This window comes from Lipotes vexillifer, unplaced genomic scaffold, assembly GCF_000442215.2.
Source record: "Lipotes vexillifer unplaced genomic scaffold, Lipotes_vexillifer_v1.1 scaffold553, whole genome shotgun sequence".
NCBI lineage: Eukaryota > Metazoa > Chordata > Mammalia > Artiodactyla > Lipotidae > Lipotes > Lipotes vexillifer.
Window position 1 is genome coordinate 252,590 of NW_006786729.1, and position 67,328 is coordinate 319,917.

General features: G+C 39.7%; 1 protein-coding gene across 1 annotated transcript; it reads right to left on the bottom strand.

The window, feature by feature from the left end:
- Window positions 1-14,913: 14,913 nt before the first annotated feature.
- On the bottom strand, window positions 14,914-60,191 carry LOC103089624 (zinc finger protein 677-like; the record flags this gene model as incomplete). Its single annotated transcript, XM_082931143.1, is given in 5 exon segments — window positions 14,914-14,993; window positions 14,996-15,302; window positions 15,471-15,539; window positions 58,972-59,154; window positions 59,323-60,191. Coding segments are annotated over 5 exon segments (1,508 nt in total), but the record flags the coding sequence as incomplete, so codon positions are not given.
- Between the last annotated feature and the right edge of the window lie 7,137 nt (window positions 60,192-67,328).

Sequence of the window (67,328 nt, forward strand, 5' to 3'; positions counted from 1 at the left end):
CATCATTTGCCACAGCCAAGATGCAGAAAGAACCAAAATGTCTGTTGACAAAAGAATGGATAAGGAAAGTGTGTGTGTGTGTGTGTGTGTGTGTGTGTGTGTGTGTGTGTGTATACACACACACAATGAAATGTTATTCAGCCATAAAAATGAAGGATTTTGCCATTTATTACAAAATAAATGAACCTAGAGAACATGCTAGGTGAGGTAAGCCTCACAGAGAAAGATATTCTTTGTGGAAACTAGAAATGTCAAACTCATAGAAACAGAATAGAAAGGTTGTTTTGTTACCAGGAGCTGGGTGGTGGGGAAAATGGGGAGATGTTGGTCGTAGGGTACAAACTTGTAGGTATAAAATGAATAAGTTCTGGGGATCTAATATACATCATGCTGACTATAGTTATCCATACTGTGTTTCTGTATGCTTGGAATTTGCTGAGGGAGTATCACTTAAGTGTTCTCACTAGGCAGACACAAAATGGTAATTGTGAGTTGATGGAAGTGTAAATTACTTGACTGTGATCATTATTTCACAGTGTATACATCTGTCAGGTAATCACATTGTACACCTTATATGTGCACCATTTTTATTCGTCAGTTATACCTCGATTAAGCTGGAAAAGGAAAAGGTGTGCTGGGCTTCGCTCTGAGTGGTGCTCAACCCAGGCTTCCCATTAGATCAGTGAGGCATTTTGCATATACATGTTTTGTGCCCCCTGACCAAAGATTCCCCTTTAAATAGTTGCGGTGAGGCCCAGCCTCAATAATATTTAACGTGCCCCAGATGACTCTAATCTGTATCCATCACTGAGCATCGTGACTCTGGGTCCCCCCGTTCCTGAGGGCTGAGATCTGGGCTGAGGGTGAGGGCTCTGCTCTGCATGGGGATGGATCAGGGCTGGTCTGTGACCTGCAGGGGATCGTCAGGTCCAGCTGAGGTGCCCGCTGCTGCTGGGTACGTGAGGGCCTCACCAGGAGGGGAGCGAGATCTGAAGGAAAGGGTGGGAAAACTCACCTGTTGGTCTCTGTGTGGGAGTTACAGTCCTGACCCCTCCTGGGACAGTGGGCAGCAGAGGACCGTCTGTTCCACATGCTGAGGGCTTCCCTGTGTGTGTGGTGGTGACTCAGGAAGGGGGTGTGTCGATTCCAAGCATTAAACATCCTGTTTCCAACTTTCAGGATCGACCTCTAAAGACTCACGTTGTCTGAGGAGGAAGCCCGGAAGAGGAGGGAGAGGAAAGAAAAGGAGTCAGAAATAGCTCTTTCTCAGTTAAGGTCATACTGTCAGTTGTTTCTTCTGTCGGTCCTTCCTGAGATGCCCTTCTTTGGACTCGCTGATCTTGTCTGACTCTGAAGTATCCTGCCTGACACCTGTCACACTCACCCGGGTCCTTCCCTCAGGGCCTGTCACCTCCACTTAGATCCCATTTCCCCATGACCCAGTGACCTGGAACTTGTGAGGAGTCCCCGCTGGGCAGGGCTTCACATCCATGGATTGGAGACGTGGTGTCAGTGCTACTGGGCAGCAAGGATTGCTTAGGGCGCCATCAGGATTCACTGTCTGCTCTCTGTAAACTGGGATAAAGAAGCTGCACATGGAAGTGATGGTATTAATATGCACAATACCTGGTAAGTGCTAGAAAAGAGACCAATAAGTAGAAATTTGCTCTTTTTCTTATGCAGTTGAATTTAAATGAGTGAGTCACTGACTTCAAAATCTTAATGATTGAGAATGGAATGGAAAGTTTAGGAACATCAGTGATAGAGGGTGTTTTATTCCATCACTGATTTTAGAAATTCTTTAAATCACTTGCATCACCTCCGTTCTTTGAGGTTTCCTTTTCACTGTGTTGATTGCCTCCTCTGACACAAAGAAGTTCCTGCGTTTGATGCAGGTAAGGTTCCAGTTTCATTCTTTAGCTGGTAGATACCTGGTTTCCCAGCACCATTTGTTAGACTGTCCTTTCCCCTTATTGTAGTCTTGGTACCCTTGTCAATACATTTTAAGGGACTTCCCTGGTGGCACAGTGGTTAAGAATCCAGGGACACAGGTTCGAGCCCTGGTCCAGGAAGATCCCACATGCTATGGAGCAACTAAGCCTGTGCGCCACAACTAATGAGCCTGCACTCTAGAGCCTGCGAGCCACAACTGCTGAGCCTGTGTGCCACAACTACTGAGCCCGTGTGCCTAGAGCCCGTGCTCCGCAACAAGAGAAGCCACCACAATGAGAAGCCCACGTGCTGCAACAAAGAGTAGCCCCTGCTTCCCACACCTAGAGAAAGCCTGCGTGCAACAACAAAGACCCAACACAGCCAAAAATAAATAAATAATATATATACATTTAAATACACTTTACATATATTCCAAGAATTATTTCTGAGTTAATCTGTTCCATTGGTTTAAGTATCTGTGTTTATGCCAATACCACACCATCTTTTCTTTTTTTTTTTTTTTTTGGGTCAAGCCTTGCTGCTTGTAGGATCTTAGTGTGTTAGTTTCTGCTTTATAACAAAGTGAATCAGTTATACATATGTTCCCATATCTCTTCCCTCTTGCGTCTCCCTCCCTCCCACCCTCCCTATACCACCCCTCTAGGTGGTCACAAAGCACCAAGCTGATCTCCCTGTGCTATGTGGCTGCTTCCCACTAGCTATCTGTCTTACATTTGGTAGTGTAGTCCATGCCTCTCTCTTGCTTTGTCACAGCTTACCCTTCCCCCTCCCCATATCCTCAAGTCCATTCTCTAGTAGGTCTGTGTCTTTATTTCCTGTCTTACCCCTAGGTTCTTCATGACATTTTTTTCCTTAAATTCCATATATATGTGTTAGCATACAGTATTTGTCTTTCTCTTTCTGACTTACTTCATTCTGTATGACAGACTCTAGGTCTAGCCACCTCATTACAAATAGCTCAATTTCGTTTCTTTTTATGGCTGAGTAATATTCCATTGTATATATGTGCCTCATCTTCTTTATCCATTCATCCGATGATAGACACTTAGGTTGTTTCCATCTCCAGGCTATTGTAAATAGAGCTGCAATGAACATTTTGGTACATGACTCTTTTTGAATTATGGTTTTCTTAGGGTATATGCCCAGTAGTGGGATTGTTGGGTCATATGGTATTTCTATTTTTAGCTTTTTAAGGAACCTCCATACTGTTCTCCACAGTGGCTGTATCAATTTACATTCCCACCAACAGTGCAAGAGGGTTCCCTTTTCTCCACACCTTCTCCAGCATTTATTGTTTCTAGATTTTTTGATGATGGCCATTCTGACTGGTGTGAGATGATATCTCATTGTAGTTTTGATTTGCATTTCTCTAATGATTAATGAAGTTGAGCATTCTTTCATGTGTTTGTTGGCAGTCTGTATATCTTCTTTGGAGAAATGTCTATTTAGGTCTTCTGCCCATTTTTGGATTGGGTTGTTTGTTTTTTTGTTATTGAGCTGCATGAGCTGCCTGTAAATTTTAGAGATTAATCCTTTGTCAGTTGATTCATTTGCAAATATTTTCTCCCATTCTGAGGGCTGTCTTTTGGTCTTGTTTATGGTTTCCTTTGCTGTGCAAAAGCTTTGAAGTTTCATTAGGTCCCATTTGTTTATTTTTGTTTTTATCTCCATTACTCTAGGAGATGGGTCAAGAAGGATCTTGCTGTGATTTATGTCATAGAGTGTTCTGCCTATGTTTTCCTCTAAGAGTTTGATAGTTTCTGGCCTTACATTTAGGTCTTTAATCCATTTTGAGCTTATTTTTGTGTATGGTGTTAGGGAGTGATCTAATCTCATACTTTTACATGTACCTATCCAATTTTCCCAGCACCACTTATTGAAGAGGCTGTCCTTTCTCCACTGTATATTCCTGCCACCTTTATCAAAGATAAGGTGACCATATGTGCATGGGTTTATCTCTGGGCTTTCTATCCTATTCCATTGATCTATCTTTCTGTTTTTGTGCCAGTACCATACTGTCTTGATTACTGTAGCTTTGTAGTATAGTCTGAAGTCAGGCAGCCTGATTCCTCCAGCTCCATTTTTTGTTCTCAAGATTGCTTTGGCTATTCGGGGTCTTTTGTGTTTCCATACAAATTGTGAAATTTTTTGTTCTAGTTCTGTGAAAAATGTTTTTTTTTTTTTCTTGCGTTATGCGGGCCTCTCACTGTTGTGGCCTCTCCCATTTGCGGAGCACAGGCTCCGGACGCGCAGGCCCAGCGGCCATGGCTCACGGGCCCAGCCGCTCCGCGGCACGCGGGATCCTCCCGAAACGGGGCACGAACCCGCGTCTCCTGCAACGGCAGGCGGACTCTCAAGCACTGCGCCACCAGGGAAGCCCACCACACCATTCTTGATTACTTTGTTTGTACTATGTTTTGAAATCTAAAAAAGGGTGGCCTCCATCTTCTTTTTCAAGAATATTTTGGCTATTTGGGGGTCTCTTGAGATTCCCTATCAGTTTTACCATGTTTCCTTCTATCTCTGCAAAAATTGCCATTGGAATTTTGATAGGGATTCCATTGAATCTATAAAACATTTAGGATTTTCTGGGTATTTTAAGTCTTCCAATACATGAGTTATAGGATGTCTTTCTATTTATTTGTATCATCTTAGATTTCTTTTAGCAACATTTAGTAGTTTTCAGTGTGCAAGTCTTTTACCTCCTTGGCTAATCTGTTCCTAAGTATTTAATTCTTTTTGATGCTATAGAAATAAGATTGTTTTCGAATTTTCATTTGACTTTGTGCATTGTGTATAGAAATACAACTGACTTTTGCATGTTGATGTCATATCCTGCAACTTTTCTAAAACTGTTTTCTGAGGTAGCAGTTTTCTTGTGGAATCTTTACAGTTTTACAGTTTTATAAACGTCATCTACTAAAAAAGATAATTTTACTTTTTCGATTTTTTTTTCTTTTTTTTTGGTCTAATTACTCTAAGGCTTTCAGTACTTTTTTGGACAGTAGCGCAGAGAGTGTGCATCCTTGACTTCTTCCTGATCTGAGAGGGAAACTTTCACTCTTTCACCATTGAGCATGTGTTGATCACTGTGTTCTTTTCATATATGGCACTTCTTATGTTGAGATAGTTTACTGTTCCTAGTTTGTTGAGGTTTTTATCCTGAAAGGTTGTTGAATTTTGTCAAATGCTTTTTTCTGCAATTGAGATGATCATGGGTTGATTTATTCTGTTAATGTGGTGCATTGCATTAATTGATTTCTGTACGTTGAATCGTCCTTGCCTTATAAATTCCACTTGGTCATGATGTAAAATAGTTTTAATTTGCTGTGAATTTGATTTGCTAGTATTTTGTTAATGATATTTTTATCAGTATTCATCGGGGATATTAGTTTGTAGTTTTCCTTCCTTCTTGTGTTTTTCTCTGAGTTTGGTATCAGAATTATGCCAGCTCCATAAAACAAGTTTGCCAGTGTTCCCTCTTCAACTCTTCAGAAGATCTTTATTAGGATATGAGGTAATTCTTCCGTAAATATTTGGTAAAATTCTGCAGTTAAGCCATCTGGTCCTAGGTTTTTCTTTGAAGTTTTTGATTACTGCTTGAATCTCTTCAGTTATATTTCTGTTCAGACATTTTCTCAGTGCTTAGGGCTTAGTAGATTATATGTTTCTAAGAATTTTCCTCTACTATATTATGTAATTTTTTGGTCTATTATTATATATCGTACTCACTTATAATCCTTTAATCCTGTAAAAAACTTCTGTGACATCAGTTGCAATCTCTCCCCTTTTATATCTGTTTTTAGTTATTTGAATCTTTTTTCATAGTGTAGCTAAGAGTTTGTCAAAACACCAACTCTTGGTTTGTTAGTTTATATATTTCTGTTTTTTATTTCATTTATCTGTGGTCTCATCTTTCTGATTTCTCTTCTTCTAAATTTGGGTTTAGTTCTTTTCTTCTTTTTCTGTTTCCTTTAGGTGTAAAAATAGATTTCTGATTTGAGATGTTTTCTTTATTATAAGCATTTTTCAGTGTAGCTTTCACTGTATCTTATAAATTTTGGTATGTTTTTATTTTCTTCCAGATATTTTAAAAATTCCTTTGTGATTTCTTCTTTGGCCCATTGGTTTTTGGCTTTTTTCCCCACATTTTTGGTGGGTTTTTTTCCCCCCGTCTGCTTATTTCTATTTTCATTTAATTGTGGTTAGATAAGATACTTTTATGACCTCAGTCTTCTTAAATTTAAGATTTAGTTTGTGCCCCAACATGTGGTCTGTTATGGAGAATGTTCCGTGGATAGTTGGGAAGAATGTCTTTTCTGCTGTTGTTGGGTGGTTGTGATGTGTACGTGTCTGTTACGTCCAGTCAGTCTGTAGTGTTACTGACGTTCTCTGTTTCCTTATTGATCTTCTGTATGGTTCTATCCATAAATAAAACTGGGGTCTTATAATGTCATACTATTACTGTGCTGCTGTCCATTTCTCTCTTCATTTCTGTTAATTTTTACTTCACGTTTTTGGGAGCTCTAATGTTAGATGTGTGTGTGCGTGTGTGTGTGTGTATTTATAATTGTTGAATCTTCTTATTGAATCGACCATTTTTAATTATATAATATCCTTTGTCCCTTGTGTCAGTTTTTGTTTTTAGTTTGTCTCATATTATGTAGCCACCTCTACTCTCTGTAGGATAGAATATCTTTTTCCATCCTTTTAGCCTATACATGTCCTTAGATTTGTGAATTTTAACAGTTCCAATTCTTTGACACTCTTTAGCTTCAATTCCAGATCCCAGCCACCTGAGTTCAGGTGCTTGCTGTGTCATTTCTTATCTGTTGACCTGAGTCGAGTTTCTCAGGGTGTCTCTGACCGTTTCCTCCTCTGTACAATGGGAACACATCTTTCTCTAATGAGCTATTCTGTTGATAACAAGTTAATACATGTAACATTTAGAGTACTGCTTATCATATAGGAAGTACTCAGACCCTTTTAGTCATTGCGGTTGTTATTGATCATAATTTAAGATTCTGACCTTTCTTTAAATCCACTCTGGAGTTTGTCATCTCTGAAAACACCACTCATAATGTAGCTCATCTAGATATTGAATATTTCAGTGTGTAGAACATAATATCTGAATAGACAATCTGGTGTTCAGTTTTATTTGTGTGTATTCCACCTATTGTCGACAAACATGAAAAATCCACATTGTTTGGAAGATATCATACTCTCTTACATAAAACATAAGACGTTAAAATTAGAGACACATAATTTTCTGCAAATACCTTTACATAGCTTTGCCATTTACATATTTCAACCAGATGGATTGTTACACCTGTCTCCCCTTCTCAAATTGTGTAAAAATAAGGACTCTCCTCATGGCCCCTTGGTGAAATGTGTTTTCATTTCAGGCACCGTTGACCTTCAAGGATGTGGCCGTAGAATTCACTCAGGAGGAGTGGGAACGCTTGGACCCTGCTCAGAGGGCCTTGTACAGGGACGTGATGGTGGAGACCTACAGGAACCTGCTCTCTGTGGGTGAGGATAACTTCCCTCCCTCTAGAAGTTGGGATCTGCTCTTGGATATCTTTGCATTTTTCCTGTGTGCCTCTTGGGAGCCCCTGTTTTGCTTGACTGAGCTGAAGTCCCTGTTGACTTGGACATGAAATGCTTCAAGATGTGCAGTGTCAGTAGTTTAAACTGTCCTTTTCTTCAGGTGATCTGCGCATTTCATGATATGTCGGGGGTTGTTCCAGAGCTTGAGTATTTATAAAGCGCAATGGGAAACTTTTAAAATACCCAATTTCCTGTGTTTTCTACCCCTGTGCTTTAGATTCAGTAGTTCTAGGAAGAGAGCTAGGTGTCTGCATATTACACTGTTCCCTCTGCGTTCAAAAGGAGGCGGTGGATGAATTTGTGAAATGTTTTTGCAGACCCACCTGTAATGTCTTTACTACCCAGCTGAACAAAGAGCTGGGATTCTGGAAGAGCCACATGAGTTCACATTTCTTACTTCTAATAAGCAGGAATTTCTCTTTCTGATCTGAATATTATCTCCATCTTGAAGCAAGAGAATGAGCCCTGGACTGTCAAGAGTGACATGAAAGTATCAGAAAACCTAATGAGTGGGAAAGTAGCAAAAGTGTGAACACAGGTCAGATGTCAGAAGGGCATTGGGAAACTCTCCCATTGTTGCGAGAGTTCTCTGGGAAAACAAAAGTTTATTTCTTGTGAACTCTCAGAGGAAATTTTTCTGTGCAACTTATCACTCTGTGCTTCAACGTGTGAAATTTACCCCCTCACCTTCCAGTGGTGCTGTAGCTGTAACAAAGATAAAGTCAGTCTTTATATCTTGATCCACAGCACTTTGTTATATGCCTTCTGTGAACTCGGTCTTTCTTGACTTTAAGAAGCATGAGGCGGGCTGTTTTAAAGGGGTCTCTTGCCCCCTCATCTCTGCTTCGGGTCTTGATTCCACTGGATGCTCAGTTCTTAGTCCATAGAGATAAGAGTTGATGCCTCTGGAGTCCAAGCCTTGAACCTATGTCAGTTTAATCCCCATTTGATGTTCTGAGAAGATGTAATCAACAGATAGTAACAGATAGTAAACACTGGCTGTTCTTTAATTCCATCTGGACCTCATAACCTGCACGGAGCTGTCTGAAGCCCTGTCTTCTTAGTTAGATTTCCCAGCCATTTCTTCCATTCTGCTTTTGCCACATACTTCAGTGATGCGAGTGGCAGCCAGGTTGACTGAACCTTACGTAATTGTTACTTAGGAAAACTGTAAGGACCATGGACAGACATCCTCTCTTTGATCCCCAGTCCTACAAGAGGAGCATATGTGAACCTTTTCAGGCTCTTAGCTTGGTGTCTGTGGGTAGAGAACATGGCCCCATCTCAAGATCCTATCATATCTGACCCCCGTATCTTATAGTGTTTTCTCTCTTGGAGTGCTCTTCCTAGTTGGGTAATGTAGACACTTCCTGATTTCATATGTTCTTTAAGTTTGCTTGATTTGACTCTAAAACTTGCTTCTGAAATAGATATTCCTAGGGTCTGAAATTTTGTCCAGTTTTTTTACTGTGATAATCCACTTTTAGTTAGTGGACAACTTCTGGTGGACTCTATGGAGTGGGTTTACTTGGTAGCAGAAAGTTTTTATGGAGAGTACTTTCCCTCATATGTTGCAGTGTTCTCCAGCTGCATACAAAATCACCACTTGAAGCTGCTTACTGGAGTGGACAGCATGTTCTACAGTGTGAGCTAGAAAGTATCATGAGAGCCTGACTCATCAGTCTTTCCAGGTTTTCATTCTGGTTGAGGAGTGTCACAGAAGCATGTCTCAAGGGCACTGTGACAATGTTGCTTACATATACTAATGACCATCCTTTATGAACTTCAGTAAATGGTATAGGAATTTCTCCTACGAATACCATTGCCCAGGTTCTTGTCCTCATAGCTGTGAGGCTGTTGACTAAACTGTTGTTCACGCTACATATTTTGTCACCTGTGTGATAAGCTATAGTTCGTTTTGTTTAAGGCACTGCTACTTTCATTTTGTACATTTCTGTGCATTATGTATGGTCTTGATTTTTGTTTATTTAGTCATCAGGTCTGTATTTTTTATGATATTAGTGTTGAAGATTGAATTGGGGAAAGGCCCCCTGCCGTGGTGGAACTGGCGATCAGACCCTTTTAGAGGTCTTTATGTATTTTTTTTTTCTTTATGTATTCTTAATTTTTACCTATACTCAGTTATATCATTTGCAAATATTTTCTCCCATTTCATAGTGTCTTTTCACTTGATTGAGTGTGCTTTGATGAACAATAGTTTAGGATTTTGATGTAGTCCAGTTTATCTGTTTTTACTTTGTGGCCTGTGCTCTTGGTGTTATGTCCAATTAATCATTGCTGAATCCAGTGTCAACAAGTTTTTCCCTATATTTACTTACAGGACTTTTATACGTTCAGGTCTTATGTTTAGGTCTTTGATCAATTTTCCATTAATTTTTGTATATTGTGTAAGATAATGGTCCTACTACATTCTTTGCATGTGGATATTTAGTTTCCTCAACATCTTTTTTTTTTTAATTCACTCTACAAATTATTTATTCATTTGCTTGTTTATTGAATTATACTTAATTTACAATATTGTGTTCATTTCAGGCGTACAGCAAAGTGACTCAGTTTTATATCTATATATATATACAGATACATACATATACACACACACTTTTTCAGTTATTTTCCATTATAGGTTTTTATGCGATATTGAATATACTTCCCTGTGCTATATGGTCAATCTTTGTTTTTTATCTATTTTATATATAGTAGTATATATATATGTTTTTTATCTATTCTATATATAGTAGTATATATATGTTGAACCATCCTCGTGTATCTGTTAATCTCATACTCCTAATTTATCCTTCCCCCTCTTTCCTGTTTGGTGTCTGTAAGTTTGTTTTCTATATCTGTGAGTCTGTTTCTGTTTTGTAAATAAGTTCATTTGTATCATCTTTTAGATCCACATATAAGTAATATCATATAATGTTTGTCTTTCTTTGTCTGATTTACTTCATTTAGTATGATAATCCCTAGGTCCATCCATGTTTCTGCAAATGGCAATATTTCATTCTTTTTTATGGCTGAGTAATATTCCACCCTATCCATTCATCTGTCAGTGGACATGTACATTGCTTCCATGTCTTGGCTGTTGTAAATATTGCTGCTATGAACACTGGCATGCATGTATCCTTTTTGAATTAGAATTTTCATCTTTTCCAGATATATTCCCAGGGGTAGGATTTCAGGATCATGTGGTAACTCTGTTTTTAGTTTTTTAAGGAACCTCCATACTGTTTTCCATAGTGGCTGCATTAACTTACATTCCCACCAGCAGTGTAGGAGGGTTCCCTTTTCTCCACACCCTCTCCAGCATTTGTTACTTGTAGACTTTTTAATGATGGTCATTATGACCAGTGTGAGGTGGTACCTCACTGTAGGTTTGATTTGCATTTCTCTAGTAATTAGTGATTCTGAGCATCTTTTCATGTGCCTATTGGCCATTTGTATGTCTTTAGAGAAATGTCTATTTAGGTCTTCTACCCAACTTTATTTTTTTTCTGTGGTACGCGGGCCTGTCACTGTTGTGGCCTCTCCCGTTGCAGAGCACAGGCTCCGGATGCGCAGGCCCAGCGGCCATGGCTCACGGGCCCAGCCGCTCCGTGAACTCTAGTTTACCGAGTGTTTTTACCATGAAATGCTTGTCAAATGCTTTTCAGTAGAAACGATCATGTAGTTTTTTTCCCGTCATTCTGTTAATGTGCTGTTTTACATCAAAAGATTTTCATATGTTGAACCATCTATATATTTCAAAAATATATCCCTATTAGTCACAGTATATAATCCTTTTAATGTGCTGTTGGTTTCAGTTTACTATTATTTTATTGATGATTTTTGCATCATTATTCATTAGAGATTGTAGCCTCTGGTTTTCTTGTAGTGTCTTTGTCTGGCTTTGTTATTGGAGTAACTCTGGCCTCATAGAGGGAGTTTAGAACTGTTCCCTTTCCTTCAGTTGTTTTGAAGAGTGAAAGCAAGATTGGTCTTGTTTTTAAATGTTGAGAAGAATTCTGCAGTGAAGCTATCTGGCTTTTCTTTGTTGTATGGTTTTCGATTAGTGATTTCAATCTTCTTAATAGGAATATGTCTGTTCACATTTTTAAATTTATTCATGGGTCAGTCTTGAGAGGTTATATTTTCTAGGAGAGTATCCATTTCTTCTGGGTTATCCAACATTTAGGTATAGAATAGTTCTTAGTATTCTCTTAGAATTTTTTTGATTTCTGTAGAATCATTTGTAAATGGTTGTGATGTCCCCTCTTTCATTCCTGATTTCAGTAGTTTGAGTGTTCTCTTTGTGAGTAAATCTAGGTGTTTGTCAGTGTTTTCATCCTTTTCAAACAACCATATTGTAGGGCTGTGGTTTTCTGTACTTTTTATTCTGTTTCATTTATCTCTACTTTGTTCTACTTCTGTTAGCTTTTGTCTCTTTTGTTCTTCTATATATGTATATTCCACATATAAGTGAGATCAGTATTACTTTTTATGTCTGACTTATTTTACTGAGCATATAGTCTCAACGTCCATACATGTTGGTACAAATAACAGAATTTCCTTCTCTTCTGTGGCTGAATAATATTGCATTGTGTATGTCTACTAGATTTTTTTTATCCATTCATCTGTTGGACACTTTAGGTTGTTTCTATGAGTTGGCTATAGTGAATACTGCTATAATGAATATGGGAGTGCAGGTATCTTTTTAAGACAGTGATTTTATTTTGTCCGATATATACCTAGCAGTGGAACTGCTGCATTATTTGATAGTTTTTTTTTTAATATTTTGAGGTAATTATATACTGTTTTCCATAGTGGCTGCAACAGTTTTCATTCTTCCCAGCAGTGCACTAGTGATCCTTTTTCTTTCCCACATTCTGCTCAATACTTGTTATCTCTTGGCTTTTTGATGATAACCCTTCTAAGGGGTGTGAGGTGATATCTCATTGTAGTTTTCTTTTTCTTTAATAAATTTATTTATTTGGCTGCACTGGGTCCTTGTTGCTGCACGCAGGCTTTCTCTAGTTGTCGCAAGCAGGGGCCACTCCTCTTTGTGGTGTGCAGGCTTCTCGTTGTGGTGGCTTCTCCCATTGCAGAGAACAGGCTCTAAGGCATGTGGGCTTCAGTAGTTGTGGCACATGGGCTAAAGGTCCTGGGAAGGTACTGGGGAAAAGTGCTTATTGCTCAAGGAAGGCATAGTTTGTAATACTCTGTTGGATGTTAGTAGGTTAAGTGAAGAACAACAGAACACAAAATACTGGATATCCATTCTCAGGGGAAAAGACAGAGTCCAGAAAAGATCATTTCCCATTCCTGGCCGTATGGAATAGGGACCTGAGAACATCTGCTCAGCAAAACTGCACATTTGCTGTGGACCAAAGACCACTGGGTACCTCCTTTTTCTTCAGTAAATGGTAGGATTTATTTAAGTTTTATTTCTCTGTTTCAGCCTAATGTGTTATGAGTGATGAGGACTCCGTATAGGACTCTGACTCAAGAGGAATCTCATGAAACTTATGAAATCCTCATGTGTGACTGAAGTCATGTTTTGGTAGAACTTTTTCTCCTTTTCTTCTGTCCTTAACATACAAGGTTGGATGTATTTTGTGTGAACAAAGAAGGGACAAATTATTTCTGATAGTTGGAAATAATATTATATGTTAGTGCAGCTTCTAATTATCACCCTGCTATGCAGTTATACATGACATTTGTTTAGTTTCTCAAAGATGTATACTCTGATATAAGGTAAGACATGAGCCCTAGTTACAGGCTTTTCCACGTAAGTTTTGTATGGTTTCTCTCTACAATGGAGTCTGTCTTTATCGAAATATAATTGATATACAACAGTATTAGTATTGGCTGTACTATATGAGGTAACATGTGCATACTTTATGATCACAATGATATGTGTAGCCATCTTTCCTCAGCTACTACCATGCTACTTCTAAACATATTCCTTATGCTGGATATTACATCCCCACGACTTATCTATTACATAGAGGTTTGTGCCTCTTAATCTCCTGCACCTATTTTACCCGCCACCGCACTGCCCTTCCTTCTGGCAACAACCACACATTTGTTCTTTATCTGTGAATCTGTTCTCCTTGTCTTGTGCTTTTGCTTCTTCGATTCCACGTATAAGTAAGATCGTGCAGTATTTGTCTTTCTACACCTGACTTCTGTCACTTAGCATACAATCCTCTAGATCCATCCATGTTGTTGCAAATGGCTGGACTTCTTTTCTTAAGGGTGACTTATATTCTACTGTGCGGAATGGACATACAACATCTCCTCTAAGCATTCATCTATTGACGGACACTTAGGCTGCTTCTCTATCTTGGTTACTGGAAATAATGCTACAATGATTATTCAAATGCCTATATTTTCTCAAATTACTGTTTTTATTTTCTGCCAGTAAATACTTCAAAGTGCAATACCTGGTTCATCTGACGGTTTTAATTTTTGAGGAACTTCAGTAATGTTTTCCATAAATGTTGCACCAGCTTACAATCCCAGCAATAGTGGACAGGGTTCCTTTTTCTCCACACCATTGCCAATGCTTGTTGTCTTTCTGATGACAGCCATTGTAAACAGGTGTGAGGTGGTACCTCATTGAGCTTTTTTTTTTTTTTTTTCGGTACACGGGCCTCTCACTGTTGTGGCCTCTCCTGTTGTGGAGCAGAGGCTCCAGATGCGCAGGCTCAGCAACCATGGCTCATGGCCCCAGCCGCTCCGCGGCATGTGGGATCTTCCCGGACCGGGGCACGAACCCGTGTCCCCTGCATCGGCAGGTGGACTCTCAACCACTGCGCCACCAGGGAAGCCTGAGCTTTTTTTAATATAATTTTTAAATTTTTTTAATTTATTTATTTAGCTGCATTGGGTCTTTGCTGCTGCACACGGGTTTTCTTTAGTTGCTGAGAGCAGGGGCTACTCTTTGTGGCGGCGCGTGGGCTTCTCACTGTGGTGGCTTCTCTTGTTGCAGAGCACAGGCTCTAGGCACCTGGACTTCAGTAGTTGAGGCTCGTAGACTCAGTAGTTGTGGTTCGCGAGCTCTAGAGCACAGGCTCAGTAGTTGTGGCACACAAGCTTAGTTGCTCCATGTGGGATCTTCCCGGACCAGGGCTCGAACCTGTGTCCCCTGCATTGGCAGGTGGATTCTTAACCACTGCACCACCAGGGAAGCCCCCTCATTGAGCTTTTGATTTACCCTTCCCTGATGATCTGTGACAGTGAGCATCTTTTCATGTGTCTGCTGGCCATCTGTATGTCTTCTTTCTCCTTGATAGACTCCCATATGTTAAGTAAGGCTTGAATACATGCACAAATTTTGTCTGAATCGCTTTAAAGTTTATTATAAAATCTCTGGTGACCCCTAAACCTTGAGCTTTGGACCAAAGCATTGCCACTTATGTGAGGCTTATGTTGTTTTCAGTATGTATTTTGAGATGCCTGGTGAGGCTTGCAAATTGAGTATGAGATTTGCAACACATATTACATTTGTAAGGTTTTTCTTCAGTGTGGATTGTTTTATGTTGAGTAAGATATGAATGTCTTGTAAGGGCTTTGCCACACTCATCACATTTGTAAAGTTTCTCTCCAGTGTGAGTTCTCTCATGACCCCAAAGTTGTGACCGTTCAATAAAAGCCTTATCCCATTTATTACATTTAAAAGGTTTTTCTCCTTTATGAATTCTCTGGTGTGCCATAAGGTTTGAACGCTGTGTAAAATGCTTCACATACTCATTACATCTGTGTGGTTCCTCTCTAGCATGGACTGTCTCATGTTGAGTAAGATATGAGCGCACTGTAAACGCTTTGCCATACTTAAGACATCTGTATGATTTCTATCTGGTATGGATTCTCTTATGTCTGTTAAAGCTTGAATGCTCAGCACAGGCTTTGCCACACTCAGGACATTTGTAAGGTTTCTCTCCTGTATGCACTCTCTGATGTGTTGTGAGGTGTGACTGGTGGTTAAAGGCTTTGCCACACTCACTACATCTGTAAGGTTTCTGTCCAGAATGAATTCTCCTGTGATTCCTGAGGTTTGAGCTTTTGCTAAAAGCCTTCCCACAGTCATTACAGCTGTAAGATTTTTCGTAAGATTTTTCTCGAGTTTGTGTTCTCCTGTGTTGTGCAGGTGACAAAGTGTTTTCCACACTAGGAGGAACTCTGTGAAGTGGTGAAACAGGAACCACTGCTGACTGGCTTCACAACTTGACCGCATGCAGACACTTTCTCCTCAGCTGCACATCTCTGCAGCTGAGCCGCTGGGCCTGCAGCCTCACTCCAGGTCTACTTTCCAAACACTTGAGATCTCTGTTTCTAGCAACGCTGACGTTGTTTTTCGTTGTTAACAAACTTCTTATGGGTGGCTTGTCGTGGGGAAATATTCACGCCATGACTTTCATTTCTTTCCAGTGCCACTACATGGCATAATTCTCCTTTATCAGTGTCTTTCTCTTGGTGATAATTCCTTGATTGCAAGTCTAGCAGAATGGCTTCCTATTAAATGGAGTTGGAAAATAAATATTTTATATTGACTTAGATAATTACATAACAAGTCATATACAATGAACAGTTTTCTCAAACACGGTGTTCAGACACTACTGTTACACAGTTTAATTTTCTTTTTATATATTTTCCTATATTACTGTTTTCTCTGATCTTAGATAATAGTTTCAACCATACACTACATATATATTTTGCAATGTATCTGGATAATTAAATGATAGTCCACAGTTAGAATGTCTACCTATGTACTGGCTTATAAAAATCCAGGCATGAAATCATCACTGAGATTTGAGACTGTCTTCCCTAATCCTTAACCTTTATAATAATGTTAATCACATGTGAGTATGATGTAAGAAAAAAATATTTTTTAAAACCTGTATATCACAATAATAAGTGATAAAGCATTTACATAACCCATGATAAATCAAGCAGGTAAGGTAATAAATAACCACATTTACACAAAATAATAAGTCTCTGGAATTCTAAAAGATTCTCTGGTAGGTACCAACAACAACAAAAAAATTTTCATTTCAGAAGGAACACACAATAGGAAAAGTATCTTGATAAGCACTGAATTTTGAAATATCAGATTCAGGTAAATGTATGTATAAAGTTTAAGAATTAGGGAAAATGGTCTGAAATTTTCAATCATTGATGTCATGCCTGTGGTTCTACATAGTTCAACTACCTAACTGTGGAGTGTCATTTAATTGTACACTTGTATGGCAAATATATATATATATATATATATGGTATATAATGTATGCTTTAAAATTGTTATCTTAAGGTCAGAGAGAACATCTATATGGAAAATAATTAGAAAAAGACAACAGCCAAAATATAGTGTAGGCCAAGGTCAATTTCATAATAACCATGACCAAAAAATGACACATCTAGTTAACTAAAGGTAACTTTACAGTCCTTACTATCTGCCATGCAATATTTCAAGCCCCTATAACAGCATTATTTAATTATTCTTGAGGTAAATTATCACAGTATTTCATATAAAAACACACATCTATCTCTAACTCACACAGAAAGCAAATTCCAGAGACAGTTTGAACCTGGGTGTACAGAGTAACATGACATGTTCATATGTATTAAGCAGCATCGTCCATTCAGGCAGTACAGATTTTAAGAAAATTTAAAGGAAATGTATCTTAGAAATGTTTCAAGGAAGATACGGGCAGTGAGTTGTGTCACTTACACTGTCACATCACTGTCCTACCAGATAATGATAGGAGTCACATCCAGCACGTGTTGATGTACACAGTGACCAGACCAAGTCGCTGATCTGAGCAAACTGTACTGTGTGCAAGTAGGGGTCCTTCCTTATGCAGTGTGTGGGGTATGGGGAGGGGTGGGGTCTTATGGGAACTGGGGAGCCCAAGTGCTAAATATTGACACAGTACTAAGAAGTACCAATAGAGTTCACTTAGATCCACAAAACTCCGAGGGAAGGCCAGGACTGGGATTTAACAAAGCAAGAGTGAGAAGAAGTGGGCAACGTGGGAGCCCTGTTTGTGCTTTTGCAAATCTGTGGGAAGAGGACTGTACTGCAGCAGATGAAAGCCTAACCTTGGGCAAAGAACTGCCGTAGCAAGAAGCATAAACATGACTCATTCTATGGAAACTATATTGTTGGTATGAAGGAAATGTGGAAGATATTAGGAAGACAGAGAGTGCTGTTATGGGAAGACTGTAGGTTTACATCTCTTCCAATATTTGCTCTAAACATGATCAAGCTGAGTATCCCAGAAATTCCGTTCCTAGGCATATATTATTTGTTCCGGAAGATATATACAAGAATGTTCTTTGCGGGACCTAAAAGCAAAACCTGGAGAAGGAATGAATTCACTCTGTGTGAACACATGTGGATGCAATAAAACCCTCTCAAGGGTACAGCAATGGAGGATGATCATGGTTGCTGGATGATGATCTCTTGGCAGGGGTGACAGAGGTTGACTGGTGGAAACAAAGCTAGCAGGAGGCTTTTGCCAAGGTTTAAACTCTTTGTGGATGTGATTATATTTGGTAAGAATAACTTTTAAACTACTTATACATTTTTAAAATATCAATTTTAGCATGAAGTTTTTTAGTGAAAACAGCTTTGTCATATAAAAGTAACAGATCTCTTTTGCAGGAATTTTTTTTAAAGTATTTGAAATCATATCTTTGTATCTTTCAACATTACAGTCCCAAACATAAAACAGACATCAGATGAGAAGTGCTCTTACTGTATATATATCACTAAAGATATACTTACTCTTATCAATAGAAATTAATATGCATTTAACAAAAAGTAATGAATTTTGACTTCTGGAACAGCAACAGAAAATAGTAACCTTAAGGGCTTAAGGGGCATTACTAAACAACCTAGAGGGGAAAGAACGACTTGTATGGACAAGTGTTGTTCACAGCAGGGTTTAACCACAGAAACAGTTCTGGCAGTGCCCTGCTGATCCATGGCAGAGTTCTATGTACAGAGATGTGGTCGACAACATAAGCAGCCAATTAACAGCCTGAAGAACACGACGATAATAGGATGTATATCAACAAGGACCAGGTGACTTTCGATGAAATTTAGTTGAAAGAGAGGACAGGGAACAAAAGAGGCTTCATTGAAATATGTAACTCAAGGAATGTAAGAAAATTTCTGAGAAACATTGTTAGAAGCAGTAATAATGAGGAAACCATGGAGTGTAAAAAAAATTACCTATATTTCCTTAAATAAAATGAACTATTTAAATATCAGCATACCAAGATGTGCATGAAGAATCTACACAGGGAGAATAATTATTAGAAGAAATTAATGTTGGGGAAGCTAGTAAAGTAGTCTTGTTCAGGCTTCAGAGGCAGCACTAGGCCTCTCTGGGCAATGACCCTAAAAGCTGGCTACATGCCAAGCTGCTGAGTTACCTGCAGGCAGCACACCTTGTAAATCATTAGATAAGATAGGCCTTACGTCTGGGGGCTTCTTGCACCCTGAGGGCCTGGCCAGCCCCCAGGGATCAGAGAACACTCCAAGACTTAAGACTTAAAACCAAGGCATTTATGACAATAACCAGAGCTGCAAATTTGCACGCAGGCTGACTATTGTCAGCCTGTGGCCTGATGCTAAAAGCAGGAATCCTTCCAGTAGCAAACAAGTCTCACTCATGGGGTGGATGCACCGTCCAGCCTTCCCAGCTGGGATTCCAGATTGCTGCTGAAGGGACTTCCCAGTGCTACTTGGATCTGGATGTAGGTGCTTCCCCAATTCCATGATGTAATAAACCTGTCTTTACTATACTTTCTTAGTTATAATATTCTTAATTAGTATACTGTAATCTTTTAATTCAATGAACTCTGAATTATTGTTTAACTGAGTGTAAGAGTGGCTACTTTGCTAGCAAATCCTATGAACCTAAAATGAAAATAAAACTTCCAGCAAAACAATTATTTGCAGCAAAAAAAATTAAAACAGAAATCAAAACTTCCTTATAGAAAACTACAGCGAATCAATTGAATGGTAACCTGTGACTAAAACTTAAGAAAAATTTAATTGAGGAAAATGTGTGTTAAAACAAATGTGATACCACTAAACACCTATGATAGTGGCCAAAATACAGAACGCTGAAAATATTAAAAATTAGAAATGATGCAGAGCAGCAGAAACTTTCATTCATTGCTGATGGGAATGCTAAATGGTACAGCTAGTTTGGAAGAGTTTGCGGTTTCTTACAGTCTTAAATATATGATCTAGCAATCGCACTACCTGGAAGTTACACAAATGAGCCAAAAACTTCTCTGCATGCAAAAACATGCACATGAAATAGAATGAATAATCCTAAAATTTGTGTGGAACCAGAAAGACACCAAATAGCCAAAGCAATCTTCAGAAAGAATAAAAAAGGGTGAGGGCATCACATTCCCTAATTAATTTCAAGTGATGTTACAAAGAATGGAAACTAAAATGCTGCTGGCTTTAAAACAGACGTAAGTCAATGGAAGAGACTAGAAAGCCCAGAAGTAAACCCACACATATGCAATCAATAAATTTACAACAAAGGAGCCAAAAATATACAAGGGGGAAAGAACAGTGTCATCAATAATTAGTATTGAGAAAACTGAAAGGCACATACAAAAGAATGAAACTGGACCACTATCTTATACCATATGCATAAATTAACTCAAAACAGAGTAAAGACTTGAATGTAATATCTGAAAAAAAAAAACTCCTAGAAGAAAGCACAGTAAGCTCCTTGATATCCTGTCAGTGATTTTTTGAATCTGAAATGAAAAGTAAAAGCAAAAGAAACAAAAATAAGTAGGTCTACATCAATCTAAAAAGTTTGTGCACAAGAATGGAATCTATCAACAAAATGCAAAGGCAACGTATGGGTTGGGAGAAAATATTTACAAATCATATTTAAGGGGCTTAAAATCTAAATTACATAAAGATCTCACAGCTCACCAGCAAAAACAAAAATTCTGATTAAAAAAAAAAATGGGCAAAAGATCCGAATAGATTTTCTTCCAAAGAAATCATACAGATGGTCAACAGATACGTGAAAAGATGTTCAACATCATCATCAGGAGAATGAAAATTAAAACCACAATGAGATCTCACCTCACAGTTCTTAGAATGGCTTTAATATAGACATAAATATACGACAAGCAAGTGTTGGCAAGGATGTGGAGAAAAGGGAATCCTTGTGTTCTCTTAGTGCCAACACTACGAAAAACAGTACAGATGTTCTTCAAATAAATAGAACATAATATCCAGCAATTCCATTTCTGGGTATTTATATGATGAAAATGAAAACACTATCTCAAAAAGATATATGTATCCCCCTGTTCACTGCAGTATTTACAATAGTAAACAACCTAAGTGTCCGTCAATGAATATAAATAAACTGTGACATGTCTTAATATATATAGTGTAGAAAACTTGCCATGTGTGACAACATGAAGGGCATTATGCTACCTGAAGTGAGTGACACACAGAAAGACAAATACCTTATGACTGAATGATGAGTGGGAGATTTTTTTTCGCGGGGGGGGGGGGTGCTTTTTTTTTTACAGAAAAGCTGATTAGACATATCAGTGAGCCATGCTGTATTTAAAGTAAACTACATCTAATTTTTGAATTTTCAATTTTTGTCATTATCTACATCATGACTTCTTCCTACTAAATGAACCCTGGTAACAAGCGAGGATGGACAAAAAAAAAAACAAGTAGACTTAGCTCCACTTCAGATGTTATTAGGAAAAGGATCAACAATACACTTATCATCTTCCGAAAGGATTAAATTAATGGAAGGTGGTTTTCCTGTCAAATGAGGTAACACTGTCTTCTAGACCAAGGTTTTTGGGAGTGAAACTTTTTCTGCTCAAAATATGTCTTATACATTGACAATTAATTTTGTAAACAGGAAATGTAAAAAACAAGATGAATGTAGTCAGAAAACAGTAGCCATGGGTGGAGGGGGCGTCGTCTAAGGAGAGCAGCATGGGTGTTGTGATCCACATGATTATTTGTGCAAACACAGTTCTCAGAGGCTGCAGGTAGAAACAAAAGCACCCCCAAGTGGGTCTAAGTACCTTTAATCCCAGAAAAGTTAAGACTGAGGAATACTTATAATTAACCTAAAGGCCTCCCAGTCACGAAAATCCATTTTGAGACTGTTACTGTGGATGCTATAAGAACCTAGTTTAAAAACAAAATCTCAGTTATCTCCTGCACCCTTTAAGCTTCTACCCTCTAAAAGTGAAAAGGAAACCTACAAAACAATAAAAAATACTCACCAATCATAAATATCTGACAAGGCACTTGCATTTAGAAGATATAAAGAACTTATTTATACTCAACAAAAAAAGACAACCCAATTTTAGGATGGGCAAAGGACCTGAACAGACATTTCTCCCAAGAACAAAAAAAAAAATAGCCAATATGCACACACACAGAAGATGTTTAACAATTTTTCAATAGAAAAATGCAAGTCAAACCCAGGATGAGGTACAACTCCACACCCCCTACAATGGCTGTAGTCAAAGAGACAGAAAACAAGTGTTGGTGAGGATACAGAGAAACTGGAACCCTCATACACTCACTCCTGGTGGAAATGTCATGGTGCAGCAGTGCTTTTGGAAGACACTGGCAGTTCCTCAAAAGATTAAACAGAAAATTACCACATGACCAAGCAACTGCACTTTTAGCTTTATGCAAAAGGAAATGTAAATATACGTCCACAAAAAATGTTCAAAAATGTTTCTAGCAGTATTGTTCACAGTAGCCAAAAGGTGGAAACAACCCAAATGTCCAACAACTCACAAATGGATAAACAAAATGTCGTATTCGTTCATGGACTATTACGAGGCAACAAAAAGGAATGAGGAACTATTACATGCCACAAAAACAAAAAACAAACATGCAGAAATAAATTCCCTGCATATAAGTATTTATAGCAGCATTATCCATATCATCTAAACTTGGAAGGAACCAAAATGTCCTTCAGTTGGTGAATGGAGTAATAAACTGTGGTACATCCAGGCAAGGGAAAGATTATTCACCACTAAAAAGAAATGAGCTATCAAACTATGAAAAGTCATGGAGAAAATTAAATGGATATAACTAAGTCAAAGAAGACAATCTGAAAACGCTATATAAACTGTTTGATTCCAACTAGATGACATGCTGCAGAAGGCAGATGTATGAAGCCAGTAACAAGATCTGTCATTGCAGCAGTTAGGAGGGAGGGAGAGATGAATAGGTAGAGCACAGAGGATTTTTAAATAATGAAATTACTTTTTATGGTACTATTATGGTACACACATGTCAGTATACATTTGCCCAAACCTACAAAATATATAACACCTAGAGTGAACTCTAACATAAATGTGGACTTTGAGGGGGTAATTCATGTCAATGTAGGTTCCTCAGTGGTAACAAACATACTCTTCTGTCAGGTGTTGATTATGAGGGAGGGTCTGCATATCTGGGGTGGAAAATACATGGGAAATCTCTATAACTTCCACCTAATTCTTCCATGAACCTAAAACTCCTTTACAAAAGCCCATTAAAACAAAGGTGTATGGGTTCATAATAGGTACTAACTAATATGAAACAGAGTAAAAGGAATAGACTATCTTTTCAAAAATTTCCAGAGGTTATACAGCTTTTGGGGAAACAAATGTTAAGTCGGGGACTTCTAAGACTTCAGCTTCCAATGCAGGCGGTGTGGGTTCGATCCCTGGTTGGGGAGCTAAGATCCCACATGCCTCGTGGCCAAAAAACCAAAACATGAAACAGAAGCAATACTGTAACAAATTCAATAAAAGACTTTAAAAATGGTCCACATCAATAAAAAAGTTAAGGCAAACACTCAAAAAAGAAATCCTATAAAATATTAAAGAAATATTCATTCCAAACCCCAAATTGTAGATATAAAACAACACTAAGAATATCATCAAAAATACAGAACTGGGCTTCCCTAGTGGCGCAGTGGTTGGGAGTCTGCCTGCCGATGCAGGGGACACGGGTTCATGCCCCGGTCCGGGAGGATCCCACATGCCGAGGAGCGGCTGGGCCCGTGAGCCATGGCCGCTGAGCCTGCGCGTCCGGAGCCTGTGCTCCGCAACGGGAGAGGCCACAGCAGTGAGAGGCCTGCGCACCGCAAAAAAAAAAAAAACACAGAATTGATGATTGAATAAAGAAAAATGAAGGCCAGTTATAACAATGAAGTTTGCAAGATGAAAGTTATCAGTGGTCTAAAAGCAAAACAAGTAACAGTAGAGTTCAAATGTCAGCATCTACCCCAACTAGAAACTAAAAATACTACAAAATAGTTTGTATACCAATAAAGGCAAGTGTACAATAAAGGTAGGAAATCATGCACACACAAAGCTAACAGGGCAGGGGGGTAACAAGACAAAAGTAGTAAAATCGTCTATATCCACAGTAATTAAGAGATGCACAAAACAATCAGATGTAAAACGTGGTATCGGAAACAGTAATCACGAGAGGAGGAGAGTACAAGTGCAGGGTGTATAACATGTATGTGACATTACGAAATAGCAACTTAGTCATGCATATACAGGCCGCCGTACAAAAACCCCATGGCAACTGCAAAGCAAAATGCTACAATAGGTATATATACACAAGAAAAAGGAGTCCAAACCCAACACTAAAGATAGTTAGCAAATCACAAAAGGGAAAAAAAGACCTACAAAAACAAATCCAAAACAATTAACAAAATGGCAGTTAGAACATTCATATCAATAATTACCTCAAACATAAAAGTACTAAATACTCCAACTGAAAGACATAAACTGGCTGAATGGATATAAAAACAAGACGTGTATATATGCTCCCTACAAGCAACTCAATTTAGAACTAAAAACAGAGACTGAAAGTGAGGGGATGGAAAAAGGTATTCCATACAAATGGAAATCAAAAGAAAGCCACAGCAGCAATACTTGTATCAAACAAAATATACTTTAAAATTAAGACTGCCGGGACGTCCCTGGTGGTGCAGTGGTTCGGAATCTGCCTGCCAATGCAGCAGACATGGGTTCAAGCCCTGGTCTTCGAGGGTCCCACATGCTGTGGAGCAACTAAGCCTATGTGCCGCAGCTGCCGAGCCTGCACTCTAGAGCCCATAAGCCACTACTACTGAACCCACGTACCACTTCTGAAGCGCACATGCCTGGAGCCCATGCTCCACAACAGGGGAAGCCCCCCATGAGAGGCCTGCGCACTGCAGCAAGGGGTAGCCCCTGCTCACCGCAGCTGGAGAAAGCCCACGTGCAGCAGTGAAGACCCAACGCAGCCAAAAATAATTTTAAAAAAAATTAAGACTGTTATAAGAGATAAAGGACACTACATATTGATCAAGGGATCATTCTAGAAGATATAACAATTGTAAATATACGTGCACCCAACATAGGACCACCTAAATATATAAGGCAAATATTAACAGACATCAAAGTAGGACTCAACTGTAACAAAATAACAGTAGAGAACTTTAAGACCCCACTTACCTCAATGGACAGATCATCCAGACATCAATAAGGAAACACAAGCCTTAATACTTAATAACACATTAGACTAAACTGACTTAATTGGACTAAACTGACTTGATATAAATATAGAGAGGGGGACTTCCCTGGTGATGCAGTGGTTAAGAATCCACCCTCCAATGCAGGGAACTCAGGTTCAATCCCTGGTCAGGTAACTAGATCCCACATGCATGCCTCAACTAAGGAGCACACATACTGCAACTAAGACCGGTGCAACCAAGATAAATAAAAATTAAAAATAAACTTTAAAAATAATAATAATAAATAAATATATAGAGAGCATTCCATCCAAAAGCAGAATACACATTCTTTACAAGTGCACATGGGCATTCACCACGGATAGATCACATACCAGGCCACAAATCAAGTCTTGGTAAATTTAAGACTACAGTCATATCAAGCATCTTTTCCAACTACAGCACTGAGACTAGAAATCCACTACAGGAAAGAAAAGCTGCAAAAACACAAAGATGGGGACGCTAAGCAATATGCTATTAAGTAACCAATGGACCACTGAAAAAAAGAGAAAATAAATACCTAGAGACAATAGCCTAAAGAAAAATAGAAAAAGGCATGACGCTCCAAACAGCAAAAGCACTTATAAGAGGGAAGTTTATAGTGATACAGGGATCAAGAAAAATTTCAAATTAATAACCCAACCTAACCTTACACCTAAAGGAACTAGAGAAAGAAGAACAAACAAAAACGAAAGTTAGTAGAAGGAAAGAAATAACAAAGATCAGAACAAAAATAGAGACTAAATAAACAATAGGAAATGGAAGGAATCAAGATGGCAGAACAGAAAAACGTGGAGATCACCTCCTCCCACAAATACATGAGGAAAAATTCTCACAGAATACCTACTGAATGCTGACAGAAGGTGTCAGACAACTGAAATTGCAAGAAAGATCACTACATAACTGGGCAGGAATCAAAGGAAAAAACAAAGAAGGAATTGGGACATGACCTGAACTCTGGGGAGAGAGCTGTGAAACAGGAAAGGTTCCCTCAACCTGGGAACCCCCCTCACTGGTGGGAGATCAGCTACGACGGAAAGGGAGCCTCCAGGGAGAAAGGGCAACAAGCAGCCTGTGGCAGGCAGGACAGAGATGGACGAGCACAGAAGGCCTGTGTCACCTATGTGCTGAAACTCGGGCTTCAGTGGACAGACCCTGGGAGAGGACGGGATGGCTGCACGGAAGCAGCCTGAAGCAGCTGGAGTGTGGCACAGGCTGCAGCCAGGGGTGTACCCAGACAGAGCCCGGACCTGCATGAGAAGAGCCATCATCAACAGGCACGTGAAGGGAGGGATGGCCCACCACAGCAGCCCCACTCTTGGCATGCTCACAGCAGGCACGGCTCCGCCTCTACGAGCTCTCGGAGCACGCAAGTGTGGGCTGCCCACCCATGGACGTGGGGCCGGCGTCAGAGCCCTCTCCCCACAGCTGTGCCATCTGTGGGCTTACTCTGCCACTGCTGCCCCACAGGTCTTGTAAACTCAGCATCTGTGGGACACCCAAGTGGGTTATGGGGGCTCCCATGGCGGGGGCACGTCTGGCATCAGCAGCTGTGGGCTTTGTGGGTACACCCACATAGAGGCAGGGCCAGGGTCTCAGCAGCTTCCGTAGCTTGTGCTGTGATCCTGGTACCTGACTTCAGTATATCTGTATCTACTGATCTGTGCTGGTGGCTTCATGAACATAGAATCTGAGGGCCAGCAGGGCCTACTGCCTGCATTCCCACGGTTGAGGCAGGGCCGAGAGCAGTGCTGACAACACTTTACTCTGAGCCCACACGACAGGTGACAGGCAACCACACAACGCAGTCACCGGTGGACAGCTCTTGTGGAGGAATACTCAGGATCCTCTCCCAATGCGAGTGCTCCAGTCCTGCCTACCTCACATGGCAGCTCAGAAACAGATGTGCAATTCTACTCCAACAACTGGGGACCAGACCCTGCCCCAACAGGGCTGTGACAACCACAGAGCAAAAAGGAGTGCCTAATCAATACCTCTCTTAGGCTCTAGTCACCCCTAAATCAGTCACACCCCCATCAAGGGGATAACGGACAGCACACAGTGAGGAGAGACGTGCACAGTATCCATATTAAAAAACAGCCCTCGCACCAAAATTATTAGACTCACACAGGCTACACAGGGAAGCTCCCACACAGAAACAGCCCTCCAAAACCACAGAAGATAACTGATTCTTCTAAAATTATAGAGTCAGAGAAATATAAGTAAAATGAAGAAGCAAAGGAACCGCTCCCAAATCAAAGATCATGAGAATCCCCCTGAAAGAACAATGAAACAGAACTCTCCAGTCTAATAGACTCTAAGTACAAAAAGGAGGTAATAAAAATATTGAAAGAATTATGAAAGGCTATTGAGAGAAATGCAGATTCCTGTAAAACAGAACTAGAAACTATAAAAAGGAACCAAGTAAAATTAGAAATCTCATTTGCTGAGGCAGAAGCTGAGCTGAAGGCAATGAATCACAAACTGAATAATGCAGAATGAATTAGTGATATGGAAGATAAAGTAATGGAAATCACCCAATCAGAACAGCAGACAGAAAGCAAAAGAAAAAAATGAAAGCAATATACAATACTTATGGGATAATATAAAGCATGCCAATCTGCAGAATACTATCCCAGAAGAAGACAGAAAAGGAGATCAAAAATGTATTTGAAGAAATAAATGAAAGAGACAAAAAAAAAGATCAATAAAACTAAAAGCTGGTTCTTTGAAAAGATAAACAAAATTGATAAACCTTTTCTGAGAAACATGAAAAAAAAAAAGGGACAGGTCCCAAATCAATAAAATCAGAAGTGAAAAAGAAGTTAAAACAGACACCACCATAATACAAAAGATTATAAGAAACTACTAAGAACAAATATATGCCAATAAAATGGACAACCTAGAAGAAATGTACAAATTCTTAGAAAAGTACAATCTCCCAGGACTGAACCAGGAAGAAATACAAACTATGAATGGTTCAATTACCAGTAATGAAATTGAATGAGTAATTTTAAAACTCCCAAAGAACAAAAGTCCAGGACCAGTGGCTTCATAGCTGAATTCTACAAAACGTCTAGTGAAGAGTTAACACCTATCTTTCTGAAACTATTCCAAAAAGCTGCAGAGGAAGGAACACTCCAAACTCGTTCTGTGAGGCCAGCATCACCCTGATACCAAAACTAGACAAATATATCACAAGAAAAGAAAATTACAAGCCAATAACATTGATGAACATAGATGCAAAAATACTCATCAAAATACTAGCAAACCGGGCTTCCCTGGTGGTACAGTGGTTGAGAGTCCGCCTGCCAATGCAGGAGACACGGGTTTGTGCCCCAGTCCAGGAAGATCCCACATGCCGTGGAGTGGCTGGGCCTGTGAGCCATGGCCGCTGAGCCTGCGCGTCCGGAGCCTGTGCTCCACAACGGAAGAGGCCACAACAGTGAGAGGCCCGCGTACCGCAAAATAAAATACTAGCAAGCCTACTCCAACAATACATTAAAAGGTTCATACACCATGATCAAGTGGAATTTATCCCAGTTGTGCAAGGATTTTTCAGTATCTGCAAATCAATGTGATACACTACATTAACAAATTGAAGAATAAAAACCATATGATCATCTCAATAGATGCCAAAAAGCCTTTTAATAAAATTCAACATCTATTTATGATAAAAACTCTACAGAAGGGCTTCTCTGGTGGTGCAGTGGTTGAGAGTCCACCTGCCGATGCAGGGGACACGGGTTCGTGCCCCGGTCTGGGAAGATCCCACATGCCGCAGAGTGGCTGGGCCCATGAGCCATGGCCACTGAGCCTGCACGTCCAGAACCTGTGCTCTGCAATGGGAGAGGCCACAACAGTGAGAGGCCCACGTACCACACACACACACAAAAAAATACAGAAAGCAGGCATAGAGGGAATATACCATGATAAAAGTCATATGTAACAAACCCACAGCTAACATTACAGTCAACAGTGGAAAGCTGAAAGCATTTCCTCTAAGATCAAGAACAAGACAAAGATGCCCATTCTCACCATTTTTATTCAACATAATTTTGGAAGTCCTAGCCATAAAAGAAATCCATGGAAAGGAAGAAGTAAAAGTGTCATTGTTTGCAGATTACATGATACTATACATAGAAAAGCCTAAAGACACCATCAGAAAACTACTAGTGCTCATCAGTGAATTCAGTAAAGTTGCAGGATACAAAATTAATACACGAAATCTGTTGCATTTCTATACACAAAAAACGAAAGATCAGAAAGAGAAATTAAGGAAACAATCGCATTTATCATGACATCAAGAAGAATAAAATACCTAGGAATAAACCTGCCTAAGGAGGCAAAAGAACTGTATTCTGGAAACTGTAAGACACTGATGAAAAAAAACTGAAGAGGACAGAAAGAGATGGAAAGATATATCATGTTCCTGGATTGGAAGAATCAATATTGCCAAAATGCCTATACTACCCAAAGCAATCTACAGATTCAATGCAATACATATCAAATTACCAATTGCATTTTTCACAGAACTAGAAAAAAAAATTTTTAATTTGTATGGAAATACAAAAGACAAATAGCCAAAGCAATCATGAGAAAGAAGAACAGACCTGGAGGAATCAGGCTCCCTAAGGACTAAACTACAAACTACAGTAATTGAAACAGTAGGTACTGGCATACACAAAAAAAGACATATGGATCAATGGAACAGGATAGAAAGCCCAGAAATAAACCCACATACATATGGTCAATTAATCTACCACAGAGGAGGCAAGAATATACAATGGAGAAAAGACAATCTCTTCAATAAATGGTGCTGGGAAACCTGGACAGCTACATGTAAAAGAATGAAATTAGAACATTCTCTAACACCATATACAAAAATAAACTAAAAATGGATTAAAGACCTGAATGTTAAGACCAGATACTATAAAACTCCTAGAGGAAAACATAGGCAGAACACTCTTTGACATAAATCACAGCAGTATCTTTTTAAATCTGTCTCCTACACCAATGGAAATAAAAACAAAGGGGACCTAATTAAACTTAACAGTTTTTGCACAGCAAAAGAAACCATAAACAAAACGAAAAGACAACCCTACAGAATGGGAGAAAATATTTTCAAAAGATGTGACCCACAATGGATTAATTTCCAAAATATACAAACAGCCCAGTATCAAAAAAACAAACAAAAAATCTTAATTAAAAAATGAGCAGAAGATCTAAACAGACATTTCACCAGAGAAGACATACAGATGACCAAAGGCACATGAAAAAATGCTTGACATCACTAATTATTAGACAAATGGAAATCAAAACTACAATGAAGTTATCACCCCATTCCGGTCAGAAAGGCTATTATCAAAAAGTCTACTAATAATAAATTCTGAAGAGGGTGTGAGAAAAAGGAACCCTCCTAAACTGTCGGTGGAAATGTAAACTGGTACAGCCACTACGGAAAACAGTATGGAGGTGCCTTAAAAAACTACAAATAGAGTTACCATATGATTCTGTAATACCACTCCTGGGCATATATCTGGAGAAAATTATAATTCAAAAACATATATGCACTGTAATGTTCATACCAGCACTATTTACAATAGCCAAGACATAGAAGGAACCTAAATGTCCATCAGCAGATGAATGGATAAAGATACTGTAGTATGTACATACAATGAAATATTACTCTACCATAAAAAAGAATGAAATTTTGCCATTTGCAGAAACACGGATGGACTTCAAGATTATCATACTAAGTGAAGTAAGTCAGAAAAAGAAAGGCAAATACCATATGACATCATTTATAGGTAGAATCTAAGATATGACACAAATGAACTTATCTGTGAAAGAGACTCACACACATAGAGAACAGACTTGTGGTTTCCAAGGGGAAGAGGGGGCACAGGAGGGATGGACTGGGAGTCTGGGTTTAGCAGATGCAAACTATTATATATAGAATGGATAAACAACGAGGTCCTACTATTATAGGACAGGGAACTGTATGCAATATCCTGTGATAAACCTTAATGGAAAAGAATATAAAATGTACATATATGTATAACAGAATCACTTTGCTATACAGCACAAATTAACAGAACACTGTAAATCAACCCTTCAATTAAAAAAAAAAATGAGGCCAGCATCACACTGATACCAAAACCAGACAAAGATACCACAAAAAAAGAAAATTACAGGCCAGTATCACCAATGAACATAGATGCAAAAATGCTCAACAAGATACTAGCAAACCGAATCCAACAATACATTAAAAAGATCATAGATCATGATCGAGTGGAATTTATCCCAGGATGAAAGGATTTTTCAATATCTGCAAATCAATCAATATGATACAACACATTAACAAACTGAAAAATAAAAACCGGAAGGAGCAACCAAGATGGTGGAGCAGTAGGATGTGAAGCTCACCTCCCACAAATACATGAAAAATACATCTCCATGGGGAACGATTCTCACATAATATCTACTGAACGCTGGCAGACGAACCCAGACTGCTGAAAGGGCAAGAAAATCTCCACATAACTGGGTAGGAAAAAAAAAAAAGAAAAGGAAGTGAGAAAGCAGTCGGGACAGGACCTGCGCCCCTGGGAGGGAGCTGTGAAAGAGGGAAGGTTCCTGCACCCTGGGAAGCCCCCTCACTGGCAGGGAGATCTGCTGAGACAGAAGGGGAGCTTCAGAGCCTCCGAGGAGAACGCAGCAGATGGTTTGAGGCAGCCAGAGTGGAGGGAGAAGCACATAGTCAGTGCCACTGCCCTGCACTTCCCAGCCTGAGATGCACATCCTGGGAGCTGGAACTCAAGCTCTGGTGATCAGGCCTGGGAAGAGGACTGGGGATGGTTGTGCAGAAACAGGCCTGGTGGTGGCGGGGCGTAGGGAGACTGGATTCTGGTGCAACCACAACTGAGGGTGTATGTGGAGGAAGCCCGGGGTGCCTTAGAGGCCAGGCACCATTGTTTGAGGGGTGTGCGAGGGAAGAGGTGACTCACCATCATATCCTTTTTCCCTGTGCACGTGCCTGCTCTCAGAGAATAGGACACCACCTGTACTGGCTCCAGGGCTTGTCATGATCCGCCTCTGCCACCCTCACAGACTCCAGAAGTGGTCAGGAGCTGCCACCGCTACCCACCTGGACTCCAGAAATGGTCACAAGCCACCTCCGTTCCCATTACGTGCTCAGGGGGTGCACCTGAGCCACCACTGCTGCCTAAAACCCCAGGACCTGACACCAGCCACCTCACCTGCACATCTCCTATCAAGAAGATAACAATCAGCACACACTGACGACACACACGACAGGCATCCATACTAAAAACAGCCCTTGCACCAAATATATGAAGCCCGCACAACCCCCACATACAAATAGCCCTCAAAGACCATAGAAGACAATTGCTTCTCCTAAACTCACAGGGTAAGACAAACATAATTAAAATGAAAAAGTAGAGGAACCACTCCCAGTTAAAAGACCAAGAGAATTCCCTTGAAACAACAATGAAACAGATCTCTTCAGTCTAACAGACACCAACTTCAAAAAGAAGATTCTGAAAATACTGAAGGAATTAATAAAGGCTATCAACAGAAATGCAGAGTACTGTAAAAAGGAACTACAAACTATTAAGAGGAACCAATAAAAACTAGAAGACAATAAAAACTAGAAAACTCATTTGCACGTACGAAAGCGAGCTAAAGGCAATCAACTGCCCAATGAATAATGCAGAAGAATAAGTGACCTGAAGGATAGAATAATGGAAGTCACACAATCATGACAGCAGACAGAAAACCAAATGAAAAAATAAAATAAAAGCAATATAAGAGATCTGTGGGATATAATAAAGTGTGCCAATCTGTATATAATAGGGATTCCAGAGGGAAAGAAAGAGAAAAGGGGATCAAAAATGTATTTGAAAAAATTATGGCTGAAAAATTTCCAACCCCCAAAAAAGGAAACAGATATCCAGGTACAGGAAGTAAAGAGGCTCCCAAACAAAATAAATGTGGAACCATAAAAAAACCAGAATTGCCAAAGCAATCCTGAAGAAAAAGAACAAAGCAGGAGGCATAATCATCACAGACTTCAGACAATACTACAAAGCTACAGTAATCAAACAGCATGGTACTGGCACAAAAACAGACATATGTATCAATGAAACAGAAGAGAGAGCCCAGAAATAAACCCACATGCCTATGGTCAATTCGTCTTCGACAAAGGAGGCAAGAATATAAAATGGGAAAAAGACATTCTCTTCAGCAAGTGGTGTTGGGAAAGTTGGACAGCCACATGTAAATCAGTGAAGTTAGAACACACCCTCTCACCATACACAAAAATAAACTCAAAATGGCTTAAAGACTTAAACATAAGACATGACACCATAAAACTCCTAAAAGAGAACATAGGCAAAACATTCCCTGACATAAATTGTACCAATGTTTTCTTAGGTCAGTCTCCCAAGGCAATAGAAATAAAAGCAAAAAGAAACAAATGGGACCTAATCAAACTTACAAGATTTTGCATAGTAAAGGAAACCATCAATAAAACGGAAAGACAACCTACAGAATGGGAGAAAATATTTGCAAACAATGCAATCGACAAGGGCTTAGTTTCCAAATATACAAACAGCTCATACAACTCAACAACAAAAAAACAACCCAGTTGAAAAATGGGCAGAATACCTAAATAGACATTTCTTCAAAGAAAAAATGGCCAGTAGGCACATGAAAAGATGCTCAACATCGCTCATTATTAGAGAAATGCAAATCACAACTAAAATGAGGTACCACCTCATACCAGTCAGGACGGCCATCCTTAAAAATTCTACAAATAACAAATGCTGGAGAGGGTATGGAAAAAGGGAACCCTGCACTGTTGGTGGTAATGTAAGCTGGTGCAGCTACTGTAGCAAAAAGTATGGAGGTTCCACAGAAAACTAAAAATAGAATTACCATATGATCCAGCAATCCCAGTCCTGGACATATATCTAGACAAAACTGTAATTCAAAAAGACACATGAACCCCTATGTCCATAGTACTATTCACAATAGCCGAGACATGGAAACAACCTAAGTGTCCATCAACAGAAGAATTTATGAAGAAGATGTGGTACATATATACAATGGAATACTACTCAGCCATAAAAAGGAACGAAATAATGCCATTTGCAGCAACCTGGATGCAACTAGAGATTATCATAATAAGTGAAGTAAGTCAGAAAGAGAAAGACAAATACCATATGTTATTACTTATATATGGAGTCTAAAATATGACACAAATGAACCTATCTGTGAAACAGCAACAGAATCACAGATATAGAGAACAGGCTAGTGGTTGCCAAGGGGTACGGAGTTGGGGAAGGGGTGGAGTAGGAGGTTGGGGTTAGCATATGTAAGCTTTTCTATATAGACTGGATAAACAACAAGGTCCTACTGTATAGTACAAAGAACTATATTCAACATCCTATGATAAACCATAATGGAAAAGTACATTAAAAAAGTATATAGATATATATATTATATATATATAATATATATATTTTATATATATATTATATATATATAAAAAGTATATATATATATATACACTATATAAATCACTAAATCACTGCTGTACAGCAGAAATTAACACAACATTGTAAATCAACTATACTTCAATTAAAAAAATACTGATCATAAGAAAAAGAATAAAAACCTTATGATCATCTCAATAGATGCTGGAAAACCTTTTGATAAAATTCAACATCTATTTATAATAAAACAAAAACTCTCCAAAAAGCAGGCACAGAGGGAACATACCTCAACATAATAAAGGCCATATATAACAAACCCATAGCTAACATCATATTCAATGGTGAAAAGCTGAAAGCATTTCCTCTAAGATCAGGGACGAGACGAGGACACCCACTCAGGCCACTTTTATTCAACATAATTTTGAATAAATTATCACAACAATCAGAGAAGAAAAAGAAATAGAAGGAATACAAGTTGGAAAGGAAGAAGTAAAACTATCACTCTTTGCAGATGACATGATACTGTACATAGAAAAGCCTGAGGACACCACCAGAAAACTACTGGAGCTCATCAATGAATTCCGTAAAGTTATAGGATACATAATTAATATACAGAAATCTGCTGCATTTCTATAAACTAACAATGAAGTATTAGAATGAGAAAATTAGGAAAACAATCCCATTTACCATCACATCAAAAAGAATAAAACCTAGGAATAAACCTACCTAAGGAGGCAAAATACCTGTACTCTGAAAGCTACAAGACACAGATGAAAGAAACTGAAGATGACACAAAAGGATGGAAAGATATACTGTGTTCCTGGGTTGGAAGAATCAATATTGTTAAAATGACCGTACTATCTAAGGCAATCTACAGATTCAATGTAATCCCTATAACACCAATGGCATTTTTCACAGAACCAGAAAAAAAATTTTTTTAATTTGTATGGAAACACAAAGGACCCCAAATAGCCAAACAATCTTGAGAAAGAAGAATAGAGATGGAGGAATCATGCTCCCTAGGGACTATACTACAAGCTACAGTAATTGAAACAGTATGGCACTGGCAAAATGAAACACATACATAGATCCGTGGAACAAGAGAGCGAGCCTATAAAAAAATCCAGGTACTCATGTTCAATTAATCTACCACAAAGGAGGCAAGAATATAAAATGCAGAAGACAGTCTCTTCAAACAAGTGGTGCTCAGAAAACTGTACAGCTACATGTAAAAGAATGAAATGAGTACATTCCCTAAAACCATATACAAAAATAAACTCAAAATGGATTAAAGACCTCAATATAAGACCATATACCATAAAACTCCGAGAGGAAAACAGGCAGAACACTGACATAAATTGCAGCAGTATTTTGGGGGATTCATCTCCTAAAGTAATGGAAATAAAAGCAAAAGTAAACAAATGGGACCTAATTAAATTTAAAGGCTTTTACACAACAAAGGAAACCATCAACAAAAGGAAAAGACAACCTACTAAATGGGAGAAAATATTTGCAAATGGTATAAATGATAAGGGATTAATATCCAACATATTTAAACAGCTCATACAACATTACATCAAAAAAACATACAACCCGATTTTAAAAAGGGCACAAGAACTGAACAGTCATTTTCCTAAAGTAGAAATGCAGATGGCCAACAAGTACATGAAAAGATGTTCAACATCGCTAACCATCAGGGAAAAGCAAATCCAAACTAAATGATATCCCCTCACACCTGTCAGAATGGCTACCATCAAAAAGAACAGAGAAAGTGCTGGCAAGGATATGGAGAAAAGGGAACCCTTCTACAGTACTAGTGGGAATTTAAATTCATGCAGCCACTTTGCAAAACAGTATGGAGGTTTTCTCATAAAACTAAAGCTACAATTACCATATAACCCAGCAATTCCAATCCTGGGTATATATCCAAAAAAGCCCCAAAACGGTAATTCAAGAAAACACATGCACCCCAATGTTCACAGCAGCATTATTTACAATTGCCAAGATATGGAAGCAGCCTCGGGGTCCATCAACAGACAAATGGATAAAAAAAATGTGCTGTACACACACACACACACACACACACACACACACAATGGAATAATAGTCATAGAAAAGAATGAAATTTTGCCACGTGCAGCAACATGGATGTACTTTAAAGGTATTATGCTAAGTGAAGTAAGTCAATAAATACTGTATGGTATCACTTATATGTAGAATTTTAAAATATAACAAACTACTGAATACAACAAAAAAGCAGCAGATGCAGAGATATAACTAGTGGTTACAGTGGGGGAGGGGCAATATAGAGGTGGGAGAGTGGGAGGGACAAACTTGGGTGTAAGATAGGCTCAAGGATGTGTTGTACAACACGGGGAATATAGCCAATATTTTGTAATAACTGTAAATGGAACATAGCCTTTAAAAATTGTATAAAATTTTTTAAAAATTTTAATTAAAAAAACATGTCAGCACCATTCAAATTTATAAGCTTCCTCAATAAAACATGTCAAAATCATATTTGTTAAAAGTGAATGAAGGATGGCACACACAGGATTAACAATGTGGCATGAACAGGAGTTTAATTAGTCTCACAGGTATGAGGTTGTGAACTTGGACACTGTTCTCCTTAGGATAAGTTCCTACACCTTTTATTGCCACCTCAAAGTTGATGACCATATTGTTTCCTACCCACATTGTCACCCTGCCCTAGAGAGGCATTGTTAAACTCCACAAGAACTAGAAGGACAACTGGAGGTTCTTATTGGTCAGGGTCTCCTGATACTTTCTATCTTAGTTTCTTGGACATGCTGACCACTCTATCCAGTGGCTTCAAGAAACATTTCTGCATGTAGAGCAGGATAATATTGTAACATATTGTTCAGTGTTTTGCTCCAAGAATCTTCTCTTAAACAGTAAACCCCCTGCATCAAAGTGTCCACCATAAGCTGCCTATGAACTAAAGGCACAAAGAGAGATTGAAACTTTAGACCCCTGGAATGTGTGTTTAAAAACAAGTTTCAGGGGCTTCCCTGGTGGTGCAGCGGTTGAGAAGTCCGCCTGCCGATGCAGGGGACACGGGTTCGTGCCCCGGTCCGGGAAGATCCCGCATGCCGCGGAGCGGCTGGGCCCGTGAGCCATGGCCGCTGAGCCTGCGCGTCCGGAGCCTGTGCTCCGCCATGGGAGAGGCCACAACAGTGAGAAGCCCACGTACCACAAAAAAAAAAAAAAAAAAAAAAAACAAGTTTCAGGGACTTCCCTGGTGGCACAGTGGTTAAGAATCTGCCTGACAATGCAGGGGACATGGGTTCGATCCCTGGTCCAGGAAGATCCCACATGCCGCGGAGCAACTAAGCCCGTGTGCCACAACTACTGAAGCCTCCACACCCTAGAGCCCATGTGCCGCACCTAATGAGCCCCCATACTGCAACTACTGAGCCTGCTGCTGCAACTACTGAAGCCCACATACCTAGAGCCTGTGCTCCGCAACAAGAGAAGCCACCACAATGAGAAGCCCTCACACTGCAACGAAGAGTAGCCCCCGCTCGCTGCAACTGGAGAAAGTCCACGCGCCGCAACGAAAACCCAACACAGCCAAATAATTTTTTTTTAATTAAAATTTAAAAAAAAGTTTCAGAGGCAAAATCTTAGAAGAGAGAAAGAAATCAGAATGATTAAGGTCTTTCTGTGTTCCAGTACTAGGCAGAGAGCTGGAAGAGGGAGAAAAATACAAGATATGAGAAAAAAATGACAGGGTCAAATTGTGGTCCTCTTGAGAAGGGGTGGTATGCTCTACCCACAGGCTGTAGTAGGGTGAACACCTGAAAGGCTGAGATATACTACCATGTAGCAGCTGGGATCAAAGAGGATCTCAGTCTGTAGTCATTATATTACTTTTGAGTAACAACCTCAAAATGTGCACCCCATTCCTCTTTACATACATGTGGCAAACTGAAAAAATGGCTCAGGAGCCTGAACGGGCAGAGAAGGCCTGACACAGCCCCGTAAGATTCATGGCACCCCAGATACAGTGGAAGACCAGCTATTTTGTCTATCCCCTGAGAAGTTCTCCGAAAACTATAAAATGTGGAGGAAACTAAATAGGTCCTGGGGTCAGAACTATAGGGGACTTAGCTCTGATATGTATTAACTGAAAACCAAGAGATGAAGGGGAAAGAGGACTTTCCATCCCTCTCAAACCAAGACATCAAAATGGTAGGAGGGGCCAGATAGTAGAGTGTTATAGGTCATGATAAATAAAGCCTTTGCTTTGGCTTTGAATGAGCTGGAGTACCATAGCAGAGTGGGAGTTTAAACTTGTATATATTTGAGTAACACAGTGATAAGGATGCTTGTGCGGGGTTAAATTTCCTTTGAGAACTCATATGAAATGGACTTTTATTTTCCCATGGTTCTTTCCCATTTGAGGAGAACTTCTCAAAGAATATCTAATGAAGAAGCTTGCTCTGTGCCCACCTGAGCTCTCATTTAAGTTCACATCTAAATATATCCTGACCAGGAATTTCCTGTCAGTCCAGCGGTTAGGACTTTGTGCTTTCACTGCCGAGGGCCTGGGTTCAACCCCTGGTCGGGGAACTAAGATCCCACAAGCAGCATGCTGAGGCCAAAAAAAATAATAACAGTAATACATCCTGACCTCTCTGTATTTTTCCGTATTTTCACTTCACTTTCCACAGATCAGGGCTCTTCCCCTTGTTCCATAGTGAAAATACTGTTCACCTCAAAAGAGATTTCAATTTATAAAAAAAAAAACCCAACATGATAACGCTATACTCAGTGCTTTGTTCAGCTAAGAAGAAAGGATATTATAGATGGATCTAGAAAAGTGTTTCAAAAAGTAACCAACTGACTGCCTCCTGAATATTTAGAGATGATTTTAAATGCGTAGATATCTAGCACCCTTCCAAGAACTACTGAATCAGAAGCTCAAGAGTAAAACCACAGATTGAAATTTTTTTTAATTTGCCATAAGGCTTTCAGACTGCTAATATTCTACAAACCACCACTAATCAAGCATGTGCCAAACTTCTGAAGAAAGGGGAAGTTAGTCACAAGCCACTTTATGAAGCCTTTCATTCTGAATACAAACAGCTTCAATCACTCTCTTGAAGGGATTTGAAACTCTCGCAAGCATGCTAGGGGCTCTTAAAAGACTCCCAAGGGGAAATGCAAAGATATACAGAAGTAGTTACCGACTTTCAGAGGGAAATTATCCTCACCCAGGGAGAGCAGGTTCCTGTAGGTCTCCAGCATCACGTCCCTGTACAAGGCCCTCTGAGCAGGGTCCAGGCATTCCCACTCCTCCTGAGAGAATTCTGTGGCCACATCCTTGAACATAAACAGTCCCTGAAAGGAAAGCACATTTTACCAAGTTGACAAGGAGAGATTTCTGAGTTTGACACAAACTTACAGAAACAGACGCGTAAGGATTGACTTGGCTGGAGTGAATGTTCTTACTGATCCATGTAAGATAATTTTGAGCAAGTTACGCTTCTCTTTATGTAACCGAGGTGAAATGCATACAACATAAAGTTAGCCATTTTTAAAGTAGCATTCAGTGGCATTTAGTACATTTATGATGTTGAACAAACATCACCTCTTTCTTGTTCAAAAATATTTCAATCATCCCCAAAGGAAATCCTTTACCCGTTTCAGCAGTTGCTTCTTTCTTCCCCATTTGCCTCAGTCCCTGGACACCACTAATGCTTTGTCTCAATGGATGTACCTGTTTGGGATATTTCCATATAACTGGGATGGTATAAAATGTGACCTTTTGTCTGGTTTCTTTCACTGTGAATAATTTTTTTGGCTCAGCCATGCTCAGTACAGTTATGTATCAGTACTGCATTCCTTTTCGTGGCCGAGTAATATTCCACTGCATGAGTAAACCACAGGTTATTCACTCATTCCTTGGTGGACATTTGGGTTATAATCACCTTTTGTCTATTACTAACACTGCTGCTGGAACTTTCTTTTTCTTTTTTTTAATTAATTAATTTATTTTTGGCTGCGTTGGGTCTTTGTTGCTGGGCGCGGGCTTTCTTTAGTTGTGGCAAGCAGGGGCTACTCTTCATTGTGGCGGTTTCTCTTTGTTGTGGAGCACAGGCTCTAGGCACACAGGCTTCAGTAGCTCAGGCTCGCAGGCTCTAGAGTGCAGGCTCAGTAGTTGTGGCGCACAGGCTTAGTTGCTCTGCAGCATGTGGGATCTTCCCGGACCAGGGCTTGAACCCGTGTCCCCTGCACTGGCAGGCGGATTCTCAACCACTGCGCCACCAGGGAAGCCCCATGCTGCTGGAACATTCATGTAGAAGTATATGTTTGAATTATCTCTTCTCAATTCTCTTTGGTATTTACCTAGCGGTGGAATCACTAGGTCACATGGTTTTGTTTTCCACAATGGCTACAACATTTATTGCTACTGGCAGCTTATCAGGATTCTAACTTCTCTACATCTTTACCAAAACTTGTTATTCTGTTTTATTATAGTCATTGTATCAGGTGTGAAATTATATCTCATGGTAGTTTTGATTTTGCATTTTATTACTAATTTCATTGAACATCTGTTTGCTTCTTGGTTACTTCTCTATCTTCTGTGAAGAAAGGTCTATTAAAGTCCTTTGCTTATTTTATAATTAGGTTCTTTGTATTTTGGTTCTTGACGTATAGGAGTTCTTCATATATTCTAGATAATAGACACCAGATATGTGATTTGGAAATACTTCCTCCCACTTGGTAGATTATGTTTTCAGTTATGTGACAGTGTCCTTCAGTGTACAAATATTATTAATTTTGGTGAAGCTCAACTTATTTTGTCTATCTTTTGCTTTCAGTGTCCTATCTAAAAAAAATCCACTGTCAGTTCACATCATGAAGATTTATCCCTATGCTTTCACTTAAGGGTATTATAGTTTTACCTGTTATGCTTAGTGTTTGATTCATTTTGAATTGACTGATTTATATGGTGAGAGGCACAGGTCCAATTTCATTCTCTTTCACATGGATATCCAGTTGTCCCAGTACAACTGGAGAGACTACTTTTTAAGAGACTACTTTTTTTGCTTGAATGTTTCTGGCACCGTGTGAAAAAGGAATAGGCTATAGACGTATGGGTTTATTTGTGGACTCTTAGTCTATCATTTTGATCTATATTACTCTTCTCAAGCTGGAACCACAGTTTTGTTTATCCATGGTTTGCAGTAAGGTTTGATGTTGGGAGTGTAAGTCCTCCAACTTTACTCTTTTTCACACTTATTTTGGGTATTTGGGGTCCATACTAATTCAAAATGAATTTAAGGGTCAGGTTCTCACTTGTACAGAAAAGGCTGCTGGGATTTTGACATGGATTGCTGTCAATCCTTATAACACTTTGGTGAGTACTGCCATCTTAACTACTCTAAGTCTTACAATCAACAAAGGATATCTTGACATTTATTTAAATTTTCCTTCAATTCTTTAAGCAATACTTTTAGTTTTCATTGTACAAATCTTCCAGTTCCTTGGTTAAATTCTTATTCTTTTTGATGGTCTTGTAAATGGAATTGTTTCACTTACTTTCAATACTTTCAATACAGAAATACTACTGAATATTGGGTATTGATACTGTATTCTGTAACCTCAGTGAATTTGTTTATTATCACTAATGGTCTTTTTAAGGATTGTTCAGATGTTTTTACATATAAGAGCATGTTTTCTGTGAATATAGTTTGACTTCTTTTTTAATTTTGACTTTTCTTTCTTTCTTTTTTTGGGTCTAATTTATCTGGCTAGATATTCAGTAAAATGTTGACATATAGTGCCAAAATGCGTCCCCACACTTGCTTCTTCCTGATTACATGGGAAAGCTTTCCATCTTTAACAATGAGTATGATGTTAACTGTGAGATTTTAATAAATATACTTTTTAAGACCAAAGATAATCCCTTCTATTCCTAGTTTTGAGTACACTCTATTTTTGTTATACGGAGTGTTCTGTATATTTCTCTTAGGTCTACAGTGTTTGCTTGGTTTACAGTTTTGCTCAGTCATTTATTTCCTTATTGAGCTCCTGTCTGGTTATTAAAAGGAGAGTATTGAGGGAACTCGCTGGTGGTGCAGTGGTTAAGAATCTGCATGCCAATGTAGGGGACACGGGTTCAATCCCTGGTTTGGGAAGATCCCACATGCCGTGGAGCAACTAAACCCATGCAACCACAACTACTGAGCCTGCGTGCCACAACTACTGAGCCTGCGCACCACAACTACTGAAGCCCACCTGCCCTAGGGCCCGTATGCTGCAGCTACTGAGCCTGCAGGCTGCAACTACTGACGCCCATGTGCCTAGAGCCCATGCTTCGCAGCAAGTGAAGCCACCGCAATGAGAAGCCCGTACACCGCAATGAAGAGTAGCCCCCACTCGCCAAAACTAGAGAAAGCCCGTGCGCAGCAACAAAGACCCAACACAGCCAAAAAAAAAGTTTAAAAGGAGAGTATTTTGAGGTCTCCAACTATTATAGTTGAACTGTCTATCTCTCCTCAAATTTTGCTTCAAAAAATGTGGGGATTTGTACCTATGTATATATTGTTTACAGTTGTTTCATCTTCTTGATGAATTGACTCTTTTATGTATATAAATACATATACATGTACCTTATATATATGTATATACATGTATATAATTTTATATATATATATATAAATATCCTTGAACTTTGGTAACAATTTTATGACTTAAAGTTTATTTAATCTGACATTAGTGTAGCTAAGATTGGTAACTATTTCCACAATGTTTTTTCCTATCCTTTCTCTTTCAACCTATTTGAGTATCTTAAAGCAAGCATTCTGTAGAAAGATACAGTAGAATCATTTTATAAAAATTCTTGCATTGACTTTTAATGAAGAGTTTGATCTACTTATATTAAAAGTACCCAGTAAACAAGGGAGGAATTACTTTTGCTATTTAGCTATTTGCTTTCTGTATGTCCAATATTTTCTTGGTCTTGTAATTCCTCATTTCCTTCTTTGTGTATGTCTGTACATGCATAACATTTTGATTCCCTTCATATTCACATTTCTGTATATGTTAAAATTATTTTCTTAGTGGTTACCCTGCAGATTATATATTTTATATATATATATCCTGTCTCCCTTTATATTGTTATTGTCAAAAATTACTTCTTTATACATTCTGCATTCAATAACAGATTTATAACGATTGTTTACATATTTGCCTTTTAATTTAGGTTAAAAAATGAGTTATAAACCAAAAAATACAGTAATACTACCTTTTATATACACCTATGTAGTTATATTACCACTGTTCTTTATTTGTTCCTGTGCCTTTGAGGTACTGCTAGTAGCCCTTCATTTTGGCCTCAAGAATTCCATTTAGTGTTTCATGTAGTATAAGTCTGTCAGTGTGAACTTCCTCAGCTTTTGTTTATCTAGGAGTCTCTAAATTTCATTATCAATTTTAAAGCATAGTTTGCCTGATAATGAATTTTTTTTAATCTTTCAAAATTTAAATATATCATCAGATTCCTTCCTGGCCTCCACAGCTTCTGAGAAAGAGACTATTAATTTTATTAAGCATCTTTGTACATGAGAAGTCATTTCTGTCTTGCTACTCTCTACATTCTTTTTTTGTATTTTAACAACCTACTATGTGTCTTACCCAAGCTCTCTATGAATTTATACTTGGAGTTTGTTGACTTTCTTGGATTTGCAGGTTCACATTTTTAATAAATTTGTGAGGTTTTTCAGCTCTTATTTCTTCAGATATTATTTCTGCCCTTTCCTGTTTCTCCTTTCCTTCTAGGACTCCTATTATGTGTATACTGGTATTCTTGGGAATGTCTCAAAAGTTTCTTAGTCTCTGTTCATGTTTCTTTTTACCACCTTTCTTCTATTCAGAGTGGATAATTCCAATTAACCTATGTTCATGTTCACTTGTTCTTTATTCTGATTGTTAATCTGCTGTTGAAATCCTCTAGTGAATTCTCAATTTCAGTTGTGGTACTTTTCAGCTCTAGAATTTCTAACTCTCTTTATTGATATTTTCTGTTTCTTGAAACAGTTTTCTCCTACTTTCTTTTAGTTCTCTGTCCATGGTTCCCCTTAAGTCTCTGAGTACGATTAAGACAGTTGATTTAAAATCTTTATTTGGTAACTGTAGTATCTGTGCTTCCTTATGAACACCATTATTAACCCAGTAATCATGCTCAAGCTTCCCATTCTGGAGAAATTCTTAGAAATCTGTAGTAAAGTCGGCATGCTCAGAAGCAGCCACTGTGGCTTTTTTTTAAAAATAATAATAAATTTATTTACTTATTTGGCTGCATCAGGTCTTAGTTGTAGCACATGGACGACTGTTGTGGCACGCAGCCTCTCTAGTTGTGGCGATGGGCTCTAGAGTGCACAGGCTCAGTAGTTGCAGTGCAGGGTCTCCGTTGCTCCACGGCATATGGGATCTTAGTTCCCCAACCAGGGATCAAACCTGCGTCCCCTGCATTGGAAGGTGGATTCTTAACCACTGGACCACCAGGGAAGTCCCAGCCTTTTCTTATAACAGTAAAAACTGTAAAGGACCCATTTATCTTCATTAAGAGAATGCTCCACTGAGGATACAAAAAAGAAAGTCATCTCTATGTCTGTTCATGAAAACAAGTCTAAGATACATGGTATGTAGATATTTAAATTTGAAGAATAAAATACCATTAACAAAATATTTAGTAAAGAATATTTTCTAAAATCACATTTCCATATATAAATGTACCGCTGTAAGATTTGCACTGAGAATGAACAGTGGTTTCTGACGGAGACAGTAAGTGATGGTGTTAAGATGTGACAGGGAAGGGGATATTTTACTTCTTAGTCTCTAAACTGCATCGCTGTGTGAAGTTGAATTACAAAACTGTATCTATTAAGTGTTTAAAACAAAAAAATATAACACTGAACAACAAGCAGTAGAATCATAATTTGGCTCCAGTCTATCTGATGACAGAAATTTGTGCTCCTATGTCTTGGCTAAATTATAACCATCTTTGTCTAAAACACATGCTGAGACTTCCCTGGTGGTTCAGTGGGTAGTAAGACTCCACGCTCCCAATGCAGGGGACCCAGGTTCAATCCCTGGTTGGGGAACTAGATCCCACATGCATGCCGCAACTAAAAAAGATCCTGCATGCTGCAACCAAAGATCTTGCATGCTGGAACGAAGATCCCACATGCTGCAACGAAGACCTGGCACAGCCAAAATAAATAAATAAGTAAATCTTTTTAAATAAATAAATAAATAAATAAAACACATGCTGCATGAGAGTCCCTACATGAACAGAGGGTCTCTAAGATAAACGTGCTGTGAATAATTTTTAAAACCCTTATTCTTAGATAACACCCTATTATTTATTTGTTTCTCAACTTCCCATTCTACTTTACAGTACTGGTATTTTAGAGTGAAAAACACTGATTCACTCCTCTTATTTCAAAGGCACTTATAAAATCTGACAAAGCAAGTTTCCCCATATCAGTCTTCCTTCCCAGACCTCCTCAGGTATCTGTGCACAGTAGTACATCACTTACATATGTAGTCGCTTTCATCCTGGTTTACATGGAGATGAAGGGGCACCCAGAAGGGTACACTAAACAATCCTCACTGCCCTACGTCACTGACACCACACAGCCGACTCCCCATCTCCAATCCACGCCTGAGTATAAAACCTTTCACAGGATGACCACCTGAAAGGGGGCTCTTCCCAAGTTCCCCGTCACTGGGTCACAGTGACAATGGAATCTGCAGGGAGGTGACAGGAGACTGAGGGAAGGCCCTGTGTGTGAGTAAATATTTTAGACAGGAACCTTCAGAGACCAAGAAGCTCAGCGCGTCCAAAACGTGTCATTTTAGGAAGGAGAGAACAGTACACAAAGAATATGACTTTCACCTGGGAAAGGGCCATTCCTTCTCCTTTCTTTCCTCTTCCTCTGAGCTTCTTTCTCAGGTAGGATTATTCTGTGCAACAAAAATATGTTCTTAAATGCTTAGAATCAACATACCTCCTCCCCCCAACCCCCGCCACAAGTATACACACAGGGAGAACCTTAATATGGGGGAGAGAAGGGCCACAGCAACAGGAGGGATGCAGACAAAATAACCTCCTGTAAGGAGACCAGTCGGTGAGCCTGTCACCCACTTCTTCAGGAAGCCCTGCCTGCTGCTGCTGGAACGCCCAGCGCTGCAACTGCGCCGTCCTTGTTCACTTGGCCCTCAGCCAGAGGCAAGTGCCTCGTCCCAGCCCCTGGCTCCTCCCGAGGAAGCCAGCATCCAGTGACTGGCTGATGCAGGACAGGATGCTTGTCCCATCCGACAAGTGGGAGCAACTCCTAAGGGCCACCCCAGCTCCAGAGCTCCCTGCTGAAGCTATACTGAAGACTTTAGATTTTTGTCCTGAAGGCGATGGGAAACCCTAACAGGGTTTAATGCCAACAGACGACACAATTAAACTTAAGATTTACCCTAAAACCTGTAATTATACTTGTTTCTTCAACTTAATTAGTGGCACAGTATCTATTCTTCCAGGGAAGAATGTATCATCTTCAATTACTCCATCCTTTCCTCTTACCTACATCTAGTAAATCATCAAATGACACAGACTCTACCTTCTCAATAGGTTTCAGATTCATCCTTTCCTTTCATATGATGCCTTCTACCCCACACGCATCCTCACGTGTCACTCAGATAATTTCAAAGATCTGCAAAGTTTCCCTTGCCTGTGATTTCTTCTTCCTTCAATCCATAATCCATATACTTATGGAGTTCACTATTTAAAATGCAACACTGACCTATTAGTATCTTGTTTCAGCCTCTCAATGACCTCTTCGTGTCAACAGGATCAAATCAAGCTCCTTAGGAGAGACTATGTCGTGAGTCCCCTGGTGACAGGACCCCTGCTTTGCCTGCATTTCTTTCACTCTCTGCGTCACGCTCTGCATCCAAGCAACATTGCAGGATGCTAATATTCTCTTCTCCACCCTGACAGTACACTTACTTTATTTTGGAATGCTGCTTCTCCTTCATTAGCTGTTGAATTAATATAAACTATTTAAATCCAACTTGAATAATAAAAATAAACTAAGATGAAATGGCTGTAAGAGTTGCCTCTCCTGATTCTTTCTCTTCCCCTAATGGTCCCATTTAATCCCACCCAGAAAGAATCATTCACCTCTGCAGTTTACGCATGCTTCTGTTATTTCATTTAACAAGGTATGTTTTTAAATATCCACATATCTATTTTCCCTAAAAGAATGTAAGCTCTGTGTAACAGGGAACATGTTTTCCACTCCGGTAGCTTGCATTCGGTTCCACATGCTGGCAGCCACCTCCTGAGATCTCTTCTGAACATAATTTGAAAGCCCACCTTATGGTAACTGACTTACCCAGCTCCTCATCATTCGGTGTGGAGCGGGGTCTGCTTATAGGCCACTTGAAACAAGGCGTTTGAGTGGTAAGACGATATCCTTTATTTATTTGGCTGTGTCGGGTCTTAGTTGCGGCATGTGGGATCTTTTTAGTTGCGGCATGCGAAAGCTTTAGTTGCAGCACGTGGGATCTAGTTCCCTGACCAGGGATTGAACCCAGGCCCCCTGCATTGGCAGTGTGGAGTCTTAGCCACTGGACCACCAGGGAACTCCCGAGACGATATCCTTAATCATGTAACACTTGATGAAAGCATAATTATTAGGAAAGAAATATCTGTGTTTCAGTGTCTTACTGGAAATAAGTTGTTGACACTGAATGGTCAGAGGTATAACTGCAGAAGCAGAAGTAAGCATACACCAGTTGGTAGATGTCATTGTGTTTACAGCAATATTACTTTCATAGTAATATTTTATTATAAATATCATTTTATTACTTTCCTACTGGATTACTAGTGCTAAAATTTGTCTGTATACCAGAAGTTACAAGTATGTGGCTCCCAACACATCCACTGGTGCAACTTCGAGCACTATTCATTTATTTTTTATTTATTTTTCACACACACACACACACACACACACACACACACACACACACAGTATTTTATTTTTACAAGAGATAAATAAACTGACACCAGGCATTGGAAATGGATGACCACAACAGAAGCAACAATGATTGCATTACCAAACACGAAACACACTCACACTATGTCATGATATTGACATTCAGTCCAGGAATCCTCCACTGTAACAGCTCCTTTACTTTGCAGTGAAAATTGATTTGTATATACTTTGCCTCTGAGTCCTTGTGGGATTTTTTTTTTTAATTCAAACAGAAAGTCACAAAAATTATAATCATCCTCATCAGTTCACTCTCGAGCACTATTTAAAAAGTGGATTTTGTGCCAGCTGGGACTGAAACCAGGTCATTAAATATGAGGATATAATAATACCTAAGGAGCTAGGGTAGTCCATATTGATGAGGTATTTTCTATCTTCAACAAGTAGCCTTCTTACCCCCTCAACGTAATCAGAGTAGGAACTGTCCTCCATTTGACTGCATTACCTTTCCACTCATACTCTCGTTGATACTGATTAGCGTGGACACACACAGAAACACATCCAACACTACATATTTCCACATGGTCTAATCTTTTCTTCATAACCTCTGCCTTCAGTAAAACATACTGTGTATTTTTTTATGACAAACATCATAACCCAATAAATATTGTTTCTTGCACTCAGTTACAGTGCTCCAGTGTTTATGTGAAGATTGTAATCAAGCAATTATTCAGAAAGTTGTCACAAGTCCTTTGGCCCGGTTCTGCTTTCTCATATAGGCATCCTACGTTGTCAAAGGTTCTTCCTAAAATTTGGCCCAAAGTCCAAAACAGAATATTCTACTGAAGAGATGAAGAACCAACCATCTGTTTCTATGATATTGATGTCAAATGTTGCATTTATATCAATGTATTCTAAAGTCACATTAGCTTTTTTTCTATTTTTTTAAGTATAATTTATGTACAATACATGTTTAAAATATACTAAACAGTGATTTGACATCTGCATACACTATGAAACCATCACAAGTCTGAAAAAAAGAAAAAAGACTTACCCCACGATTCATAGATAGAGAAAGAACCTGAGAGTCATGCCTCTTTCTCTGAGCTTTAAGCGCCTGCCTCTTTCTTAGTGGATTTCATTATTGTTGGAGGACTGGGACATGTTTCAAATTCTAATGATAACTGGGCACACAACCAAAAAACCTGCCAAATGCAAACACAAGACCAATTTTCAAAATCATTTCAGGGATCCCATTTGCTCAGACTCTGAAAACCTGGTCTGCTCTATCTTCTCCATGTTTCAGGTGGCACATGAGACTCAGAGGGGAAGTAATTTTACCAAGTTACCCTGAAGAAGTCTGAGTTGAGTGAGCAGAACTGAGTGTAAGTGGTGGCCTGGATAAGTTTAAATACAAAGAGTTTGTACTAATTCCAGATTACCTTCCATATTCCTGAGCAAGAGAAGCTTCTCTTTCATGGTTTAATCAAATTCAAACATTTAATTCCTCCACTCCCCAAAAAAATAGAATCAAAAATACAAAATTATAAATAGTTATTACTCCAGGAAACCATGAAAGAGAGTCACCTGTAGAGATGAGCTCTGAGCAGTCTCTTCATCATGAACACATGGGCTCTGTTGGAACGAAATTCCACATCGATCCAGCCCATCCTGGGACATCCCTGGCAGTCCAGTAGTTAAGACTCCATGCTTCCACTGCAGGGGGTGCGGGTTCTATCCCTGGTCAGGGAACTAAGATCCCACATGCCATGTGGCTTGGCCAAAAAACTAAAAACAAACAAAAAATGCAGCCCATCCTTCAACATCTGCACAGAAAGGACAAAGGGGATTAGAGGGGAGCATCTACTTAGCTGGAGCCTTCAGCTCAGAGGTCACTAATTTAGCAAATCACTTAAGGGAAGAAAGTAGCTCCTGAATGTTAAACTAGTTAAACTAGGTTTTGAATGTTAAAAGATTATCAACATCCTTAACCACACGCATAGTGAAATACTGTAAAGTTATTTACCAGACATCAAAGAATAGTTCCAAGTTAGGATACAAAGCATATAAACCTCACAATCTAAACAATAAAATTTAGAGGGAAAACAATCTAGAAATTTAAAAAATATCCAGGGGGCTTCCCTGGTGGCGCAGTGGTTTGAGAGTCTGCCTGCCGATGCAGGGGACACGGGTTCATGCCCCGGTCCGGGAGGATCCCACATGCCGCGGAGCGGCTGGGCCCGTGAGCCATGGCCGCTGAGCCTGTGTGTCCAGAGCCTGTGCTCCGCGACAGGAGAGGCCACAACAGGGAGAGGCCCGCGTACCGCCAAAAAAAAAAAATATATATATATATATATATATATCCAGGGACTTCCCTGGTAGTCCAGTGGCTAACACTCCGTGCTCCCAATGTAGGGGGCCCGGGTTCGATCCCTGGTCAGCGAACTAGATCCCACATGCCGCAACTAAAAGTTTGTACACCACAACTAAAGATCCCATGTGCTGCAACTAAGACCAGACGCAGCCAAATAAATAAATATTAAAAAATATATATCCAATGGGTTCTGAGATTAAGTTAAAACAAGTGTGAGGATACATCAAATTTAGAAAAGGATGGCATGAGCCACAGTAGAAAGGGGGAGAGGAAAATAGTACTGTTTATAATAGCCATTTTAAAAAGCACCACGAGGTGACAGAAACTCTTCCCCCATTTTTTGAAAGCTAAGAGGAGGACCTGGAATTGACTGAGCTAAGTCTCTGCCCCCTGGATCAACACGGATTGTGAATGGAGTTACTATCTGATGCAATAATTGGGAGCAAATCTGGGGGGCCACCCCATCTCCAGAGCTCCCTGCTGGAACGATACTGAACAATTTGTCCCGAGGGTGATGGGAAACCATAAAAGGATTTAATGGCAAGAGATGACACAATCAAACTTATGATTTACCCCTGATACAGAGACAGAGAAAGACAAGCTGAGAAAAAGGTATGCCTCCAACTCTGGGCCTATGCCCCTGCCTCTTTTTTTAAGTGTTTTTTCATAATTGTTGGTAGACCGGAACATGTTTAAAATTTCAGTTATAACCCGGCAAACTGGTCTCCTCTATCTTCTCCATGTCACAGGTGGGTACACTGAGGCTCGGAGGGGGAGTAATTTTACCAAGTTACCCTGAAGAAATCTGAGTTAGGTGAGCAGAATTGGGTAGAAGTGGCAGCCTAGATAGGTTTAGGTAGAAAGGGTTTAAATGTCCTAATTCCAGATTACTTTTCATATTCCCGAGCAAGAGAAGCTTCTCTTTCATGGTTTAATCAAACTCAAACGTTTAACTCCTCTTTTCCAGAAAACATTACAGTCAAAAAATATGAAATTACAAATAGTTATTCCTCCAGAAAAACAAGAAAGAGGGTCACCCGTGGAGATGAGCCCTAACAATCTCTTCATCATGAACACATGGGTTCTATGGGAACAAAGTTTCACATCAATCTAAAAAAGGCTAGAACCTGGGACCCGTGACTACAGTGCCTGCACCTGGACAAATGTGTCCTGAACACAGAATACAAAGAAGCCATAAGGCACTAAAAATAACTGCATACATGACAGCTTGGGCAAACAGCTTATGAACAATAAGAAATAAAAAGGCCGAAACCCAAGTGCCACTTCTGAGGTGCTGAGAGCAAAAGCAGGGTATTGCACATGATCCCTGCACCCAGCACCACCAAGGGGGTGGGCAGACCACCCAAGCTACACCTCTCTGCCCCTACCCTCACCCCCTTTAAGGGACCAGCTCGCACCACGGCCCCCCATCAGGGGGTGAGCAAGGGCACCTGTTTCTTGTTCTCGCTCACTTGTGCTGCAGCACTAGTCCCAATAAAGCTTTGCCTGAATTCTTCGTCTGGCCTGTTATCAAGTTCTACTAATTAGAGTCCAAGAACCCAGGTCAGTAACAAATCCAGCCCATCAGTTAATATCTGCACAGAAAGGACAAAGGGGACTTGGGGGGACAATCTACTTAGCTGGACACTTAAACTCAGAGCTCACTAGTTGAGCAGATCATTTAAGGGAAGAAAGAAGCTACTGAATATTAAACTGGTTAAACTAGGTTTTCTGTGTTAGAAGGTGATCAACATCCTTACCACATACATAGTGAAGTTATCTACCACATATAAGAGAATAGTTCCAATACAGAATACAGCAGAAAGCATATAAACCTCATAATCTGAACAATGAAATTTAGAGTGAAAGTAATTTGGACATTTAAAACATATCCAGGGCTTCCCTGGTGGCGCAGTGGTTGAGAGTCCGCCTGCCGGTGCAGGCGACGCGGGTTCGTGCCCCGGTCCGGGAGGATCCCACATGCCGCGGAGCGGCTGGGCCCGTGAGCCATGGCCGCTGGGCCTGCGCTCCGCAACGAGAGAGGCCACAGCAGTGAGAGGACCGCGTACCGCAAAACAAACAAACAAACCAACAAAAAATAAAACATATCCAATGGCTTCTGAGATTAAAGGAAAAACAAGTGTGAGGACACATCAACTGTCATGACTCAATGAGCCATCAAAGAAAGGGGGTGATGGCTACAGTACTGAGGAGTGGGGGTGGGGAGGGGAGCCGGGAGTCACACAAAGGTTTGAGAAAGGTGAGTCAGAGTAGGAAAACGTCGCTGCAGGAGGTCAGTGTCTCTACGGACCGAAAGCAGAAAGTTGGGGCCGGCACCTGCCTCAGAGCGATTTAAACGGGAACCGGACCCACACTCCCAGGACCGAACAGTCTTCTGCCGACGCCGCGAGAGGCGAAAGGGGCGGACTCAGAGCGAGAGCGACGACCGCCTTCAGGTGGTTTTAACTTACCGGGAGACCCCCGAAACCGAGGTGTGGAGAAGCGGGGCCTGAAGATTGCACAGCGCCGTTAGTTTCGGACCGAAAAACCGAGACTCACTCGTGAGAGAGCGCCCGTCGTTCCGGGTCTGCACCTCACTGCGCGTGCGCAAGGAGGCGGGTCGAGGGCGGGGCCACTACGGGGCTCGTCAAAGGACGTTCAGGTGGGTGGAAGCGGTGTTTGATGGCTGGGCGCAGCCTGTGGACGCTGGGTGTGGCCTTCGAACCCGCACTTGGGAGATTCTGGTCTGTTCCTCTTCCCTCCGGAGAGGTTCTGCTTCTCTACTTTGGATCCTTTGAACTGGTCTGGTGTCCTTTGGAGCCAGGCTAGGTGCAGAAAAGGAGAGTTGAGAACGTTCGGCGAGCAAAGACGAGGGTCTTCTGAGCAGCGAGGCGCTGAGAGCTCTGGGACCGGGGAGGGGGTGGGGCTCGAGGTTGTGGGCGTGGCCTGATCCGGGAACTTCTGAGACCCCAGGCAGTTAACACGTTCTTAATAAGCGAAAGCCTGAGTTTTAGAGTAGGTGATGGAAACTGGACTGTGACAGGAAAGGCAAAATTGTGCCTTGCGGAATGTGCCATTTTGCACTCACTTCCCTGCAGAGCATAATTTTCACTTCTGTTCCCCATTCACTTGGAGGCATCAAAAATCACTGAGGAAAATTTTCAACCTCAAACCTGGCATTGTCTGAGGGGCTCTGTTGGAGGCTGTGAGCAAGTAACTGGCTAGACAGTCAGGTGCTTGAGAACCAAGCCTTATTGAATAATTCAACCGTATTTTTTTTCCTCCTTCATGTTGTCTTTTTTTTTTTTAACATCTTTATTGGAGTATAATTGCTTTATAATGGTGTGTTTCAACTATATTTTTTTTTTTACCCTTTGACCTTTATCTTGCTATAGGATGTGATGAATAAGACCCTTTCTTATTGTGATAGGAATTTCCATTTCCCGAATATTAATGTCTCCACTGTAGGTTTTGCTACTTATTAACTTTTCATGTGCACTTTGGCATATTTCTGAATTTTTAACTTCATTGATCTACCAGTCATGAATAAACATGTCTCCTATGGATATCCACTTTCTTTTGGCTTCTCTTTTTTTTTTTTTTTTTTTTTTTTGGGTCGTGGGCCTCTCACTGTTGTGGCCTCTCCCGTTGCGGAGCACAGGCTCCGGACGCGCAGGCTCAGCGGCCATGGCTCACGGGCTCAGCCGCTCCGCGGCATGTGGGATCTTCCCAGACTGGGGCACGAACCCGTGTCCCCTGCATCGGCAGGCAGACTCCCAACCACTGCGCCACCAGGGAAGCCCTTGGCTTCTCTTTTGTGGCTATTCTTGTTCTTTATTCCGTAAGACTTTTCGATAACATCACTAGCTTCAGAAACTGAGTGTCTAATGTTCAAATTTTCAAAATTAACATACATTATCTTTTGAATTTTCCTTGGTGTCATTATATAGTGACAACGTTGGACTTCAGTCTTATTCTGTAACTCTGGAAAACAGCAAAGGTAAAAGGATTCCTTTCTCCTTTTAACAGCTTACTTACAAAGAACCACTCTTCCCCATTAGTTTCAATGAGACTTACGTTGGCCCCTTTGTTTACTTAGGAGCCATCCAACTACAGACCCTCCAAAATCCCACCCTTTGCCTTGTCAACGATTACCGAATTGTTTGTCCTCATTGATCACTCGGAACAATGCTTGTAAACATGATTTAAGCAACATTTACTTACGTTTTTCTCCTCTCCCAAGACCCCTGAATTTTGGACCACGCTTGAGCACTGTAATTAAGAAGAAGCCTGTTGCCACACCATCCACTCCCAAGAGTAGGTGACTTAAGGGTAAAACGTTCCCTGATCAACTGTGCGTCATGCCACCTGCTCATTTATTCTGCGTAAGGGATTTTTTCCCTAGACTTGTTTAGCCCTCGGTATAAATGAAAAGTTCTTTTCTGTCTGGTTGTTGAGACTTTTCAGATTTTGTGGTTGCAGCACTCTCTCTTACTGTCATAATCCTTTGGAATAAAATCTCTTTACCTAAATTTGACAGTGGTGAATATTTCAGTTGTTCCATCTGTGCTCAAAAATGTATACTCTTGGGCTTCCATGGTGGCGCAGTGGTTGAGAGTCCGCCTGCCGATGCGGGGGACACGGGTTCATGCCCCGGTCCGGGAGAATCCCACAAGCCGCGGAGCGGCTGGGCCCGTGAGCCATGGCCGCTGAGCCTGCGCGTCCGGATCCTGTGCTCCACCACGGGAGAGGCCACAACAGTGAGAGGTCCGCGTACCGCAAAAAAAAAAAAAGTATACTCTTTAGTTTTCTAGCGCAGGGTTTAATATATATACACAGGTCAAACAAGATCGTTGTGTTTCCACATGTTTGACCATTAATAATTTGCATCTGTTTCTTAATATTACCAGAGACGTTTCAAAATCTATTGTGATTGAGGAAATGTCCTTTTCTTGTGAATATGTCCATTTTGCTGCCTTGAAATGGTTATTAAAACAAAACTCACCAGGAACAAAATGGATTCATGACTTCTGCCTATAATTAGTTTCTCCTATAGTGTTCTGTGTTTGCTGAAAAATTCCACTATCAACTCCATGCTGAAATGTCTTTCTTGCCAAGATGACTAGTTAGCAGTATTACATAATACAAAGTAATTTACCTTATAAAGATCCTAAAGTCTATCCTATTCACTAGATCTTTTATGTGATGACATATCTTCTTCTGTTTATGTGTGCCATTCCAAGACATTCTGCTCATTTTTATGTGAAAATATTTAAATACGCTACTTACCCTATCCAAACAATACATTTCAAATGATTACCATTTCCTGCACATGAAATCTTTCACATGTAAGGATGTGAGAAAACATACCTAGTAGATGTTAAGTGACAGATACTGCCATAAAAATTCCTATAGAAATGAAATTATTTGATAGTTGATAATCTAGTTTTACTTTCTATAGAGTTCATATTAAAGAGAATATACTTCCCTACAAAATGCCCTTGCAGAAATACTGCAAACTTCATAATACTTTAGGTAAAAATAAATCCCAATGACTTCATGTTTCACAGGCTTTATTATCCACATTTGACAAAACTTTCTGAGATAAAGAACAGAGAAAAGAGCTAAGATACATTACAATTTAAAAAATAAAACTGTCTACCCTCAAAATGAATGTATAATCTGAAATTATATTACATTTAGACATTCATTACTGATTTAGGTATATTATGATGTAAACAAGTTTTTCTCAAAGGTATTTGAATGTAATTCATTACAAGTGTGGAATAAAGTATTTTAAACAATACAGTTCTCATTAAAAGGAAAAAAAAAGGAAAAAAACTTTTGTCTCTTTTCTCTTTTCATAGTACCGATATGAGATGATGGATGCTAAGTAAACTTGTTTCGGCAATCATTTCACAACATATGTTAAGACCATTCTGCTGCACAGTTTAAAGTTAATATATGACAATTATAAAACTGGGATGAGGGAAAGATGGTTTTAAAAAGGCAAATAAATAAAATGCCTAAGCAAAAAATAAAGAACAATGCAATTTATATAAAAAAAATTTTTAAACATTGCTTTTTAAAGCAATGGTTAGTGAACTAAAGTAACACATGCCATAGTCCTCCAAGCCTCAAACCCCAGGTCTTGTCCTTATGAGTCTCTGCAACTGAGCACAATAGTGAATAGAAACAGAAATGCTGTTCTGTAAGGTGTGCGAATGAAATTGCTCATTCTAACCAAGGAGAGTTTTGTATTTCACATCGCAGTAATTCCTATACAGACAAAAATACACATTCACTCTGTAATTCAAAGTATTTATTCAAATGATCTGTTTCACACGGGTGATTTGTGGTCAGTTCCGCTTTTACCATTTCATGTATGTTGTCAAGCATGTGTGTATAGAGTTTTTGTAACAGTCCCTATCCTATTGATGTCTGCAGGTTTAGTGTTTGTAACAAAAATTCAATTGAGTAAATATTAAAGATCACGTACATTAGTTTTATACGGTTTCTCTCTACGGTAGAGTCTCTTTCTATTGAAATATAATTGATTATAACATTGTTCGTTTTGGCTGTACTACACACGAGGTAACATTTACTTTATGCAATGATAACGTATGTGTAGCCATCTGTCCTCAGTTACTGCAATATTTTTTAACATGTTCCTAACGTTGGATATTACATCCCCATGACTTATTTAAATACCCAGAGGTTTGTACGTCTTAATCCCCTTCACCTATTTTACCCACCGCCCCACCACCCTTCCTTCCGGCAACAACCACACATTTGTCCTTCATATCTGTGAATCTGTCTTCATTCTCTTGTTTTTTTTCCTTAGATTCCACATATAAGTAGATAACGCAGTATTTGTCTTTCTATATCTAACTTATTTCACTTAGCGTAATATCCTCTAGATCCATCCATGTTGTTGCGAATGGCTGGATTTCTTTACGGCTGAGTAATATTCCTGTGTGTGTGTGTGTGTGTGTGTGTGTGTGTGTGTGTGTGTGTCACACATGCTGTATCTCCTCTAAGCATTCACCTGCTGATGGACACTTAGGTTGCTTCCATGTCTTGGCCACTGGAAATAATGCTACGATGAATATTCAAGTGCCTGTATCTTCTCAAATTAGTGTTTTCCTTTTCTTCCAGCAAAGAGCCAGAAGGGCAATACCTGGCTCATATAACAGGTTAGTTTTCGTTGTTTTTTTTTTTTTTTTTAATTTCTGAGGAGCTTCTATACTGTTTTCCATAAATGTTGCACCAATTTACAATCCCAGCAACAGTGCACAGGGTTCCCTTTCCTCCACACCATTGCCAATGCTTGTTATTATCTCTCTGATGACAGCCATCGGAAACAGGTGTGAAGTGATATCTTGTTGAGTTGTTTTTTTTTTTTTGCGGTACACGGGCCTCTCACTGTTGTGGCCTCTCCCGTTGCAGAGCACAGGCTCCGGACGCGCAGGCTCAGCGGCCATGGCTCACGGGCCCAGCCACTCCGCAGCATGTGGGATCCTCCCGAACCGGGGCACGAACCCGTGTCCCCTGCATCGGCAGGCGGACTCTCAACCACTGCGCCACCAGGGAGGCCCTCATTGAGCTTTTGATTCGCACTTTCCTGATGATTAGTGATTCTGAGCATCTTTTCATGCGCCTGCTGGCCATCTGTATGTGTTCTTTCTCCCTGATAGAGTCCCATATGTTGAGTAAGGCTTGAATACATGCATATATTTTGTCTGAATCATTTTATTTTTAAAGTTTCTTTCTACTATGAAATCGGATGATCCCTAAACTTTTGAGTTTTGAATAATAGCATTGCCACATGTGTGAGGCTTACGTTCGTTTTCAGTATGTATTTTCAGATGCGTGGTGAAGCTTGCAAATTGAGTATAAGCTTTGCCACACTCATTACATTTGTAAGGTTTTTCTCCAGTGTGGATTGTTTTATGTTGAGTAAGATATGAATGTCTTGTAAGGGCTTTGCCACACTCATCACGTTTGTAAAGTTTCTCTCCAGTATGAGTTCTCTCATGACCCCAAAGTTGTGACCGTTCAATAAAAGCCTTATCACATTTATTACATTTAAAAGGTTTTGCTCCTGTATGAATTCTCTGGTGTGCCATAAGGTTTGAACACTGCGTAAAATGCTTGCCACACTCTTAACATCTGTGTGGTTTCTCTCCAGCATGCATTTTCTGATGACTACTAAGATGTGAAAACTGGGTAAAGGCTTTGCCACACTCATGACATTTGTAAGGTTTCTCCCCAGTGTGCATTCTCTGATGATTTGCAAGGTGTAAATTTCGACTAAAGACCTTGCCATATACATGACATTTATATGGTTTCTCTCCTGTGTGCACTCTCTGATGTGTTGTGAGGTGTGACTGGTGGTTAAAGACTTTGCCACACTCACTACATCTGTAAGGTTTCTGTCCAGAATGAATTCTCCTGTGATTCCTGAGGTTTGAGCTTTTGCTAAAAGCCTTCCCACAGTCATTACAGCTGTAAGATTTTTCTCGAGTGTGTGTTCTCCTGTGCTGCGCAGGTGACAAAGTGTTTTCCACACTAGGAGGAATTCTGTGAAGTGGTGAAACTGAGGAACCACTGCTGACTGGCTTCTCAACTTGACCGCATGCATACACTTTCTCCTCAGCTGCACATCTCTGCAGCTGAGCCGCCTGGGCCTGCAGCCTCACTCCAGGTCTACTTTCCAAACACTTGAGATCTCTGTTTCTAGCAACGCTGACGTTATTTTTCGTTGTTAACAAACTTCTTATGAGTGGCTTGTCGTGTGTGAAATATTCACGTGCATTACTTCTTACAGAAACACTCTGAGGAAAATTAATTAAGGACTTATTATCTTGATCTTCTCCGTGAGTGAGATTTTCGTTATGGGTCAAAAGCACTGCTTTGTCATTTCTTGCATCACATCCCCACTCACTCTCACACTCCTGCACATCTGCACAGACTTCCTTGAGGTCAAAATCCTTGATGCCATGGTTGTCATTTCTGTCCAGGATCACTAGATGGCATAATTCTCCTTTAGTAATGTCCTCTCTTGGTGATAACTCCTTGATTGCAAATCCAGCAGAAAGGCTTCCTATTATATAGATTTGAAAAATATTTTATGTTGAATTAGATAATTACACAAAAAATAATATAATGAACACAGAAATTCTTCAAGCATGGTCTTCAAACACTACTGTGATATAGTTTTTTTTAATTTTCTTTTTATACATTTTCCCATATTAATGTTTTCTCTGATCTTAGATAATTAAATTGCAAGCACATACACAATGTACTACACATATTTTTTGCCAGATAACTGGATAATTAAATGATCCTCCAGAATTAGAAAGCTTATCTATTGATACGTACTGGCTTATAGAACTGGAAGCATAAAATCAAAATTGAGATCCCTAATCCTTAAATTTATAACAATGTTTAATAACATGAATATGATGCAAGAAAAAATATTTTTACGAATCTGTACATCAAAACAATACTTGATAAAACATTTTTGTAAACCATGATAAATCTAGCAGGTAAGTTAGTAAGTAATCACTGTTATACAAAATAATAGTCTCTGGGGCTTCCCTGGTGGTGCAGTGGTTGAGAGTCCGCCTGCTGATGCAGGGGACACGGGATCGTGCCCCGGTCCGGGGAGATCCTACATGCCGCGGAGCGGCTGGGCCCGTGAGCCATGGCCACTTAGCCTGCGCGTCCAGAGCCTGTGCTCCGCAACGGGAGAGTCCACAGCAGTGAGAGGCCCACGTACCACAAAAACAAACAAACGAACAAAAAATAATAGTCTCTGGAATTCTAAAAGATTTGAGTAAGCACCAAAACAAAAACAAAACAAAAACAAAGAATTTTCATTCCAGAAGGAACACACGATAGGAAAAATTAATAAATATCTTGATAAGCACTGAATTTTGAAATATCAGCTTCAGGTCAACACACATATGTATGAAATTTAAGAATTAGGGAAAACTGTCTGAAATCTCAATCATGATGTCAAGCCTGCAGTTCTATAACAGCTAGTACCTAGTTCAACTACCTACTATCACTTAATTATAGTTATATGGCAGAAATATATGTATATATAGTATATAATCCATGCTTTGAAAATTTGTTATCTAAAGTCAGAGAGAACATTCATATGGAAAAAAATTGCAAAAAGACAACGGCCAAAATATAATGTAAGCCAAGGTCAATCCCATAATAAATATGACAAAAAAAAATGACATATGTTATTAACTAAAGGTAACTTTACAGCCCTTACTATATGCCATGCAATATTTCAAACCCCATAACAGCATTAACTTAATTATTCTTGAGCTAAATTATCACAAATTTTCATAGAAAAATAAAGGGCCTGGGACTTCCCTGACAGTCCAGGGGTTAAGGCTCCACTCTCCCAATGCAGGGGGCATACGTTCGATCCCTGGTCAGGGAACTAAAATCCTGCATGCCACATGGCATGGCCTTAAAAAAAGGTAAGACGTCATGCTCCCAATGCAGGGGACCCAGGTTTGATCCCCAGTCGAGGAGCCAGATCCTGCACGCATGCCACAACTAAGAGTCCACATGCCACAACTGAGAAGTGCACGTGCCGCAACCGAGATCCTGCATGCCACAACTAAGAGTCTGCAGGCCGCAACTGAGAAGTCCGCATGCCACAACTAAGAGCCCACATCCTGCAACAAAGATCCCACATGCCAAAATTAAGACCCAGCGCAGCCTAAATAAATAAAAATAAAAGACCCAAAATGCTTACACATCTATCCCTAACTCAGAAAGGAAATTCAAGGGCCAAGGTTTGAACCTGGATGTGCAGAATAACATTGACATGTTCATATGTATTAAGCAGCATCGTCCATTCAGGCAGTACAGATTTTAAGAAAATTTAAAGGAAATGTATCTTAGAAATGTTTCAAGGAAGATATGGGCAGTGAGTTGTGTCACTTACACTGTCACATCACTGTCCTACCATTCCCAGATAATGATAGGAGTCACGTCCAGCACATGTTGATGTACACAGTGACCAGACCGAGTCGCTGATCTGAACAAACTGTACTGTGTGCAAGTAGGGGTCCTTCCTTATGCAGTGTGTGGGGTATGGGGAGGGGTGGGGTCTTATGGGAACTGGGGAGCCCAAGTGCTAAATATTGACACAGTACTAAGAAGTACCAATAGAGTTCACTTAGATCCACAAAACTCCGAGGGAAGGCCAGGACTGGGATTTAACAAAGCAAGAGTGAGAAGAAGTGGGCAACGTGGGAGCCCTGCTTGTGCTTTTGCAAATCTGTGGGAAGAGGACTGTACTGCAGCAGATGAAAGCCTAACCTTGGGCAAAGAACTGCCGTAGCAAGAAGCATAAACATGACTCATTCTATGGAAACTATATTGTTGGTATGAAGGAAATGTGGAAGATATTAGGAAGACAGAGAGTGCTGTTATGGGAAGACTGTAGGTTTACATCTCTTCCAATATTTGCTCTAAACATGATCAAGCTGAGTATCCCAGAAATTCCGTTCCTAGGCATATATTATTTGTTCCGGAAGATATATACAAGAATGTTCTTTGCGGGACCTAAAAGCAAAACCTGGAGAATGAATGAATTCACTCTGTGTGAACACATGTGGATGCAATAAAACCCTCTCAAGGGTACAGCAATGGAGGATGATCATGGTTGCTGGATGAGGATCTCCTGGCAGGGGCGACAGAGGTTGACTGGTGGAAACAAAGCTAGCAGGAGGCTTTTGCCAAGGTTTAAACTCTTTGTGGATGTGATTATATTTGGTAAGAATAACTTGTGAACTACATTACATATTTTTAAATAGAATATCAATTTTAGCATGAAGGTTCAGTGCAAATATCTTTGTTATAGGTATAACAAAGTAATAGAATATCTTAAATAAAAGAGATTTTTAAAATAAAAAATAAAAGTAATAGAATCTCTTTTGCTGGAATTGTTTAAAGTATTTGAAATCACATCTTTGGATCTTTTAACATTATAATCCCAAATATCTAAGAGACATCAGATGAGAAGTGCTCTTACTGTATTTATTACTATAGATAATACTTACTCTTATAATGAATCAATAGAAAATAACATGTACTTATCCAAAAGTAATGATTTTTTTAAAAAATAGATTTATTTATTTATTTATTTTTGGCTGTGTTGGGTCTTGGTTGCTGCATGTGGGCTTTCTCTAGCTGCGGCAAGCAGGGGCTACTCTTCACTGCAGTGTGTGGGTTTCTCATTGCGGTGGCCTTCTCTTGTTGCAGAGCACGGGCTCTAGGCGTGTGGGCTTCAGTAGTTGTGGCACACGGGCTCAGTAGTTGTGGCTCGTGGGCTCTAGATCGCAGGCTCAGTAGTTGTGGTGCACGGGCTTAGTTGCTCTGCCTCATGTGGGATCTTCCTGGACCAGGGATCGAACCCGTGTCCTCTGCATTGGCAGGCGGATTCTTAACTACTGCACCACCAAGGAAGTCCCCAAAAGTAATGAATTCTGACTTCAGAAACAGCAACAGAAAACAATACCCTGAAGGAGCATTACTAAATGACCCAGAGCACAGAATGATTTGTACGGGCAAGTGTTGTTCACAGCAGGGTTTAAGCATAGAAACGATTCTGCAAGTGCCATGTTGATCCATGGCAGAGTTCTATGTGCAGAGATGTGGTTGACAACATAAGCAGCCAATTAACAGCCTGAAGAACAGGACGATAATAGGATGTATATCAACAAGGACCAGGTGACTTTTGATAAAATTGTAAAGACAACTGGGAAAAGCGAGGCTTCACAGAAATATGTAGTACAAAGAATGTAAGAAAATTTCTGGGAAACATTAAGTGTTACAAGCGATAATAATGAGGAAACCATGCAGTGTAAAAAAATTACCTATTTTCTTAAATAAAATGAGATATTTAAATATTAGTATACCATGATGTGCAAGAAGAATCTAGACAGGGAGAATAATTATTACAATAAATTATTTGTAGCAAAAATCCCAAAACATTGAAATTAAAATAGAACTCAAAACTTATTTATAGGGACTTCCCTGGTGATCCAGTGGTTAAGACTCTGTGCTCCCAGTGCAGGGGGCCCAGGTTCGATCCCAGGTCAGGGACTAGATCCCCCATGCTGCAGCTAGGAGCCTGCATGCCACAAGTAAAAAGATCCCACATGCTGCAACGGAGATCTTGCACACAGCAATGAAGATCCAGCATGCTGCAAGTAAGCCCCAGTGCAGCTGAATAAATAAATAAATATTTTTTAAAAACTTACTTGTAGAAAACTATGGCAAGTCAATTGAATGTTATCTCTGTGGCTAAGACAATAACTAAATTTTAAAAGTATGTTCTGAAGATATGAAAAATTCTCTATTTAAAAAATGCCATAGATTTAATTGAGGAAAATATGTGTTAAAACAAATGTGATACCATTAAACACCTATGACAATGGCCAAAATCCAGAATATGGAAAACACCAAATATTAGAAATGACATGGAGCAGCAAAAACTTTCATTCATTATTGATGAAAATGCCAAATGGCAGAGCCATTTTGGAAGAGTTTGTGGTTTCTTACAAAACTAACATAATCTTAAATATGATCTAGAAATCACACCACCTGGAAGTTACACAAATGAGCCAAAAACCTCTATATGGAAAAACATGCACATGAAATAAAATGAATAATCCTAAAATTTGTATGGAACCAAAAAGACACCGAATAGCCAAAGCAATATTGAAAAAGAATAAAAAAGGTGAAGGCATCACATTCCCTGATTTCAACTGATGTCACAAAGTATCATAATTAAAACAACATGCTATTGGCCTTATAACAGACACATAAGTCAATGGAAGAGAACAGAAAGCCCAGAAATAAACCCACGCATATGCAATCAATAAATTCACAACAAAGGAGCCAAGAATATGCAAGAGGGAAAGGACAGTGTCATCAATAATTAGTATTGAGGAAACAGAAAGGCACATACAAAAGAATGAAACTGGACCACTATCTTACACTATATGCATAAATTAACTCAAAACAGAATAAAGACTTGAATGTAATACCTGAAAAAAATAAACTTCCAGAAGGAAACAAAGAAAGCTCCTTGATATCTTCTCCATGGTTTTTTGAATCTGAAATCAAAAGTAAAAGCAAAAGAAACAAAAATAAACAAGTAAGTCTACATCAATCTAAGAAGTTTGTGGACAGCAATGGAATCTATCAACAAAATGCAAAGGCAACCTAAAGGTTGGGAGAAAATATTTGCAAATCATATATTTGATAAGAGACTTAATATCTAAAATGTATAAAGAACTCACAACTCAACAACAAAAACAACAAGAATTCTGATTAAAAATTAGGGAGACGATCCGAACAGACTTTCTTCTAAAGAAATCATACAGATGGCCAACAGATACATGAAAAGATGCTGAACTTCATTCATCATCACGGGAATGAAAATTAAAACCACAATGAGATATCACCTCACAATTCTTAGAATGACTTTTATTTAAAAAAAAAAACAGATAAGAAATAACAAGTGCTGGCAAGGATGTGGAGAAAAGGGAACCCTTGTGCTCCATTAGTGGGAATGTAAATCGGTGCAGACACCATGGAAAACAATACAGATGTTCCTCAAATAAATAAAACAGAACTATCATAATATCCAGCAATTCCACTTCTGGGTATTTACATGAAGAAAATGAAAACACTATCTTAAAAAGATATATGCATCTCCCTGTTCATTGCAGCATTTAAAAAAAAAATTTTATTTGGCTGTGCTGGGTCTTAGTTGCAGCACGCGGGACCTTCGTTGCGGCATGCAGGATCTTTAGTTGTGAACATGCAGGCTCCTTTAGTTGCGGCATGCAGACTCCTTTAGTTGCAGCATGTGGGATCTAGTTCCCTGACCAGGGATTGAACCCAGGTCACCTGCATTGGGAGCACTGAGTCTTAACCACTGGACCACCAGGAAGTCCCACTGCAGCATTATTTACAACAGATGAGTAAACAACCTAAGTATCCATAAAAAAGTAAATGAATAAAGAAATTGTGAGATGTGTATCTACACACAATGTAATATTATTCAGCCATTAAAAAGAATGAAATCTTGGGCTTCCCTGGTGGTACAGTGGTTGAGAGTCCGCCTGCCGATGCAGGGGACACGGGTTCGTGCCCCGGTCCGGGAAGATCCCACAAGCCACGGAGCGGCTGGGCCCATGAGCCATGGCTGCTGAGCCTGCGCGTCCGGAGCCTGTGCTCCGCAACGGGAGAGGCCACAACAGTGCGAGGCCCGCATACCGCAAAAACAAAGTGCCAGGCAGAACTGCGGGGACTCAGAAGCATTCCATAGGGCTTCCCTGGTGGCGCAGCGGTTGAGAGTCCGCCAGCCGATGCAGGGGACACGGGTTCCTATCCCGGTCCGCGAAGATCCCACATGCCGCGGAGCCATGGCCCCTGCGCGTCCGGAGCCTGAGCTCCGCAAAGGGAGAGGCCACAACAGTGAGAGGCCAGCGTACCTCAAAAAAAAAAAAAAAAGAATGAAATCTTGCCATGTGTGACAACATGAAGGGCATTATGCTACCTGAAGCAACATACAGAAAGACAAATACCTTATGATTTCTCTTACATGTGTAATCTTAAAAAAAAAAAAAAAAAACCTAAAGACACAGAACAGATTTGTAGTTAACTAAGGCGGGGGGTCGGGAGGTTGGGAAAAATGGATAAAGGGGATCAAACAGTTTTTAAAAAGTTGTCAATGTGCTGCTTTCTATTTTCTATACACTAGGAATTCAATAAACATATTTATAATAAATGATGCATTTTTGTTTGTTTTTTACAGAAAAGCTAATTACAGATATCAATAACCAGTGCTGTATTTAAAGCAAACTACATCTAATCTTTGAATTTTCACTTTTTGGCATTATCCACATCATGAATTTTCCTACTAAATGCATCCTGGTAACAAGCCAGGATGGACAAAAAAGAAACAAATACACTTTAGCTCCACTTTATTAGACAGATATTAGGAAAAGGATCAACTAAGACACTCTCATCTTCCCAAAGGGTTAAGTCAATGGAAGGTGGCTTTCCTGTCAAATGAGGTGACACTGTGCCCCCTTGACCAAGGTTTCTGGGAGTGAAACATTTTTATCTTGGTCAAAATAGGTCTTACATGTTGAAAATTACTTTTTTTTTTTTTTTTTTTTTTTTTGGG